Here is a 72,089-nt window from a genome sequence, read left to right on the forward strand (position 1 = left end):
TTAAATGCAGCCCATTTTCCTAAAAGGCAAAGGAAAGAAGGAAAGTTATACATACATTTTTTAGAAGAAAGCAATAATCCCAGGTACCACTGCCTCCTCCTAAAAACTTTTTTTGACCACATTCACTTCCCATTTGTGAACTGCTTACCACTTCTTTTGAGGAGCTGGTAAAATATGAATGTTTTGCAACTGGATTTTGGTCGAAACTTCAGGAATTAGTATTTGGGAGGGACGCCCTTTACACCTCCCCTTCCAAATACCAATTTGTTTTCACTAGCAAACCCAAATTGTGGTTCACTAACATATTACCGAATTGTAATCTGGGTTTTGTACATTTAAAAATTGCATTTTATGATGAGAAAAGGTCTGATTTGACCATTGTGACTGTCAAACTTTTTTGTACATGAGGCCCAGAAATCCTTCCACCGTTTGAAACTTTTAAAAATCTTTCTGAATTTCAGACTTTAATTGGTACTATTCCACTTGTTGTATCTAACTGCACTTCATCGCTGTCAGTCTCAAATCATTCCTAGGTCCCGGTCTACCACTTCGATGCAGCTATTCCTTTCTGATCAGGAATTATAGCTTAAAAGTATATTACGGAATTCCCAATATTACCCTATGAGAGAAGTAGGCCTCACAGAAGTGAAAAACACATTTGGGATTTTTTCACTACCAGGACATGTAAAATGTAAAATGTAAAAGTATGTGTCCAACATTTCCACACACAGCACCCTGTTGTATGGACTACCTAGGGCCTACCTTAGAAGTTATGTATAATAAAAGGGGAGATTAAGGCTTGGGAAATGGTTTTAAATGCCAAGTCAAAGTGGCAGTAAAAGTGCACACCCAGGCTCTGCAGTGGCAGGCCTGAGAGATGGTTAAGGGGCTACTTATGTGGGTGGCACAATCAGTGCTTCAGGCCCACTAGTAGCATTTAATTTACAGGCCGTAGGGACAGGTAGTGCACTTTACTAGGGAATTATAAGTAAATTGAACTTTTTAATTGGGTATGAGCCAATATTACAATATGTAGGGGTGAGAGCACAAGCACTTTAGCACTGGTCAGCAGTGGTAAAGTACACGGAGTCCTAAGACCAGCAAACACGAGGTTAGAAAAATGGAGGGAGGCAAGGCAAAAGTTGGAGTCAGATCACCTAAGGCTTTCAGGTCTAACACAGCTATCCACAGCTTTGCCCACAGTTTGCCTTTTATATTTCAAGTCAGGTCTCCTGACATCTTGTGTCACTCGCCCTGGTGCCCAGATGCCTTCCATCATCAACTCTTTGGAGCTCAGAGCCATTTCCTGTAGCCTGCTCACCCTCTTTATTAGAGATGGGGCAGTTCCTTTTGTCTCATGTTTGCTCCCTTCTGACCATACCCGCTGTTCTGGGGAAACCGATCTGTTTCTCATTTTCATCATCTGTGCCTCTTTTGGTACCGCTGCTGTCTCTGTGGGCTACCTGCTCATCCTGCCTCCTAGGGGACAACATGCATGCCAATACCAATGTGGATGTTGCATCCCTTTCCCTCCTTGCGTGGCCGTGGACCACAGGAGTCCAATTAAGGTTTGTTGGCCATTTTCCTACCTGCCAAAGGAATGCCTATATGGACACCTCAATAGGCGCAGTCCCGGGCACCAACTTTGTTTTCCAGCAAAGGTGGAGAGGGCAGATCCCCTCCCTCCACGTGGGGCACACTTTGCTGAAAACTATTATTATTCTGCCGCTCAGTGCCATTTTACTGCCAAAAGCTGTTCGCAAATAAACTTGCCTCTGATAATTCCATAAAGAATTCCTGATGTGCATAAAAAGCTTGGTAACATGCAGAATCAGAAGAAAATATTCTGCTTATTATTTGTATCTCAGCTGGATTTGATTTGAGTGAAAATGAGGCTCCTGGTTTGGGGGTAAGAGCAGGGAAAGCTTAGCTCATACTTGGAGAAAGCAATGAGTGCTAGGCTGGTATTATTTCTCATAGTTAAGTGACTAGTGTGACACCAAGTAGCAGTGCAGGCAGGGCACAGGGGGGGCTTCTCGGGCTAGCCACCGACTGGGCTAGGCAGAGGATCACCTGATGGTCACTCCTGCACTGGAGTTCGGTTCCTTCTGGTTCTGGTCCTGGGGGCTGCGGGTGCAGTGCTTGGTCCAGTCGTCGGGTTCTTTGTTCCAGGCAGTCACGGTCAGGGGGAGCCTCTGGATCCTCTCTGCATGCATCGCTGTGGGGGTGCAGGGGGGTTGTCTCAGGTTACTCACAAGGTCGCAGTCGCCTAGGAGTCCTCTCTGCAGTGTTGGTTCTCTGGAGCTTGAGCCGGGGGCGTCGGGTGCAGAGTGTGAAGTCTTACGCTTCCGGCGGGAAGAGTGAGTTCTTTAAAGGTTGCTAAAAAGTTGCAAGGTTGTTGCTGTTTTTGAACAGTGAGCTGTTCTCAGGAGTTTCTTGGTCCTTTGGTTCAGGGCAGTCCTCTGAGGCCTCAGAGGCCGCGGTCCCTGTTGGATGCGTTGCTGTGCAGGTTCTTTGAGTCTGGAGAAAGGCCGGTAGGGCTGGGGCCAAGTCAATTGTTGTCTCCGTCGTCTCTGCAGGGCTTTCAGGTCAGCAGTCCTTCTTCTTTGTGTAGGTTGCAGGAATTCGATTTCCTGGGTTCTGGGTCGCCCCTAAATACTGAATTTAGGGGTATGTTTAGGTCAGGAGGGCTACTGTCCTGGAGGCTGGCTACATCCTCTTTGTGCCTCCTCCCTGAGGGGAGTGGGGGCACATCCCTAATCCTATTGGAGGAATCCTCCAATCTCAAGATGGAGGATTTCTAAAGGCAGGGGTCACCTCAGCTCAGGGGCACCTTTAGGGGCAGTCCTGGCTGGTGGGTGACTCCTCCTTGTTTTTCTCATTATCTCCTCCAGCCTTGCCGCCAAAATTGGGGACAGTGGCCGGAGGGGCGGGCATCTCCACTAGCTGGGATGCCCTGGGGTGCTGTAACAAAAGGCATGAGCCTTTGAGGCTCACCGCCAGGTGTCACAGTTCCTGCAGGGGGAGGTGAGAAACACCTCCACCCAGTACAGGCTTTGTTCCTGGCCACAGAGTGACAAAGGCACTCTTCCCATACGGCCAGAAACTCATCTGGTTGTGGCAGGCTGGCAGAAACTGGTCAGCCTAGCACTAGGAGTCGGACTGGTATTCGGGGGGCATATCTAAGATGCCCTCTGGGTGCATTTTACAATAAATTCCACACTGGCATCAGTGTGCATTTATTGTGCTGAGAAGTTTGATACCGAACTTCCCAGATTTCAGTATGGCCATTATGGAACTGTGGAGTTTGTGTTTGACAAACTCCCAGACCATATACTGTTTATGGCTACCCTGCACTTACAATGTCTAAGGTTTTGCTTAGACACTGTAGGGTCATAGTGCGCATGCATATATGCCCTCACCTGTGGTATAGTGCACCCTGCCTTAGGGCTGTAAGGCCTGCTAGAGGGGTGACTTACCTATGCCACAGGCAGTGTGAGGTGGGCATGGCACTCTGAAGGCAGTGCCATGTCGACTTAGTCATTTTCTCTCCACCAGCACACACAAGCTGTGAAGCAGTGTGCATGTCCTGGGTTCCCAGGGTGGCATAAGACATGATGCAGCCCTTAGAGTCCTTCCCTTTCATCAGGGCCCTTGGTACCAGGGGTACAATTTACAAGGGACTTATCTGGGTGCCAAGGCTGTGCCAATTGTGGGAACAAAGGTACAATTCAGAGAAAGAACACTGGTGTTGGGGGCCTGGTTAGCAGGGTCCCAACACACTTTCAATCAAAACTGGCATCAACAATAGGCAAAAAGTCAGTGGGTAACCATGCCAAGGAGGCATTTCCTTACAGATAGTAGCTAGAAGGACAAATAGATAAGAATATTATAGTATGGGTCCTGAATATTTAGCATGGAATATTGCAGTATTGTAACATCATAGCTACAATCTTGACAGGTAAGTATATATAGATTTTCTATACCTAACTCCACATATGTACTTTGATAATATATTTATATATTACCTAGTGGCGGTTGCAACTAGGTAGGTAAAATTAGGACCTAGTTTCTATAGAAAAAGCATCTTTTGTTTTGCTAATAACTGTCGTGACGTTTGATGAATCTTCACAACATTTTCCAAAACACAGCGGTGGGCACTTAAACTGTTGTCTGGAAAGTCTCAGGATGATCCGTCATGCAGGGGCCAAGAATAAGTGTGGTCCCAAAATGTGTTTTCCCCATTAATTTTTCTATAAGGATTCTGAACAGCGATAGCATCAAAACCACAGGACGAATTGCACCAAATTTGACAGAATGGTAGCCTTTTTGTTATTTGGTGTAAATCCATTCAGTAGTTTTCTAGGTATTAAATTAAAACCAAATTTGAATATATAGGGACGTGGATCCTCCTTGGATCCTTCGCATAGTAGGAGGAAAAGCCATTCCCTGATTTGCAAACTACAACCTGACAGAAAAGTTGTGCCCTCCATTTTGTTTCTCGCATTGCCCGAGGAGTGGGGAAAAGCAGTGTAAAAACATACAAGGGGTCAGAATATAGGTATCCCATGCACATAGGGCACTTGAAATTGCCCTTTTTTCCGGCTGGTCAGCGGATACGAGGATCCTGCTTGGATCCAGGGGAAAAGCAAGGCCTTGATTGGCTTGCTGCAACCTGACACAAGTAATGTGTGTGTTAAAAAAAATAAAAATTCACTGAAAAAACTACATGCTACAGGTATGTTATAGTTAGGTTGACGTTTTACCCAGACAAAATCATAGAAATTCATCAGTTATAGTGATATTTATCTGAAGAAACTATAACTCATACCAGAAGGTAACTTTGCGCAACGAGATTTAGTTTCTTATCATAAGTATATCTATAACTATAGCTGATGAATTTCTGTCATTTTGGATGGGTAAAGTAACAACCTAACTATAATATCCTTGTAACCTTAGGTTTTTTCAGTGAATATATGTACTTATCTGAAGAAACTATAACTCATGCCGGAAAGTGACTTTGGGCAACGAGTTATAGTTTCTTAACCTAAGTATAAGTATAAGTATAACTATAGCTGATGAATTTCTGTGGTTTTGTATGGGTAAAATGTCAACCTAACTAAAACCATAGAAATTCAGCAGCTATAGCCATACTTACCTCAAGAAACTATAACTTGTGTCCTAAGGTAACTATAACTCGCACCCCAGCTATGCACAGTTTCTCATCAATAATTGTACTGGAAACGTTATGGTGATGTTATCAATGATATCATAGAACATGTCATGACTGATGTGGGATAATTAGCAGTGCATGGCCAGGGTGTGAGTTATAGTTATCTTAGGTCACGATTTATAGTTTCTTGAGATATGTATAACTATAGCTGCTAAATTTCTATAGTTTTGTGTGGCCAAGCCCTAAATGCATGCAACCTGGAAGGCGGGGGCATGCTGCCCCTCCCCAAGCTGCATTTAGCCCCAAGGACCCCATCCCTTGGGGACCCACAACAATCTTTCGGGGGTGGGAATGTGGCCACCTCCCCAGCCTATTTTTGGACACAGGGACCCCATCCCCTGGGGCACATTGCTGGATTTATGGGGAAGTGAGGCACACAAACCCCCTCCCTGGGTTAATTTTGGCCCTGGGATCCATCTCTCGAGCCCAGGCCATATTGTAAATGGGGAGCCCCCCTCCCTGGGGCGATTTCAGCTGCCCCCTCCCTCTGCCAATTTCGGCTCCAGGGACCCCATTACCCAGGGCCCAGCCCATAAAGGGTCAGTGCCCTGAAGCCCACCCAGCACCTAACATATTTTTGTTGGGGGCTCAGAGGGGAGCCCAAGGCCCCAGCTGACTCCCTGCCTCCAGCTAGCATTGCTCCCGCCTGCAGGGAGGATATAAAGATGCTGCCCCTTGCGGGAGCAATATTTTAATCCATTTCCCTGCCCACTTTAGTTTGAGGAGGGAAACAGATGTAAAGTGCGCTCCCAGCAGACGGGAGCATTTTTTAAGCTCCTGCCCACTGGGAGCAGACTAGAGGACTAATTGCGAGTCTGGTGGTCCAACCACCACATTACAAGGTTGTTAGGTGTACCTGCCCACAGACCGCCGTTTCCACCAGGATCCAAGATCCCGACCGGGTGACAGCAGTTGGGACTGTAACCAGCCATGGCAAGCCAGAAAGGCAGTGCCTGGGTCATGAGGGCGCACCTGCACTACCCACGACCATGTCAGGGGGAGTGTTGGGACCCCCCTACCCAGCACCATCAGAATGCGCACTGTCTGCTTTGGAGACAGTGCGCATTCTGAAGGTGCTGGTCGGCACCCTCGTGTAATGCATCGGACTCCATGTGGAGCCGAGTCCAATGTCGCTACATGATTTCCACTGGGCTGACTGGCACAAACCTTTGGTTCCACCAGTCAGCCCAGTGGAAAACTTGTAATGGGGCTGGTGGGAAGATTGCCAACGCCATGGCTCTCTCCTGATCGAGAGTCTGGCGGTCGGGTGTTCCGACCACCAGATTCATAATGGGGCCCTTAGTGTGTTCTCTCGCTTGGTGGGAGCTTTGAAATTGCCCCCTCCAAGCGAGAGCAAACACAGGTTTCCCTGCCCAAGGAAACCACTATGTCCTGGTTATGGGCACCCAGGAATAATGCAGGAGCTGGCCTTAGGGGGTGGGTTACCCAGGGCCATCAATGGCTCCAGGACCAGGGCTGAGTGGTCCTGTTCACCACTGAAAGCACAGCCAGGCCCTGGGGGATGGGGTCTCTGGGGCCAAAAGTGGCCCAGGGAGTAGTGCCCGTATGGTCCCTCTACCCAATTATATAATAATTAATTCCTCCACAGGAACCTGGCCAACCCATGAGACTAGTAGAAACAAGCATAGGAAACCACACTTCTTTGTTTTTAATTAACAAAAAAGTTTTTGGGACCCCACTACCAGGACTATGGGATGATGGTTATCCTACCCAGCCCCCTCGTCTTTTTTATGTTTTTTCTTGGTACTCGCCCGAGTCCCAAGATAGCTGCCTCCACTTTCTGGTTGAAGTGGTTGCAGCCAATCAGATCTCTTATTGGGATCAGTCCGATTCGTGGACCCTCCGCGTCTCTAGATATAGATAAATCTTTTTTCTTTAATATCTTCAAAACTACTGAACAAATTTACACACAACACAAAAAGATCTTTTTGGAGAAATATCTATCTTTCTGTCAAATTTAGTGCAATTCTGTTTGGGGATTCAAGTTGTAGTCATGTCTAAAATCCCTCTGGGAAATTGCATGGGGAAAATGTGTTTTTTTGTCATTGCTTGACGAGTCACCCTGAAACTTTCCAGACAGCAGCTGAAGTGAGTTGCAAACTAGGTTTTGAAAATTTGATGAAGATTCGTCAAATAGTGCCAAAATTGTCCGCAAACCAAAAAATAGTGTTTCTACTTTTTCTGTGGAAACTAGGTCCTTACTATGACAGCTAGTAGATCTTTCATATATATAACTATATATAGCTATAGTTCTCTCTCTCATATATATATATATATATATATATATATATATATATATATATATATTGATATATATTGATATATATAGTTGTAGGAAAGTCCTCTCTTTTGCCCTGGTCACCCCCAAGCGTTTTGGACAGGTACTGGTGGTTACTGACTCTTGGCTGTGTCCTGTGTACTGCTTACCAGTCCCAGGGCCAGTGCTCTGTGTAAAGTGGATATGCAAATTAGGCTAATTATAATTGGCAAAATTAAACTACCTGTAAGTCCCTAGTATATGATAGGGCATGGAGGTTTAGGGGCCCCAGCATGGGTAGTGCCCCCATAGGTGCACTGCTGAGGTGCCCAGTATAATTTTAAAGGCAGGCCTGTCTTGCTGGCTGCTTTTAATGTAAAGTTACATGCAAAATCGACTTTGGAATTAAAAGTAGTTCCAAAGTCTTAATCTACCTTATTTTTACATATAAGTCACCCCTAAGGTGTGCCCTATGTGCCCCTAGGGCTGGGTGCCATGTAACTATAAGCAGGGACCTTATAAAAATAGTTTTTTAAGCCCCGGTGAGGTAAAATAGCCATATTTGTTTTTCCCTCTTTGTAGCAAATGGCCTCCATTGGCTAGAACAGGGAGACTTTATTTTAATTTAAAAAATTCTTAAGTTACAGATACCACAAGTTTGGTATCAAATTAATTGTCATAATAAATCCCACAACTTCAATTTGTTGGATTTAACATAGTTTGTTCAGGTAAAGAGTTTTAAACTTTACCTGAAAAGTGCCAACTTCTACCCTGCAGTGTTTTTGCTACTTTGCTCTGATTGGCCAGCCTCCGGCAGCCTGGCCAGGCTGCCTTGATGAGGTGTGAAGTGGCCTGGCTCAACACACAGAGATGTGCCTGGGGAAGGAAATCTCCCCTCAGGAGATGGGGAAGCAGGAAGTTGGAAGGGCTGCTAAATTGGTCTTCAAAGGCAGAGAAGGACATTTGGAGCAAACCAGCAACACCCTCACATCCTGCAAACCCAGACAATTAGGTGCCCCCTTGATTAGATTAGGAGAGGGCAGGAGAGGGGTGTGTTTAGGATTTTTAGCCACACCAGTGAGTGGGCTTAGAGAGATGTAACGTCCAAAAATAACTTTCAGCCATAATGTATTTTTTAGGAATGTTGCTCCCTTGGATTGATTTTTGCCACACTTCCCAGGAAGTGGTAATCACAGGGGGAAGGACCCTGCCCCTGATTGGAGAACCAGGACCCCCTTGTTTTTCACACAAGAGCAGGGATAAAACTGGTAGACCTGCAACCACACCTCAGACCCCTATCAGATTCCAACAAGGAAGAACTACAGAAGAAGAAGGACTGCACTGCTGAATCCCTGGCCTGCACCTGGACACTGCACTCTGGAGGACTGCACCAGCTGCACACTTGGGTTTCACCACAAGAAGGACTTTGCCTGGCTTCAACTGGTTCAAGGAGGGACTCCCTGTTTGCTACAGGTGAGAACTTTCTAACCAGAGTTCCCTGCACCAACTCCTGAAGAAACCAACCAGCTGACCACTGTCCAGTGGCCAAAGAGGAGTTTGCGCCAGGTGCATTCTGGGAGTTGTAGTCTGCACCCCCAAGGAACATCTCGGAGCTTCTGGAACCTTGGGGGTGCACCGTGGACCTTAAAAGAACCTTAAAAGAACATCTGGAAGAAGATCCAGAAGTTTGGAGAACTTTAAAGAACTTTTGGAAAAAAGCTTCATTAGGGACCAACCCGCTGCGGCAACTCTAGCCAGCTTGCCTCGACCGCGACCCGGCCTGACTTGCAGCTTCGCCCCGGTGAAGAAAATCTCCCAAAAAGTGATTAAGTCCGAACGTAGGAAGTTGACCGGGACCTCCCAGGCAGTGTATCAGAAGAGGGCTCCAAGGACGTCGGATAAAGATTCAGGTTTGCCCCGATTGAAGGATTTTCACCTCGAAAAAATACTAAGCCCAAAGGTAAAAATCTCCACGAGGGCTCCCGCAACGCGTATCGGAGGAAGAGTTCCAGGAGGTCGGATTGGAATGGCAGGTTCGTCCCGCTGAAGAAAATCTCCAGAAAAACTACTAATTCTTAAGGTACACTTTTGCCCGAAGCCTCCTGCAGGCTGTAGCCGAGCCGGGCTACATCGTGGTCGGCCTTAAACTTTGACTTTGCCCTGGTAGAGGTGCGACCAGATGATCAGATTGGCGCTTTTTTGTTTCTAAGCGCTAGAAAGCATTTATTCTTTAAAAATCCATATGTCCGGTTCCCCTTATCCGATTTTATTCGTTTTGGTGACATTTTAAAGCTAAAAATATGTCCTATTTTAACAAAAATGATTTTTGATTTTTGAAACTGTTTCCTATGTTTTATTTAATTACTCTTTTGTGATATTTGAATGCTTTAAGCTTTGTCTCTTAAGTTAAGCCTTGTCGCTCGTTGCCAAGCTACCAAGGGTTGAGCTAGGTTTAATTTACTGAGACCTAACTGGACCTAAGTGGAGGTTAGTGGCCTATTGCTAAGTATAGGTACTTACCTGCCCTTACCAATAGCCCATTTTCCAACAATATTTATTTAAGGAATGTACAGGAGGTGTTAAGAATAAAAGATCGACATGCAATTTCCTTTCAATATGTTTGTCCTCATTATTTTGACTATGATATTAAGGTATAACGATCTTGCGTACTCTATATTCAAGACTATAACCGAATATTAATGCATCTGTGAATTAATGCAAATTTACTCTATCAAGCACACATATGTCACAGCAGGCTTCCCAGTGCTAGAATGAAAGAGGTTAACAAGTCCAGTCCTCTTTGGCGATCGAGTTTTAGCATTAGATGGTAGGACAAATCCAGCTCAGTCTGCTCCATATTTCAAGTTATAATGAAAGAAGCATCTAATTACAATGGAAAAAGGGTGCACATAGCTTTCAAGCAATTTTAGTAAAATTCTTCCTGAGATTTCTATCTTGGTAACTGCACTGTGACAAAGTATCATCTGTATATTTCACCTTTGACTTAAATACATGATTTTTAATTGTCATAAATATTTACTTTTTAGGGAGGCGCTGGTGGAAGGGCCGACCCTGGTAAGTAGAAGTATACAGTATGGCAATGCTTTGAGACGAATGGGCTTCAGATATTGTAATTTCTGCCTGAACCTTCACTTTGAAAAACCTACAAAGCCACCATGCCTCATATGTTCTGAAGGTGGAGCAAAAGGGGTTCCTCATGTGAAAAAAATATTTTTCATCTGAAGAAATAAAATGTAGAAGATTGAGGTAACATGTGTAACTTAGAGCAGCCATATTCAGTTGAGTTGTCAAAAAAGATGTGAGTCGGAAATATTTATGCTTTTTGTCGCTTGTGTAGCACAAGGCATTACTGTGCATCCACCATGCAATTGATTGAAATTGTAGGTGGATGCTTATGTCTTGCATAGATACATCTCTGTTTGTGAATGAGGCTGAATAATGTTAGTTCCATGGCTATTTAGACATAGCTGCCAAGTTTACCAGGTCCATGTGTGATGTGCTGCTCAAGTCCAGGTTTGTTCCTTGAATTTGGGGAGTTATTGAAATAAGTAATACATTTTAAATAGCTGGCAGGGCTATGTATTCATCTCTCCTTCAAGATGTTTCACTCTATAGCCCAGATTTACTAAGATTTTGCATCATGGTTGCTTCACTTTTTTGACACAAAATCTTTTTTGGTATTTACTAAGCCACGCAAAGCCCAATTTGCATAGCTTTCCCTGACTCAATACAAAAAATGCATCAGGGAGACGTTCCATGTGTGGAGCTTGAGTGTTTCCCTGCTTCCACCCATGGATTCTTACACAAACCCAGACTTACTAAAGTCAGTAAACCTGGGTGTGCATCGGAATGGTGCAGCTACTTTTGAGAGGTATAATGAGGAGAAATATCTTAATTTCTCCTCGTTAGTTCCTCTTTCCACCTGTGCTGCATTACTCAGCACATATAGAGAATTATGCCTCTAAGGCTGGTTTTTGTGCTGTAAGGCATCCTTTTCTGCACAAAGACAGTCCTGCCTGTAGTGCAGGCACCCTTGTGCCATAGCTCAATGGTACCTGTGTTGGCACTAGGCAGCCACAAGTGCACCAGAGCTGGGAGAGAGCTGAAATCCGCTGTATCTTTGTACATATGTCACAGTTCAGCTCTCTTTCACAGCAACTTCCCTTGCTGCACTGCATTGTGTGAAATGTTAATGAATATCCCCCATGTTAGAAAAAATCCCATTGAGCGACTGCACACACATGGTATTGCTACATGCCAATGATCTACCACTATTTCTAGGAAATAGTAATACATGATTTGATACTACAATTCAAGAGTTGTTAAACACTGGACAACTTTCAAAGCTGGAGATAAATTGGACCAGAATATGTTCCTTCCCAGTCAGCATATAAGACATGACAGTGACCACACTCCTGAGTCCTTGAATCACACACATTCCAGTACTTAGGACTGCAGAGTTTTCATACAGATGCAGACGAGTGACAGCAATATCAGAACATCACTACCAACACTTAGGAAAGGTTTAGACTTCCAGAATACACTACCAGTCTCAGTCATGGACACCTAATTGATTAGGGGTGAAAAGGGTATCTGGCGCTCTATATCACCATATCCTAACCATACAATATTTCACGGTGCTGCTATGTTAGACCTCGACCCCCAAAAAGACGCCCTACACGATAAACAATGTTATCCAAAAAATTCCAAATATACCAGCACCCGCATAAATTGTTAATCTCCACCAATATAAAGTAAACAGAAACAAATTATTATAAATGCATCTACAATATCTTCATCCGATCTGTTGCAAAAACAAACTCTTGATTATCTTTGTTATCGATTTAGTTCCAGAGTCCATCAATTTGTGTTTATTAAGTCCAAGGTTTCTTCATACAATTATCTTGAAATTACATTCCAAATTTCCATTATTAGGTCATCCATTGTCTTATTTCGTGTTTCAATCAAGATCATCACTTATTATTGTCATCACTACTTCTCCAATTATCCATCAATTGTCTTTGTCCATCAATTGTCATCCATCAATTGTCAATTGTCTCAGTCATGGGCCAAATGGTGCTGGCCAAGACAATCATGCTTCCTATGGTACCTGAGCTTGTTGCTGATCTAGATCCCAAGTCCCTATTTGAGGGAATTAGACATTTTGCTAGTCACCCTGACCTAACTCCAGAAAGAGAAAGCTTTCGCTGACAGGCAGAGTTAGTATTTTATTTGTATTTTTTGAGAGGTAATTATTGTGGTACTTCATTTGAAGGATGAAATTATACAATTGTTATAAACAACATTGTAGGATACAAGGAGAAACGTCTGCAAGACAGAATTATGCAGTCTATACAGATTCATTACACTATGATCAGGACCAATGACCTTGATCTGATAGAGAATTCTAGCTGCAGCTTCCTTACCCTAGAATTCCCTGGCATCAGCTTCCTATCCGGAGTTTTTTCTGAGCAGTACCCTGCGCGCGCTCTGTCAGACGGCATCGTTCTGATCCGCGTGCGTCGACCAGCTCTGCGTGTGTCTTCAGCGTCGTTGGAGCCATCTATGACATCACAGTTGTCTATATAGACGCTGTCTCGGCAACTGTACATCAGTTCTTTTCCTTCCGCGCCGGTTTAGCGCAGTTTTGGAAGAGCTACCCTGCTTCGACGGTTTGTCAACGCTTTTTTGGCTGTTTGGAGTCATGTCTTCGAGAAAGACAGGATTCAAGCCCGTGTGGTGCATGTCATCGCACCATGTCGGTGACGGATCCGCACCAAGTTTGTCTTTGGTGCCTGGACAAGGACCACAAATCCACCTCGTGCTCCGATTGTCAGGCCATGGCGCCGAAGGCCTTGAGAGAGAGATCCCTTAAGCTGCTTGCGGCCCGACATTCATCTTCGGTCGGTGCGACTCCGCGGAGGTCACGGTCTCGCAGTAGGAGGAGGTCGCGGCACCGCTCCCGGAGCCCCAAGTCCTCTTCCTCGCATTCAAGGTCATCGGAAGGTAAGAGGCACAAGAAGAAGAAGAAGTCCAAGCAGACTTCGTCTTCGCCACGCACGTCGAGCGACGAGGCGTCTAGGGAACGTCGACGTTCCGAGCGCGGTTCTGCGGAGCCGTCGCTAGGGTCGACTCCGCGTCTTCCCCCCTTTCCGGGGACCGGATCGACCCCCGCTCAAAGAAAAGAATTCTACCAGGCCATGCGTCTCGTTTTTGAGCGGGCTGTACCCTCGGGTGGGTCTTCGGGCCCTGCGGGGTCAGCAGGGTCCCCTTCGGATTTGACGCCAGCAGCTTCGGCCTCAGCGTCGTTGGGGACCTCATGATCCGATAACGGATCTGGACCGGGGCCGGTCTCTCACAGTCGGCCTACTTCGGTGCCGGGTCTGACGATGACGATTCCGCCACCGGCGCCCACCGGTGGCAGCCCCATCCTTATTCCGGATGATCCAGAGCCGGAGCGACGTCGTATGACGTCGACTCCGATGGAGCCAATTCGGCCCAGATCATTGTCTGATCACTATTTGGAACAGCCAGATGCAGGAGAGGAATGGGAGGGGTCTGAGGACCCTTTAGAATCAGGATTGCAGCAGGACTGGTATGAGGATCTAGGGGAGGCCAGTGGACTGGACACATCTCCAGATACTGGTATGCTCTCTCCTCCATATGTGGCTACGGAGGAGGGGGCTTCTTTCACTATGGTGGTGCGTAGGGCAGCTGAGGTCTTGGACCTAGATTTGCCTACGGTGCCAGTCAGGACGAATATCCTGACAGAAGTGCTTCAGCCGGGGGTGTCAACAATGAGGCTCTTACAGACGTCCTTCTGGGTGTGTGGTCCAAACCCAGCACAGAGGCTCCTGTGAATAGGACGGTCGGCCGCAGCCATAGACCCGCTCCCAGCGACCCTAGTTTCTTGACACAACACCCCACTCCTGAGAGCTTGGTTGTCCAAGCCTCTACTTCCCGTGGTGCCTTTCCTTCCGCTCCCCCGGATAGGGCATCCAAGAGGCTGGATCAGCTTGGGAAGAAGATGTTTTCTTCCTCCAGCCTGGCATTGAGGTCTGTAAACACCTCTTGCTTATTGGGCCGTTATTCCCATACTTTATGGGATACGGTGGCGCAAGTGCTGCCCCAGGTCCCGGAGGGCGTACGGGATACTCTCACCCAGGCTGTAAAGGATGGGAGAGATGCAGCCAAGTTTACAATCCGGTGTGGCTTGGTCATGACGACTCGCTGGGCAGAGCGATTTCATCATCAGTGGCCCTAGTCGCCACGCCTGGCTACGTTCTACTGGTTTTTCAGGGGATGTCCAGTCCAGCTTGATGGACATGCCCTTTGATGGCTCTCGCCTGTTTGGCAAAAAGGCAGACTCCGCGCTTGAGAGGTTCAAGGATTCTCGAGCCACGGCCAGATCCTTGGGCCTTTCAACGCCGGCACGACAGCAGTCTGTCTTTTGCCACTTCCGAGGCTTCGGGAGGGGCGTGGTACCACGCCAGCCACAGTTTAGCCACCGTCCTCAGGCTTCACAGCATCCCGGAAGAGGACGTGGTCGTGGTACCATCAGACCCAGAGGGTCTGGCCAGAGGTCTGCCGCCACACAGCCCCCCTCCACTGCGCCCAAGCCCGCCTAGTGTGGTTCTGCGGGATCATGTCCGTCCAGTTGGAGGGAGGATTCGTTTTCATCTCCCTCACTGGCTTTCCATCACCACGGACAAGTGGATCCTGCAGATCATACGGAAGGGCTACTCCCTTCCCATCCAGTCTTTTCCTCCTTCTATCCCTCCGACAAAGGAATGGCTGATGGAGTTCCATCTGGCTTTGCTCCGTGAGGAAGTTACAGCTCTCTTGGCCAAGGGAGCCATAGAAAGAGTCCCGATATCAGAAGTAGGCAGTGGTTGTTATTCCCGCTACTTTCTGATTCCCAAAAAGAATAAAGGCCTTCGCCCTATTTTGGATTTAAGGGACGTCAATCTCTTCCTCAAGAAGGAGAAATTCAAGATGCTCACTCTTGCTCAGGTTTTGTTTGCCCTAGACCAAGGAGACTGGATGGTAGCGTTGGATTTGCAGGATGCATATTTCCATATTCCTATCCTGCCAAGCCACAGGCGTTACCTGCAGTTCAAGGTGGGCCACAAGCACTTTCAGTTTACTGTGCTTCCTTTTGGTCTCACCAGTGCCCCTCGGGTGTTCACAAAGGTGATGGCGGTGGTGGCAGCTCATTTGCGCAGGTCAGGGATTTCAGTCTTCCCCTGCCTGGACGATTGGCTGTTGAAGGCTCCTACGCCCCAGGCTCTCGTCACCCACCTCCAGACGACGGCGGACCTCTTGCATTCGCTGGGGTTCACTATAAATGTGCCGAAGTCACACCTGACTCCCTCTCAGAAGCTATCTTTCATTGGAGCTGTTCTGGACACAGTGCAGTATCGGGCTTATCCGCCCGATCAGCGGGTTCAGGATATTCAGGTTATGATTCCGATGTTTCGGCCTCTATCCTGGATCTCAGTGAGACAGACTCTGAGGCTGCTGGGACTCATGGCTTCCTGCATCCTGTTGGTCAAGCATGCCAGATGGCACATGAGGGCTCTGCAGTGGGACCTGAAGTTTAAATGGGCACGGCATCAGGGAAATCTTACCGACGTGGTTCAGATCTCGGAGAGGACTGCGGAAGATCTGCAGTGGTGGTTAGTGAACTGCGAGTGGGTCAAGGGCAGACCCCTCTCCCTTCCCCAACCAGATCTAACGGTAGTGACAGATGCGTCACTTCTGAGATGGGGCGACCATCTGGGGGAGGTGGAGATCAGAGGTCACTGGTCTCTGGGGGAATCCGGGCTCCACATCAACTTGTTGGAGCTTCGGGTGATCTGGCTAGCATTAAAAGCATTTCTTCCTGTTGTGAAAGGGAAGGTTGTGCAGGTGTTCACGGACAACACTACCACAATGTGGTCCTGCAACAAGCAGGGTGGTATGGGGTCGTGGACCCTTTGTCAAGAGGCTTTACACCTCTGGACATGGCTGGAACAGCAGGGCATGACCCTGGTGGTTCAACACCCGGCAGGTTCTCTGAACGCCAGAGCAGACAAACTCAGCCAAAAATGCTTAGAGGATCATGAATGGGTCTCCATCCAGAGGTGGCGCAAGGACTCTTTCAGCAGTTGGGAGAGCCTTGGTTAGATCTGTTCGCCTCCCCAGAGAACGCGCAATGTCAGCAGTTTTGCGCGTTGGAGTTTCCAAGGGGGCTATCGCTAGGCGACGCTTTTCGTTGCGAGTGGAGTTCAGGCCTCCTGTACGCTTTTCCGCCTATACCACTTCTGCCCAAAGTTCTCAAGAAAATCAAGAATGACCGGGCCCAAGTAATCCTTGTGGCTCCGGATTGGGCACGGAGAGTTTGGTATCCAGAGCTTCTCAAAATGAGCATCGGTCCTCCAATCAGGCTGCCTCTTTGGGAGGATTTTTTGTTGCAGCAGCAGGGGAAGGTTCTCCACCCAAACCTGTCAACTCTGCGCCTTCATGTGTGGAGATTGAGCGGTGACAGTTGATGGTTTATGACCTCCATCCCGAGGTCTGTGATGTCATTCTGGCAGCCAGGCGTCCCTCTACTAAGTCGATCTACGCCTGCTGTTGGAAACGTTTTGTTTCTTATTGTTCAGAGAGGTCTATTTATCCTCTTTCTTCTTCTCTGTCTAACATCCTTTTGTTTATTTTGTCTCTCGCCCAGCAGGGTTCCTCCTTGGGGACTCTCAAGGGCTATCTTGCAGCCTTATCGGCTTTTCTTCAGTTGCCTGATCAACCATCGCTGTTTAAATCACCTATAGTACAGAGGTTTTTGAAAGGGCTTGTACATCTGTTCCCGCCTGTGCCTTTCGTTATGCCCCAGTGGGATCTTAATTTGGTTCTTACCTTCCTTATGTGTGCTCCTTTCGAGCCCTTGCATAACTGTCCTCTCCGGCTGCTCACTATTAAGACAGCCTTTTTGGTGGCAATTACATCTGCCAGGAGAGTGAGTGAGCTGCAGGCTTTATCTTCTAAGCCACCTTATCTCATGATATATCCTGACAAGGTGGAGTTAAGAACTCGTGCCTCTTTCCTCCCCAAGGTGGTGACCCCTTTCCATCTGAGTCAAAATATCACCCTGCTCTCCTTCTTTGCACCACCGCATCCCTCTAAGGAAGAGGAGCGTCTCCATCGACTGGACCCAAAAAGAGCGTTATCGTTCTACCTTGACCACACTAAAGATTTCTGGGTGGACGACCAACTCTTTGTGGGGTATGTTGGTGCGAAGAAGGGTCGGGCAGTGCAGAAACAATCCATTTCGTTCTGGGTCGTTCTTTATATAAAAATATGCTACGCTTTGGTGAAGAAGCAGCCTCCAGAGGGCTTGAGAGCTCATTCTACTAGGGGCAAAGCTGCTATCACTGCGTTAGCACATGGCGTACCGGTGGTGGATATCTGTCAGGCTGCAACGTGGGCTTCTTTGCACATGTTTGCGAAACACTACTGCCTGGATAGCCAGGTGAGAAGAGAGGGGCATCTTGCCCGTTCTGCCTTGCAGGACTTCCTAGTATAAAAAAAAAAGAAAAAAAAAAAATCTCCTTCAGACCCACTTCAGCTAGAAGTCTCTATCAGATGAACAAGTTACTTACCTTCGGTAACGAGGAATCTGGTAGAGACTCTATCTAGCTGCAGATTCCTTACACCCGCCCAAGCCTCCCCGCTCTGGGGAATTTTTATCTCATGTGGATATGTGTATATATATATGTATATATGTTTCTATGTGTACATATGTATACTTTTGATTTTGGCAACTTTTGCCTTTCTTATAGGCATGAAAGTGTTTTTACTCCAAACAGTCAAAGAGGTTAAATGTGTATTGGTTGGTTCTTCCATGACTCTGCACTTCTGGCACGGGAAGTTGTGGAAAAGAACTGACGTACGTGCACCAAGACGGCATCTATATAGACAACCGTGAAGTCATAGACGGCTCCAACGACGCTGACGATGCACGCGGAGCTGGTCGACGCAGCCGGATCCGAACGACGCCGTCCGACGGCACGCGCAGGTTACTTCTCAGAAAAAACTCTGGATTCGAAGCTGACGCCAGGGAATTCTAAGGTAAGGAATCTGCAGCTAGATAGAGTCTCTACCAGATACCTCGTTACCGAAGGTAAGTAACTTGTTCTTCTAGTGCTCTAGGCTGTGGCCAAATGTATCTTATTTTGTGTCAAACCTCAGACATCACCACTGTTTCAAGGACTGTGATGTAAGGAATTACAGGCTGCTCGGAACAGAGAAACGTTTTCCTTTTACTAACCTTTTTTCAGTATACTGAGATTTTATTAAATATTGGGACTTTCTAAAAATAAGTTGTCCAAAAAATAACTTGTTTCCTGAAAATTTTGTAATCTTCAGCACTCTAGTGATGTGTGAAATCAAGTCATATTTTTCTCCAGAAAATTGGCTAAATTCCATGAATCCTTCACAAAATGGTGCTATTGTAGTGAAATGCCATCATCATTATTATAATTTTTATTTAGAATTAAAACATCTTTAAAAACACATCATCAAATTATATTTGAATTAGGACCAAGTACAGTCATCATCAGTTCATATATACAAGTCTAAAGCCAATGATAAAATATGAACATTTTAAACAGTGAGTTCATCAATTCTCCATCCAGATAAATGTAGCTAAAGTACAAGTTCCCTTCTCTTTACATCCAGTATGAGTGTATAAGATATCTGCAATAAATGTGTGAATTTCCATCCAGATAAATTGCCCTCTCAATCACATCTTGTATGAGTATTCTAAGAGATCTGCAATATTATTATTATATAGCATTTGTAAAGCGCACTGTGACCAATTCTGGTATCCTGGCACTATCGCACAGCTAATTCAGTATGGGAAGTACCTCAATAAGCCACTAATTATCAGAATTTTGGAAAAAGTCAGATTTTAAAGCTTTTCTAAATTTAAACATATCTGTGTGCAGCCTTGAGGACTCTGGAAGCGTGTTCCACAGTCGAGCAGCAGCAATAGAAAAGCTCAGCCTTCTTGTCGAGTCTTGTAGATAGATCCTGGATACCTGCACCAAGCTACCCATAGTAAATCACAGATGTCTACTAGGAACATACTGATTTGGTCTGTGCCACCACAACAAGGGGACCAACCCGTGAAGCGCTTTAAACACAATACAGAAGGACTTGAACTGAATCCTCTGCTCCACTGGAAGCCAAGGAAGCTCCCTAAGAGCGAGGGAGGTTGATGATCTTGTAAGCAGATCAAGGCCCTCATTACAACCCTGGCGGTCGGTGTTAAAGCGGCGGTGAAACCGCCAACAGGCCGGCGGAGAAAAAAATTGGATTACGACCGTGGCGGAAACCGCCAACATAGACAGCCACTTTAACCCTCCGACCGCCATGGCGGTACAAACAAACAGCGCGGCGGACACCACCAACAGACAGGTGGGAGACAATGTACCGCCCACCCTATCACAACAGGCCTATCCGCCACCTTTTACGGGGCGGAATCAATACAAATAAAAACACGGCGGAAACAGTACACAGAAGAGAAAACACTCACCTCTCCACACCTCACGAGGAACCAGGACGCCATGGAGCCCGAATTGCACATACTGCCGGCGACGGTCTTCCTACTCCTCTATCAGGAGCTCCAATGACGGCAGCGACGACCACGGTGAGTACTACACCTACAACACAGGGGAGGGGAGAGGAAAAAGAGAGTGACACACACACGCAACACACAACACCCCCACCCTCACCCACAACACCATACACACAAACACATGCTGCAACATTACATATACACCCACCCAACCCCCTGGAAGAACGCAAGAACAAAAGGAAATAATTTGAACTAATGTAATCATGTGAAATATCATTATCAAAATGCAAAATCCAGTATACACAATTATGTACACCAAATACACAAGTCCGGATAGTGCACCAATCATTGTCCGTGGACCACTGGGCCCGCACTAGATACCTTACTCCAAACAGAGAGAACACTGGAGGCATCACATAGAAAATATACAGGCACCTCAGGGGGAGGGGGGACACCTCAGCCTGATGAACGCACGACGCCACTGCTCCACGAGGGGTCTCCATGCCCACAGTTTGGTCCTGGGGAGTGCAAAGCCACAGCCTCTCAAGTCTTTCCAGTGGGTGGTTTGCCCACTGCTTTATCCTGGGGAGTGCAAAGCCACAGTCTCTCAAGTCTCACCAGTGGGTGGTTTGACCACTGCTTTATCCTGGGGAGTACAAAGCCACAGTCTCTCAAGTCTTTTCAGTGGGTGGGTTGCCCACTGTTTTATCCTGGGAAGTGCAAAGCCACAGTCTCTCAAGTCTTTCCAGTGGGTGGGTTGCCCACTGCTGCATCCTGGGGAGTGCAAAGCCACAGTCTCTCTAGTGGATAACAGTCTCCACTGGTTCTGGAGGGGGCATGGTGCCCAGAGTGCTTCATCCTGCCAAGGACTGAGGTAGTGGATGTGATACTCCATTGGTTCTGGAGGGGGCATGGTGCCCAGAGTGCTTCATCCTGCCAAGGCCTCAGGTAGTGGATGTATCTCTCCACTGGTTCTGGAGGGGGCATGGTGCCCAGACTGCTTCATCCTGCCAAGGACTGAGGTAGTGGATGTGATACTCCACTGGTTCTGGAAGGGGCACTGTGCCCAGAGTGCTTCATCCTGCAAAGGACTGAGGTATTGGATGTATCTCTCCACTGGTTCTGGAGGGGGCTTGGTGCCCAGAGTGTTCCTCCTGCAGTGTGGCTGGAACAATACACTCGCCTGGGTGTGTGTGCCATGAGATTGCTGAGGTAAAGGTAGCATGATACAACATGGAGGCAGCGACATACCCCACACTGCTGTGGCTTTGCATTCTATATGCAGGTGACAACTGTGATGACAGTGCTGCTTTGTGGAAGCTGCCCAGGGTCCTGGAACTCACCACCAGCCTCGGACGACTGACCACTGGGGATGGTAGCCATGTCAGCAGTGGTGCCACTGTCTGAGGACGTCGCGGGGCCGACGGCGGTGCTTGCGGCGGTGTCAGTGGTGGCAGTGCTTGTGGCGGTGTCATTTGCGGCGGTGTTTGCGGCGGGGTCTGTGGCGGCGGTGCTGGCTGCGGGGTCTGTGGCAGCGGATTTGGCGGCGGGGTCTGTGGCGGTGGTGCTGGCTGCAGGGTCAGTGGCGGCGGTGCTGGCGGCGGGGTCTGTGGCGGCGGTGTTGGCTGCGGGGTCTGTGGCGGCGGTGCTAGCGGCGGGGTCTGTGGCGGTGCAGGTGGCGGTGTTCTCCGCTGTACAGGTTGGCGTCGATGTGGACAGAAGGCGTGACACTGGTCCCTCAGTTGGTGCCACCATGCCCTCTCCTGACCTGCCCTTCAGTTTTTGGCCCTTCCCCACCTTTGATGGTGGCGCAGCTGTCTTGCCACTATCACCTTTCGTTTTCCCTGACCCCTTGGTGGCAGGTGTTTTTGGCTTCTCCTTCCGGGGTGTGGGCACCTTTTTCACCTTGGCAGGGGGCGGAATGTCCTTGCCCTCGCTCCGTGGCACACTGGCAGCCCTGATGGTTGGTGCTCTCCATGATCCCGCAGTTGCTGGCACCACTGTGCCTGGGGATGTTTTGGCTGAGGTGCTGGGTTGGGACCTGGAAAGCATAGCCCTAGGGGAAGGACGGGGGGGGAGGTGTAGGGAAGAGGTCAATGTTAGCCAGGAAAAGTTTTTTAGACACACTGGGACGGGTAGATGGAGGGGGTTTGGGAGTGGAGGTAGAGGTAGTGGTTGTAGGAGGTGTTCGTCGGGTGAAGGTGCATGGGCTGGAGGCTGTTGTGAGGTGGATGGCTGTTGGGTGGGTGTGTGCCTGCATTTGTGTACTTTGGGAGGAGGGCTCACAGACACACTGGGAGAGGACACTGGGGATGTGTGAATGGTAGTGGGAGTGGTGAGTGCACGTGAGCGGTGTGTGGTGATGGGCGTGCTAGTGATGGAGGTAGTGGCTCAGGATGTAGTGCATGCAGGTGTGAGTGAAGACGAGACTGGGAGGGAGGAGGGAGACGTGGAGGAAGGGGACACAGTGGAGGCAGTGGATGTTGGTATGTGTGCATGGGTATGATGCTTGTGTGAGTGCCTGTGAGATGTGTGGTGCTTATGTTTGCCTGAGCCACTCTTATTTGTAGATGTGTGTGCATGCTGGTCTGATGGTGTGCTTGGGATAGGCTGAGGTACAGGGGATTGGGTCTGGGTGGAGGAGGGGGAGGCTGGACACAGGGACAATGGCTACCATCAGTGCTGGGGCCAGAGCCTGAAATGCTCTCTGTTGGGCTGCCTGGCCAGAATGAATGCCCTCCAGATATGCATTTGTTTGTTGCAAATGCCTCTCAACATCCTGGATGGCATTCAGAATGGTAGACTGCCCAACAGTGAGGGATCTCAGGAGGTCAATAGCCTCCTCACTGAGGGCAGCAGGGTTGACTGGGGCAGGGCCTGAGGTGCCTGGGACGAAGGAGATGCCCACCCTCCTGGGTGAGCGGGCATGGGACACACGCTGAGGGGCTGCTGGGAGGGGGGTGCTGGTAGGGAGGGTGGCAGCTGTACCTGTTGATGCGGTGGGCACAGAGGTGCCCGCCACCGCAAGGGAGCTCCCATCAGAGGAGGAGTCGCTGTCGCTGATCTCTGCTCCGGTCCCCGCCGTGGAGCTCCCCTCGCCCTCCGTCCCACTGGTGGTTTCAAACTCCGTTGTTTTGCCCTCCAGGGCCAAGTGGGATGCAGCTCCTTCCTGCTCCGGTGGCAATGCTCCTCCGCCTGATGATGCTACTGCACACAAGAACAGGGAGACCACAAAAGGGGGGGGGAGACAGGAGAAAGACATGTTCAGTGCATGCAACACCACTACCATTGGCCCTCTGCACTACGCCATGCACTTATAGTTCCTAGATTAATCACATGCCCATGGGGTACAAGGCCTAAGCCCGATTGCTGCACACCACCCCTGAAGTCACAGGAGCCTGACTAGGTGTAGATGGCAATAACCACTAGTGGGGTTGGGGTGCCACAGACCCTGCCTCATAAGGGACCTTGCCTACCAAGATCGCCCTGGCCTAGGGGAACCCACTGCCCACCTCCTCCACCCAGACACCTCATAATGCGTGCAGAGTCAGCTGAATGAGAGTGTACTCACCCACTTGTGGCTTCTGTGATGCCCTCAAGCGCCCATCCAACTCTGGATACGCCACCGCCAGGATCCGGAACATCAGGGGGGTCATGGTGCGACGGGCACCCCTCCCACATTGGGAGGCCATCCCCAGCTGGGCCTCCGCCGTCTTCTTGCTCCACGGCCCAGCTCCTCCCATCTTTTACGACAGTTGGTGCTCTGTCGGTGGTGGACCCCCAGGGTCCGGACGTCCTTGGCGATGGAACGCCAAATAGCCTTCTTCTGGTGGGCGCTGACATAGAGGAATAGTACAGGGGGAAAGGAAAATCATTACCCGTCCGGACTGTCATACTCATTGACCCACGTTTCCACCGTTGCCCTGACGCACATACACTCACCGTCTGCACATGCAGGCCTCAACCCCCCCATTTATCTTCCATCCACACCACTCCAAACAGGCTTTGCTCATGCAGCATGCTCACAGTGCACTCACCTGTTTGTCTGGAGGACCGTACAGTTGTGTGTACTGGGGGAGGACCTCATCCACTAGTTTCCCCAACTCCTCCGAAGTGAAGGCAGGGGCCCTTTCCCCAGACACATGAGCCATCGTCGCTTCCAGACACAGGTCACAGCAACACTTGCAGTGTAGGTGCTCTCCTGTTGAAGGTCAGGTATCAAGTGAATGAATAGACAGAAAATGGCGGTCACGTCTGCAGTGGTGCGTACCGTCACCGCCAGCGTACATTGTCATTGGCTCCTCGGACCCATAGGGTCCCTTGTTAACCAGTGCTGGATTGCGCCGGGTTCTTTGACCGCCCACTGCGACGGTGTAGAATGCCAGCGCAGTTACCCCATATCCCCTTGTCCCACCTTAGAAGTCAGGCAGCTGCCATTTCAGGGGGCCACATGGCATTAAGATTAACTGCGTCACACCAATGTAGGCCTTGAATACACACAGTTACAGGCACATTGCGGATTAATAAATGTTTGCAAATTACATTTTGTGATACCTCAGTGTTGGCTGACTCTCTGCTCGCTGTTCTTGTCCCTAGGGCACGTCTGCTAGGGCAGGTGATGAGATGGCGGCATCCTCCGGTGTACAGACGGCTAGTGGACCTGTCGACAATGGAAGAGAGACACATAATAGTCACCTACAGACTTGATTGTGCAACAATCCATGAACTGTGTGCTCAGTTGGAGCCAGATCTGATGTCAGCTATCCGCCATCCCACAGGAATCCCCCCTCTAGTGCAGGTCCTGTCAGTACTCGGCCATTGCATCAGGGATGTCCCAATCTATGTTCTCTATCGTGTTGTCCAGAGTGTTGTCTGCCCTGCTGAAACACATGCGCAGCTACATCGTGTTCCCTCAGGTGGAGGATTTGCCCACAGTGAAAGGTGAGTTCTATGCCCTGTTACATATCCCCAACATCATTGGTGCTATTGATGGGACACATATGGCCTTGGTACCCCCCGCAGGAGTGAACAGGTGTACAGGAACCATTCTATGAATGTGCCGATGGTGTGTTTGGCAGACCAATACAATATCCCATGTTAATGCCAAATTTCCTGGCTCAGTGCATGGCGCTTACATTTTGAGGAATAGCAGCATCCCTTATATGATGGGGCAACTCCAGGGGCACCGTGTGTGGCTAATAGGCGAGGACAAGGACCCTATACAGTGTGAATAGGTGTCTGGGTATGGGGTTGTCCCTACGGGTTAGTGTGTGTCTAACAGTTGTCCCTCCATATTTGCAGGTGACTCTGGTTACCCCAACCTGTCATGGCTACTGACCCCAGTGAGAAATCGCAGGACAAGGGCAGAGGAACGCTACAATGAGGCACATGGGCGAACTAGGAGGGTGATTGAACGCACCTTCGGCTTCCTGAAGGCCAGATTCCGGTGCTTCCATATGACAAGTGGTTCTCTCTACTACTCACCAAAGAAGGTGTGCCAGATCATCGTGGCCTGCTGTATGCTGCACAACTTGGCTTTGCGACGCCAGGTGCCTTTTCTGCAGGAGGATGGGCCTGCTGGTGGTCTTGTGGCAGCTGTGGAGCCTGTGGACAGTGAAGAAGAGGAGGCATAAGAAGAGGATATCGACAACAGGAACAACATAATCATGCAGTACTTCCAGTGAGACACAGGTAAGAAGATGTCACTGCCTCCCATATCTCATACTATTATTGGAGCTAGCATAAGCCTGTCATTTTCACTCAGTGTAGGGACCCTGACTTGTCACTTTGCCTTTCCATTTCACAGATGTGGATCCCACTTTGTGCCCTCTGCTATGTTTCCTCCTGACCTACAGCTGTGTTACATCGGTATGTGCACAAGTAAATTGACATTGCTATATTCCATGGTTATTGCAATTACACGTTTGTGAAAGCACAAACTGACTCCAGATTGTTTTATAATTGAAGTGTGTTTATTATGTGCAAATAAGTGGAGGGGGTTGTAAAATGGGCAGGGGGGATTTTGGTGGAGGAATGTCCATGGCAGAGTCCAGTCTATTTGTTTCACAGGTGCATTGTCCAAAGGGGCATAGGAAGTGGAGCAATGGCAGTTGAAGGATGAACAGGGTGACAAAGTAGGACAGAAGGGTGACATTCAGGGGGGTCTCATTTCCTGGCGGGGGTCTTTGCAATGTTCTCTGTATTGTTCCTGGATCTCAGGGACCATTTGCGGGGTGGTTCTCCATCTGCAGGGGGTGGGGTGCTGGTGTCGTGTTCCTGTGGCAGTGCCTCCTGTCCACTAGCGCCGGCGGAGGTGGAGGGCTGTTCATCATCCAGGCTAGTGTCAGGGGCCCCTTGTTGTGCCACATTGTCCCTCCTGGTTTTGACAAGGTCTTGCAGCACCCCTGCAGTGGTGAGCAGGGTGTTGTTTTTGAACTTCAGGTCCTCCCTGATCCCCAGATAGTGTTCCTCCTGCAGCCGCTGAGTCTCCTGAAACTTGTCCAGTACCGTTGCCATCGTCTCCTGGGAATGATGGTAAGCTCCAATGATGTTGGAGAGGGCCTCGTGGAGAGTGGGTTCCCTGGGCCTGTCCTCCCCTGTCTCACAGCAGTCCTCCCAGCTTCCCTGTTTTCCTGTGCCTCTGTCCCCTGAACTGTGTTCCCACTGCCCCCAGGTCCCTGATTTTCTTGGGTTGGTGCGTTTGCCTGAGTTCCCTGTAGTGGTGGACACACTGCTGATTGACGTGTCATGGGGACAGAGGGATGGGCCCGCTGGGTGGGTGCTGTGCTGGTGTTTACTGAGGCGGAGGCTCTTTGGTGGCTTGTGACAGTGTCAGGGGAACCGACTGTCCTGAGGTCCCTGATGGGCCGGGCTGGTCATCTTGATCCATTTGTGCAGAGCTGCTGTCATCACTGTGGGTCTCTTCTGTGGGGGGACTGGAATATGTCTGGTACCTCCTGTCCGGTGACGTTGGGTTGGGGTCCTGCAGGGGTGTAAAGGCATGATTATTGCATCTGTGTGTGCCATCATGTGCAATGGGTGAGTGACCCTGTACTCCATTGCTTGCATTCTTGGCTTAGTCCGTGTGTGATATTTGGTTTGGGGTCTGTGTGGGTATCTGTAGTGGACATGCTTTGGTGATGGGTGTCCATGCTTTGGTGTTGCATGCAGGTCTTGGTATTGGGATAGGTGGGTTGTGATAGTGGGGCATATGTGAGGTGTTGGAGTGTTGGGGCGAGGGTGGGAGTATGTGATGGCATGCCGGTAGGGTGGGGGGGATGAGGTAGTAAAGATTTGACTTACCAGAGTCCAGTCCTCCTGCTACTCCTGCAAGGCCCTCAGGATGCAGTATTGTCCAGACCTGCTCCTCCCATGTTGTTAGTTGTGGGGGAGAAGGTGGGGGTCCACGGCCAGTCCTCTGTACAGCAATCTGGTGTCTTGAGACCACGGAACGCACCTTCCCCCGTAGGTCGTTCCACCTCTTCCTGATGTTATCCCTAGTTCTTGGATGCTGTCCCACTGCGTTGACCCTGTTGACAATTCTGCACCATAGCTCCATCTAGACCACAAAGCAAGGCAAAGCATACACAAGCCACTTTATTTACCTGTTTTTTCAAGAGCGATCTGGGCACCAAAAATTATGCCCAAATTCGGCACCTCTTCCAAGGGGCACATTTTCCCTTCCACTGGAAGGGGCCAAAGCTTTTGAGGGAGTGGCAGCTGAATCTTATTGGATAAACAGTAAAGAACCTCTGTTTTGTCTCCATTTAGTTTTAGGGAGTTTGCATTCATCCAGTGTATAATGTCAGAAATACACTCCTAGAAGAAAGGTATCGCATCCTGCTGATTTTTACTACAGGAAAGGATCAGCTGCGTGCCATCTGCATAATGAATTACTGAGATATTATGCGCTGTGATCAAGGATATCAAGGGCTGCATATAGATATTAAATAGAGCCGGACTGAGTGCAAGTCGTTGAGGTAATTCATGCCAAATGAGTCGAAAGTCAGAACGAAAAGGTGGCAAAGCCACTGCCTAGCTGCAATAAATGTATCAATTCCCCATCCAGATAAATTGGGCTATAGCACAATTTCCCTTCTTGCTCACTTCTTGTATGAGCATTCTAGGATATTTGCAATAAATTTGTCTATTCCCCATCGAGGTGAATTGAGCTATAACACAGGTTCCGTTTTTGCTCACTAATTGTATGAGTATTTTAAGATATCTACAATGAATTTGTCAATTTCACACCCAGATAAATCGAGCTATAACATAGGTTCCCTTTTTTCTCACTTCTTGTATAAGTATTTTAAGATATCTGCAATGAATGTGTCAATTCCCCATCCAGATAAATTGAGCTATAACACAGGTTCCCTTCTCTCTCACCTCTTGTATGAGTATTCTAATATTTCTGCAATCAATTTGTTAATTCCCCGTCCAGGATACATTCTGCTATAGTACAGGTTTCCCTTCTTTGGAAGTTAAAAATGTTTACTTTGTAAACGATTACTCCCTCAGGGCTGGATCTCAAAATTCTCAGCACTTCTTCAAACTGTCTAGGCCTTGATAGCCGGCATACAGGTAAAATCCATTCCCATCATGGAGCGATATATGCATTACAGAAAAAACACAAAATGTGCAACCGAGTCAGTCTCTGTTCTGCACACTGGACAGCTGTTACTAGCATAGCATATATATCCCGGAGGGCGTGAGGGACACTCTCTCACAAGCTGTCAAAGATGGGAGAGATGCAGCAAAGTTTACATTAAGGTGTGGTTTGGACAAAACTGACTCATTGGTTAGGGCAAATTCATTGATGGTGGTCCTTTGGTGCCACTCCTGGCTTTGTACAACTGGCTTTTCAGGTGATGTCCAGGCATACCTTATGGACATGCCCTTTGATGCTCATGCCTATTCGGTGAAAAGGCAGATTCGGTGTTAGAGTGCTTCAAGGATTCTCAAAGTACGGCCAGGTCCTTGTGCCTCTCTGCACCACTTACCAGCAGTCTCCTTGTCACCCCTTTCGAGGCTTTGGAAGGGTTGGGGTACCAGACAAGCCACTGTGTCCTCCGTCTCGTCAATATCCTGTGCGAGAACGAGGTTGTGGTACCTTTAGACCCAGAAGGTCTAGCCAGAAGTCATCCACCACCCAGCACCCCTTCTCCACAGCGCCCAAGTCCTCCTAGTATGATTCTGAAAGACCACACATGTCCAGTTGGAAGGAGGATTCAATTTCATCTCCCTCACTGGCGATCCATGACTTCGGACAAATGGGTCTTGCAGATCATACAGAAGGGCTATTCCCTCCCCTTCCAGTCTTTCCCTCCCTCTGTGCCTCCATTAAAAGAACGGCTGATGGAGGGTCACTTAATCTTGCACAGCGAGGAAGTTACGGCTCTCTTGGCCAAGGGAGCTACAGAAAGGGTCCTGATGTCAGAAGTAGGCAGTGTTTGTTATTCACGCTACTTTTTGATTCCCAAAAAGAATAAGGGTATTCACTCTAATCTGGATTTACAAGATGCCAATCTCTTCCTCAAACAGGAGAAATTCAAGATGCTCACTCTTGCTCAGGTCTTGTCTGCCCTAGACTTAGGAGACTGGATGGTAGCGCTGGACTTGCAGGATGCGTATTTTGACATCCCCATCCTGCTTGCCCACAAGCACTACTTGCGGTTCAAGGTGGGTCACAAGCACTTTCAGTTTATTGTGCTCCCCTTTGGTCTCACCAGTGCCTCTTGGGTGTTCACAAAAGTGATGTCAGTGGTAGCAGCTCATCTGTGCAGGTTAGGGATTTCAGTCTTCCCCTACCTCGTTGACCGGCTGTTGAAGGCTCCTATGCCCCAGGCTCTAGTCACCCACCTTCAGACTATGGCAAACCTCCTGAATTTGCTGGGGTTCACTATAAACATACCAAAGTCACTCCTGACTCCCTCTCAGAAGCTCCCTTTCGTTGGAGCTGTTCTGGACACAGTGCAGTTTCGAACTTAGCATCCCGAGCAGCGAGTCCACAATATTCAGATTATGATACAGATGTTTCGGCCTCTATCCTGGATTTCAGGAAGACAGACTCTGAGGTTGTTGGGCCTCATGGCCTCCTGTATCCTGTTACTCAAGCATGCCAGATGGCATATGAGGGCTCTGCAGTGGGACCTGAAGTTCAAGTAGGCACAGCATCAGGGGAAAACTCACCAACGCGGTTCAGAAGTATGATGGGGTCAGAGGCAGACTCTTCTCCCTTCCCCAATCAGATCTCACAGTAGTTACAGATGTGTCACCTCTGGGACAGAGCGGCCATCTGGGAGAGGTGGAGATCAGAGGCCTCTGGTCACTGGCAGAATCCAGATTCCATATCAATTTACTGGAGCTTCGGGCGATCACACTGGCATCAAAAGCATTTCTTCCTGTTGTAAATGGGAAGATAGTGCAGGTGTTCACAGACAACACTACCACAAAGTGGTACTGCAACAAGCAAGGCGGTGTGGGGTCGTGGACCCTTTGTCAAGAGACTATGCATCTCTGGACATGGCTAGAACAGTAGGGCAACCCTGGTGGTTCAACACCTGGCAGGTCCTCTGAACGCCACGACAGGCAAACTGAGCCTTCGGTGCCTAGCGGATCACAAGTGGTGTCTCCACCCGAAAGTAGCAAAAGGACTCTTTCTGCAGTGGAGAGAGCCTTAGTTTGATTAGTTCGTCCCCAGCAGAGAACGCTCAATGTCAGCAATATTGTGCATTGAAGTTTCCAAAGCGGCAATCGCTCAGCGACGCTTTTCGACATGGGTGGAGTTCAGGCCTCCTATACGCATTTCTGCCCATACCACTTCTGCCCAGAGTTCTCAAGAAGATCAGAAATGACTGGGCCCAATTAATCCTAGTGCCTCTAGTATCCCGAGCTTCTGAAAATGACCATTAATCCTCTGATCAGACTGCCCTTTCCGGAGGATCTTCTAGTGCACCAGTAGGGGAAAGTTCTCCATCCAAACCTGTCAACTCTGCATTGGCATGTGTGGAGATTGAGCTGCGACAGTTGATGGCCTTTGACCTTCCTTCCAAAGTCTGTAAAGTTATTTTGCTAGCCAGGCGTCCCTTCACAAAAACAATATACGCCTGCCATGGGAAACGCTTTATATATTATTGTGCAGAAAGATCTATTGATCCTATTTCTGTTCTCTTTCTGATATCCTTCTCTTAATTTTATCCCTTGCCCAGCAGGGTTCTGCCTTGGGCACACTCAAAGGCTATCTTTCCGCCTTATTGACGTCCCTTCGGCTGCCTGATCAGCCTTCACTTTCCAAGTCTTCTATTGTACGTAGATTTCTTAAAGGGCTTGTACAAATGTTTCCCCCCATGCCCTTTGTTATGCCTCAATGGGACTTAAATCTGGTTCTCACATTTCTCGTGTGTGCTCCCTTTGAGCCCTTACACAACTGTCCCCTCCGGCTGCTCACCATCAGCACAGCCTTCTTAGTGGCAATAACGTCTGATGGATACAACTACCTGTGGATTCCTCACCGTATGAATTCTCCTAATGCTCGAGCATTCGATGTAAAATTTTCTTCCTAACTCTCCACATCGACGAGGACGTCACAATTGCACAGCTTCGCAAGCAACTCTGTCTGACGTCACTGTGGCAATAAGAGGTCCTCGTCGGTGTGCTGACGTCAGTTCTCTTTTTTCCGTGCCTGCAACACTAACGGTTTTCTCCTAGCTCTCGAGGAGTTACTATTCCAAAGGTGCCTATTTTGTCTCTGGTTACAATGTCTCCTCCTAGAAAGTCAGAGCTTAAACCTTGTCGGGAGTGCGGGGGTCGTATGTCGGTCACGGACCTTCACGATGACTGCTTATGGTGCTTAAGTTCAGAGCATGACGTGGAGGAGTCTCCTGCCAAAGGATGAATCCAAAGGTGCTGAAGGAGAGAGAAGCCAAACTGTTTCTGGCGAAGGCTTAGAAAGGGCACAGAAGTCATCGGAGATTTTCTTTGCATAACTCTTCGAAGAAGCATAAGAGGCAGCACCGACACTAGCTGGCGTTGTGTGACGTGGGAGGTTAGTCCTACGGTGAATCCAACGCCTCAAAGCCCTCAGGCTTCTCCGGCACCATCGGTCTTCAAGGTGGTTACACCACAAGAGAGTCCTCGCTTTTCGCCTGGGGTGCAGAATTTTGATGCCCAGCTGGCGCAAGTGCTGCAGGAAGATCAGCAGTATCCTGCCTTCCCTGCTCCGGGAGCGGATCCGGACGCATTTTTGAATGCCATATTCAACATGTTTAATGCTATGGCCCCTGCTGGTGCACTGGCTTGTCCCATGGGTCCCTTGGCATTCTCAAAGGCTCGCCGGCTCCATATAAGTCAGCGCCATTCATGCCTTTTTATCTGGCTGAGGGTGCTGGTTCGGCGCCGATAACATTGCCTCATAGGCCTACGTGCCGATGACATTGCCTTATAGGCCTGCGGTGCTGATGACGTTGCCTCATACACAGTTAACGCCGACGACAGAACCTCGGCGCCCATGGGATCAGCTCTGGCACTGGATGGGTCCGGATTGGATCTTAGTGTGTCTCTTTCTTCTCCTGGTCCGTGTCTATCGGTCCTGAAGCCGGTGTCGTCGACGTCAGCTAACTCTATGTCGATGCTGAGATTGGAGGCCAGGTTGAGGTCACGGAGAAGAGCACTGAGGCTCATAGAAGAACAGGAGTACCAGAGGCAGAAGCTGGAAGAAGGAGATATTGCTAAGCCCTTGAGGCAATATCAGGGCCTGGGCTCAGCCAGTGGACTAGACACTTCCCCTGAGTGGGATCTTTCGTCTCCAGGGGACTTTACAGAGGAAGAGGTCAGGAAGGCAGCAAATTACCTGGACTTTCCATTGTGTGCTGCTGAGGTTAAAATGGACATTTTGACCGAGGGCCTGCATCCTTCTTCAGCTTCAGCAGAACCCTTGCTTCCATTTAATGATGCTCTTACCACCCGAACAAGGAAAGCAGCCCTAGTTTTCTATCCATCTTAGGTCATGCTTCTCCTGTAGGGAGCAGGATATTTCATTTTCTCCACGAGTGGGAGTTAACCACATTGGACTCCTGGGTTCTAAATATTGTGAGGAAAGGATATGCCCTTCCTTTTTGGGAGTTTCCACCTCCCATCCATCCCCGTCCTTCGTTTTTTTCAGAAGACCATCTCCTGTTGTTGCAGCAGGAGGTTCAAATTCTGTTATCAAAAGGTGCAGTGAAGTTGGTTCCAGAGCAGGAAAGGGGTCATGGTTGTTATTCAAGATATTTCCTTATCCCCAAGAAGGATGGCCGATTGAGACCTATCCTGGATCTGAGGATTTTGAATTAGTTCCTCAAGCAGGAGAAATTCAAGATGCTGACTCTAGCGCAGGTGCTTCTGGAGCTGAACAAAGAGGACTGGATGGTGTCTGTCGATTTGCACGATGCTTACTTTCATATCCCTATTCTCAAGTCGCACAGGAAGTAACTCCAGTTTGTGGTGGGGTCGCAACACTACCAGTTTGCGGTCCTTTGTTTAGGTCTTACTTCAGCACCTCAAGTCTATACAAAGGGGATGACGATGGTTGCGGCAAGTCTCAGGAGGAAGGGAATATCGGTATTCCCTTACCTGGATGACTGGTTGATCAAAGCCAAGTCTCCAGAGCGCGTGATGCATCACCTGCAAGTGACAACTCAGTTGTTGTTCAGTCTCAGCTTTTTGGTAAATGTGCCCAAGACTCACCTGGAACCCACTCAGCGCCTCCTGTTCAGAGTGGCAGTTCTGGACACAACATTGAATCGGGCCTATCCTCCGCCTCAGCGGATTCAGGACATTCAGGCGTTGATTCCAATGTTTCAAACTAGAGCTGTTGTTCCAGTCCTCAAGGTCCTGCACCTGCTGGGTCTGTTCGCTTCTTGCATTCTGTTGGTCACTCATGCATGCTGGCACATGAGGGCTCTTCATTGGTGCCTCCGCAGGCAGTGGTTTCAGCACAAAGGGGATATCGAGGAATCAAAAATGATCTCCAGGTATGCTGCAGCGGATCTATGATGGTGGGCTGTGGATGGCAACCTTTCTCAAGGAAGGCCGTTTTCACTACCGCCTCCGGTGGCTACGGTCATAACGGATGCTTTCACTCTAGGGTGGGGAGCTCATCTGGGGGACCTGGAGATCAAAGTTTTTGGTCCCCAGTGGAACAGACTTTTCATATCAATCTGTTAGAATTGCGGGAGATACGTCTGGCTCTCAAAGGCCTTCCTCCCGTCCCTTTGCGGTCAGTCAGTTCAGGTCTTGACGGACAACACTACTGCGATGTGGTACATCAACAAGCAGGTAGGAGTAGGGTCATACCTTCTCTGCAGAGAGGCTTGGCGGCTCTGGTCCTGGGCTCAGGACCATTGGATTTGCTTGGTAGCAAATCAACTGGCCAGAGTTGTCAACGTATGTGCGGACAGTCTCAGTCTGCATTTCTCGGCCGATCACGAGTGGCGTCTCCATCCGGACCTCGTCCTTCACATCTTTTGGATGTGGGGTTTTGCACAGATAGACCTATTTGCCACTCGGGAGAACGCGCGCTGACCGTCGTTCTGCAGCCTCCAGTATCCGGTGCAAGGAACTTTGGGGGACGCATTTCAGATGTCTTGGTGCGACCAATTGCTTTACACGTTTCCCCCCCAAACTTTTGATTCGTAAGGTTCTGAGGAAGATTTGCCAAGATCGGGCTCAAGTCATTTTAATAGCTCCGGATTTGACGAGAAGGGTGTGGTGCACGGACCTTCTCCAACTCTCACTGTGCCCTCCACTCTGTCTCCCTCTCAGGGCAGATCTCCTCTCGTAGTCGCAGGGGCAGGTTCTACACCCCCACCTCCAGAGCCTGCACCTACATGCCTGGAGATTGAACGGGGCAATCTGAGTTCTTTCTCTATCCCACCAGAGGTAGTGTATGTTATTTTATCGGCCAGGCGACACTCCACTAAGACTGTTTATGCCGGCAGGTGGGCAAAATTTGTGGCTTGGTGTGGAGAGAAACAAATTGATCCCTTGAGAGCCCATCTGTCTGATGTTCTGTTGTTTGCTTTAACTTTAGCGCAGAACGGTTGTGCAGTTGCGACTGTCAAAGGCTATTTGTCGGCTCTGTCAGCCTTTCTTTGCCTTCCGGATCAACATTCCTTGTTCATTTCACCTTTTTTAATGGGTTCACCGTTTGAACCTATGCATTCTTGTTCTTAAGACAGTTTTCCTTATAGCTATTACGTCTGCTAGGCGTGAGAGTGAGCTTCAGGCTCTTACTGTCAAACCTCCCTTCACATCATTCTATGCTGACAAGTGGTTTTGGAAACCAGGGCGACTTTCCTTCCTAAAGTTGTCACTCGTTTCCATATGGGGCAGTCTATTACTCTTTCATCTTTCTACCCTCCTCCTCATCCTTCAAAAGAGGAAGAAAGACTCCATTGCTTAGACCCCAGAAGGGCAATCAATTTCTATATTGAGAGAACAAAGGACTTTTGGTTGGATGACCAACTTTTCGTTGGATATGTGGGCAAGATGAAAGGCAGAGCTGTCCATAAAAGAACCATATCCAGGTGGGTCATTCTTTGCATTAAGATCTGTTATTTGTTAGCAAAGAAGATTCCCCCTGAGGGTATTAGAGCTCATTCACTATTCAGCCTCACACAATTCCAGCCCCCACAGTTCCACTCCATACAATTCCCCATCACACAGTTATACACCACATTACACAATTCAATTACAAGCCACACAATTGCACCTTATTCAATTTCACATCTCACCATTCCATGCTACACAATTTCTCTCCATGTCACTTAATTCCCCTCCATGGCACATAATTCCACTCCACGCCGCATAATTCCACTCGATGGCACATAATACCACTTCATATAATTCTACTCCATCCCACATAATTCCACTCCGAGCCACATAATTTCACTGTACTCCATGCCACGATTCCACTTCACTCAGTGCAATGTAATTCGATGCCACAAAGTTCCATGCCATTCCACACAAATCGATAACACATAATTCTACTCCATGCCACACTGTGCCACATAATTCTACATCACACCATATAATTGTGCTCCACATAATTCCACTCCACTCCATGTCACATAATTCAACTCAATGCAACACAATTTCATGCCACAAAATCCCACACCACATAATTCTAATCCATCTAATTCTCCGGATGAGTGCTTGTGATTTCAGACCGTCTCCCATAGCCCCATCCATTTGTTCCTTTTCCTCCTGCCCGCCCATCCGTGTTGCTTCTTTTCCCTTCTGCACGCCCCCTAAACGTGTGATTTCTTCCACCCCACATGTCACAGTTTCACTCCATGTCGCATAGTTCTACTACACTCCATGACACACAATTCAACTCCACATAATTCTACTCTGATTCATGACAAACAACTGTATCACCCTCATCCCAGCACAATTTCCTACAGCACAATTCAATACCACATTATTTTCCTCCACACCACATAATTCCATCCAAGACCACCCCACATAATTCCTCTCAAAACTACACAACATAATGCCACATCTTCTCCCATAATTTAATCCACTTCACGCCACATCAGTCCATTCTACACAATTGCACTCCTAGTCACACAAATACACTACACACCATGCAATTCCACGTCTCACAATTGCACTCCATGCAACACAATTCCTGCCCACACAAATCCAAGACACATAATGTATTCCACACCATGCTGCATAATCCTATTCCATGGCATGTAAAACAGAGCTGCAAAATTCCACTCCACTCCATTACGCATAACGACTCCACTAAACATAATTCTACTCTCTGCCACATCCTTTCTCTCTGTGCCACATAACTCCACTCCACCTCACATAATTCCTCTCTACTCCACAACACACAATTCCAGGCCACACCATTCAATTCCAACACGATTCCACTGCACACCTCATAACTAATCTGCTCACCACATTGTTCTGTGCCATGCCAACTACTTCCACACCATGCCACATATTCGACTCATTCCACACAATTAATCACTACTCAATTGCACTCCATGCCACACAATTTCACATCTCGCAATTCAACTTCATGCCACACATATCCATGCCATGCAACAATTCCATGCTGTGTTCCACTCCATGGCACACAATTGAGTGCCATGTTTCATAATTCCATGCAACATAGTTCTACTCCCTCACAGGACACCTAATTCCATGCCACACCCCATAATTCAACACCATCTCAAATACTTCCACTTCACACAATGCCACTCCACATCAAACAGTTGCTCTCAACATTACACAATTCCAGTTAAGGTCACACCTTTGCACCCCACACCACACAATCCCACTTCTCAAAATTCCATCCCACGCCACACAATTCCATCCCACACAACACAATTCTATGCCACATAATTCCAGTCCTCACCTCTTAATTCCACTCCATATTTCTGTAATATTCCAGGCCACATGATTCCACTCCAAGCAATTTCACACCAGAAATCCACACAACACCAAATCATTTCAGTCCATCCCACAATACAAAATTCACTACACTTTATGCCACACAATTCCACTCCAGCCTACTTAATTTCACTCCACTTAATACCACACACGCTCATGCTAGAAATCTAAGCCATGCCACATAATTTCAGCCCACTGTACAAGACATAGGGCCTGATTCTGACCCCGGCGGTCACGGACCGCCGGGGCCAGGGTCGGCGGGAGCACCGCCAACAGGCTGGCGGTGCTCCTCAGGACATTCTGACCGCGGCGGTTCAGCCGCGGTCAGAACAGGAAAACCGGCGGTCTCCCGCCGGTTTTCCGCTGTCCTGCAGAATCCTCCATGGCGGCGCAGCTTGCTGCGCCGCCATGGGGATTCTGACACCCCATACCGCCATCCTGTTCCTGGTGGATCGCCCGCCAGGAACAGGATGGCGGTATGGGGTGTCGTGGGGCCCCCGTAAGAGGGCCCCACAAAGAATTTCAGTGTCTGCTGAGCAGACACTGAAATTCGCGACGGGTGCAACTGCACCCGTTGCACATCCTCCACTCCGCCGGCTCCATTCGGAGCCGGCATCCTCATGGAGGGGTGTTTCCCACTGGGCTGGCGGGCGGCCTTTTGGCGGTCGCCCGCCAGCCCACTGGGAAACCCAGAATCACCGCAGCGGTCTTATGACCGCGGAGCGGTGTTCTGGAGGGGGGAACTCTGGCGGGCGGCCTCCGCCGCCCGTCAGAGTTAGAATGACCCCCATAATGTCATTCTATGCCACGCAATTCCACACAACCCACAACATTGCAGTCCATGCCACATAATTCACTGCACTCCAGGCCATATAATTCCACTCCTCGTAATTCCACTCTATGCCACACCACATAATTCCCTCCATGCTGTATAAAACAAGCTGACTCCGCATAACATAGCTCAGCACAACACGATTTCACACCATGTCATACAGTTCCACAGAACATAGTCCTACTCTGTGTGGCACAATTCCACACCTCTCAATGCTGCATAGTTCCCCTCCAGTACACATAACTCCACTCCTCTGAATTTCTATCTGTGCCACATCATTCCACTCCACATCGCACAGTTGCAGGGCACACAGTTATTCTTTGCCACCTTGCCACAATTTCATGCCACATAATTCCACACCATGTCAGATAATTCCACTCTTCTCCACATGATAGACCTATATGGAACATATTTACTTTCCACGTTACACAATTAAGTCCATGCCACACAATTATACTCGTACCACACAATTCCACATCCCACAGTTCCACCCCCTCCACAAAAGTCCACTCCACAGAAAATAATTCCACACCACATAATTTAGCCCCACTCCACATGATTCCACACCACATAATTCAACTACTTGTGACATCATTTCACTCGACATAATTTCAGTCAAGTCTATGCCACATAAAGCCACTCTGTGCCACACATTTCCACGCCACACAAACCCTTGCCACATCATCACACTCCACATTGCATAATTCCACCCCACATAACTCAACACAATTCTATGGAATGCAGTTCCACACCAGATTTCCATGCCACATAATTTCAGCACAAGCCACACCACATACTTCCATGCCATGCCACATAATTCCGCACCAGGTATTTTTACTCCTTTTACAAAATTCCACTCTGTTCCTCATAATTACACTATACCCCAATGCATATAAGTGCACTCCATATAATTCCATTCCAGTCAATCCAGCACAATTCCACCAGACATCACACAATTCTACACCACAAAATTCCATTCCACACCATAAAATTATATATCATGTCATTCAGCCTTGCATAAATGTACTCCATACATTTGCACTTCACTTCTCACAGTTGCACTCTACTCCACACTTTCACACCACACAATTCCAAACCATGCCTCACAATTCGAGGATACACCATGCTACATTATTTCACTTCACTAAATATAAATTCCCCACACTCCATACAATTTCAATCTGCACCACATAATTCCACTGTACCACATAGTTCCACTCGGTGCCACATAATTCCATTACGCTACATATAATTCTACTTCACTCCACTACACATCATTCCACTCCACTCAAAACAACACAATTGCCTGCTTCACAATTCCTTGAGCATGGCTCTCAAATTCATAACACACCAATAATTCCATCTATCCCACATAATTCCAAGCCACACCATTTAGTAAAATGCCATAACTCCTAATTACAACCCATTGGCACATAATGTCAATCCATGCCACATAATTCGTAGCCACACAGTTGCATTCCACGCAAACAATTCAACTTCACCAAATTCAATGCCACCCACCACAATTCTTTGTCATATAATTTTACTCCAGGCCACATAGTTCCTCTCCACTACACGTAATTGCAATCTACACATTTCCACTCCACAACATGTAATTTTACTCCACGCCACATATTTCCACTCAACTGCACACCACATCATTTCACTCTGCGTAGTGCAACACAGTTGCTGGGACACAGTTCCACACCATGCCATATAAATCCCCTTCATATTACAGAATTGCATGCCATGCCACATAATTTCACCCCACCCCACAAAATTCTAGTCAACACAACATAATTCAAATGCACACAATTGCACTCCTCACCACAAAATTCCACTCATCAACACATAATTCTACTCCATCCCTCACAATCCCATGCCACACAATTCTACTCCATTCTATACAACATAATTCCACATTGAATAATTCTACACCATGTCATATAATGCACTCCACCTAGTGGCAATGCATATCATACAATTGCACTTCTCATTCCACAATTGTGCTCCAGGTGACACAATTGCACTCCGTGCTACACAATCTCAGTCCATGGCACTCAATTCCACACCATTCGACACTATTCTATGCCACATAATTTAACTACACATGACATTATTCCACACTACCCTCATAGATACAGATTTAAGAGCACCGAGCGCCTCCTTGTGCCCCATTAAAGTAATCTTTACACATTAATGTGGCCCAAAGAGGCCATAAGTGCTGTGCCAAATATACAAAGTGGCGCAATGCATGCATTGTACCACTTTGTAGCCCTTTACGCTGCAATAAGCCTGCGCCAAGCCTTATGTATACAAAATGGGCATTCCGCAGTTAGGGACGCTGAAAAAATGGCACAAACAAATCTAAGAGATTTCTTTGCGTCATTTTTTGGGCACTTTTTATACCTGTTCAGAGCAGGTGTTAAAATGAGGCACACCATTGTTTACAATTAGTCTCAATGGGCTTTGCAGGATTAGTGTCAATACAATTGACACTAATCCTGCAAAGCTCCGAACTAGCACTAGATCCTAACTTCCGGCATGGTGCGCTGTACATTAGATTCGGAGCACACATAGTGGCTTTAGGGGAGCACTAAGGGGCGCAAGAAAAGTGGCTCTGCACTGGGTGCAGCAACACTTTTCTTCAATCTGTCTAGTAGTTCTACTTCGCATATTCCCAATCCAGTCCACATCACATAATTCCATTCCTCTCCCTTCAGTGTCCCACAATTACATGCCACACATTTGCACTTCATGCCACATAATTACACAAAACGAAACACCACCCAATTTCATACGCCACAATTCCGTGCCACACAGATCCACAACAGTATTCCGCAGCAGATACTTCCGTTTAATTTAAGTCCTCACCCTACCACAGAATCCCACACCATGCCACATAATTCCAATGCACCCCATCCTGCAGTCCCAAGCCACACTGAACAATTCCATGCCATTTATTTCTACTCCATGCCACATAATTCTATTTCACACCATGCCACATAGTTCTAAACCATACAATTGCACTCCAAATCACACAACTGCACTCCACTTCATTCTACACCGCACAATTGCACTCCACGCCACACAATTGCACGGTGCACAATTCCAAGCCATGCCAAATAATTCCTTTACATAGTACATAATTGCACACCATTCACATCCAATCCACTGCATGCCACTCAATCCCTTTCCATTAACCATAATTCCACTCAGCGCCACATAATTCCATCTCTGTTACATAATTCCATTCTGTCACATAATTCCACTACATACCACATAATTCTACTGTATAACACAACTCCACTCCTTTCAGTGCAACACAATTACATAGTACACATTCACACCACATGCCACATAATTCCATCGCACACCACAGCTTCACTCCAATCTATATAATTAATTTCCACATACTTTCACTCCTCGTCATACAATTGCACTCCACGTCAGACATTTGCACTCTATGCCACAGAACTCCTCTCCACACCACAATTTCACGTCTCACAATTTGACTTCACGCCACACAATTCTAGAGCTCATAATTCCACTCCACACTACATAATTCCTCTCCTTGCCACATATTTCCACTCCACCACATGCAACATACTTCCACTCCACTCAACGCAACACAATTGTACTCTGCAGAATTCCACGCTACACCACACAGTTCCACACCCACTTTATAATTACACTCTATGGAACATACTTCCACTACATAATTCCATGGAATGTCACCTAATTCGACTCCACACAATTGCCCTTCAAACCACAAAATCCCACGTCATTCCATATAATGCCATACAATTTCATGTCTGACAATTCCATGCCATACAATTCCACGCCTAGCAACTTTATTCCACCAATATATGATAGCTTACCATTGGTTAGCTTCAGTGTCGCTCTCATTCTCATTGTTACTGTTCATTATAGCATGCATGTGCCATGCCGTAATCTCGCGTTTGCCTCCGCCACCCCCCTCCGCCCCCCCGGATCACTGACCAAGTACTTATGTTTTTTCACTGCTCCTGTTTCTGGAGCTATGTTTTTTGGGTTCAAGCACTACGGATGAGTGCTTGTGATTTCAGACCGTCTCCCATAGCCCCATCCATTTGTTCCTTTTCCTCCTGCCCGCCCATCCGTGTTGCTTCTTTTCCCTTCTGCACGCCCCCTACAGGTGTGATTTCTTCCACCCCACATGCCACAGTTTCACTCCATGTCGCATAGTTCTACTACACTCCATGACACACAATTCAACTCCACATAATTCTACTCTGATTCATGACAAACAACTGTATCACCCTCATCCCAGCACAATTTCCTACAGCACAATTCAATACCACATTATTTTCCTCCACACCACATAATTCCATCCAAGACCACCCCACATAATTCCTCTCAAAACTACACAACATAATGCCACATCTTCTCACATAATTTAATCCACTTCACGCCACATCATTCCATTCTACACAATTGCACTCCTAGTCACACAAATACACTACACACCATGCAATTCCACGTCTCACAATTGCACACAATTCCTGCCCACACAACTCCAAAACACAACATCTAATTCCACGCCATGCCGCATAATTCTATTCCATGGCATGTAAATCTGAGGTGCAAAATTCCACTCCATTGCGCAAAACAACTCCAAGACACATAATTCTACTCTCTGCCACATCATCTCTCTCAGCGACACATAATTTCACTCCACATCACATAATTCCCCTCTACTCCAAGACACACAATTCCAGGCCACACCACTCCATTCCAACACATGATTCCACTACACACCTCATAACTTAGCTGCTCACCACATTGTTCTGTGCCGTGACAACTACTTCCACACCATGCCACATAATCGACTCCATACCACACAATTCATCACTACCCAATTGCACTCCATGCCACACAATTTCACATTTCATAATTCAACTTCATGCCACACAATTCCATGCCATGCTACAATTCCATGCTGTTGGAAAATGGGTTATTGGTAATGGCAGGTAGGTACCTACACTTAGCAATAGGCCACTAAACTCCACTAAGGTCCAGTTAGGTCTCAGTAAATTAACCCCAGCTCAACCCTTGGTAGCTTGGCAACGAGCGTCAAGGCTTAACTTAGGAGACAGAGTGTAAAGCATTCAAATATCACAAAACAGTATTTAAATAAAACACAGGAAACAGTTTAAAAATCCAAAACTACTTTATAAAAATAGATTATATTTTTATCTTTAAAATGACAGCAAAACAAATAAAATCGGATAAGGGGAACCGGAGATATTAATTTTTAAAGAATTATTATTTTTTAGCGCCTAGAAACAAAAAGCGCCAATCGGGTCATCTGGTTGCACCTCGACCGGGGCAAAGTCGAAGTTTAAGGCCGACCGCGATGTAGCCCTGCTCGGCTACAGGCCACGGGAGGCCTCGGTTAAAAGTATACCTTCACACTTAGGCGGTCATTCTGACCGTGGCGGGTGGCGGTCGCCGCCCGCGGTGCGGTCACCGCCGAATGACCGCACCGCGGTCAAAAGACCGCAGCGGCCATTCCAACTTTCCCGCTGGGCCGGCGGGCGCCCTCCAAAAGAGCGCCTGCCGGCCCAGCGGTAAAGCCCCTGCAACCATGAAGCCGGCTCCGAATGGAGCCGGCGGAGTTGCAGGGGTGCGACAGGTGCAGTGGCACCTGTCGCGATTTTCACTGTCTGCTAAGCAGACAGTGAAAATCTTTGTGGGGCCCTGTTAGGGGGCCCCTGCACTGCCCATGCCATTGGCATGGGCAGTGCAGGGGCCCCAGGGGCCCCACGACACCCGTTCCCGCCATCCTGGTTCTGGCGGTGAAAATCGCCAGAAACAGGCTGGCGGGAAGGGGGTCGGAATCCCCATGGCGGCGCTGCTGGGCCAGGGGAAAACCGGCGGGAAACAGCCGGTTCCCCTTTTCTGTCAGAATAGTCCTGGAAGCACCGCCAGCCTGTTGGCGGTGCTTCCGCTGCCCTCCGCCCTGGCGGTTTCAAACCGCCAGGGTTGGAATGAGGGCCTTAGTCTTTTTTTCGAAGATTTTCTTCAGCGGGACGAACCTGCCAGTCCAATCCGACCTCCTGGAGCCCTTCTCAGGATACGCGATGCTGGAATCCTCGGTGGAGATTTTTACCTTCGGACTTAGTAGTTTTTTCGAGGTGAAAATCCTTCGACCGGGGTAAACCTGGATCTTCATCCGACGTCCATGGAGCCCTCCTCGGATACGCTGGCTGGGAGGACCCGGTTAACTTTTTACCTTCGGACTTAGGGGGTCATTCCAACCTTGGCGGGCGGCTACCGCCGTCCGCCAGGCGGAAACCGCTATTCGGCCGCCATGCGGCCAAATCTGCGCAGACCCCATTCCCGCTGGGCCGGCGGGCGCTAACCAAGTTAGCGCCCGCAGGCCCAGCGGGAATGAGGCCGCAACACAGGAGCCGGCTCCGAATGGAGCTGGCGGAGTTGCGGCCGTGCGACGGGTGCAGTTGCACCCGTCGCACTTTTCACTGTCTGCTAGGCAGACAGTGAAAAGCTCGACGGGGCCCTGTTAGGGGACCCCTGCACTGCCCATGCCAGTGGCATGGGCAGTGCAGGGCCCCCAGGGGCCCCTGGACACCCCTTACCGCCAGCCTCTTCCTGGCGGTGAAAACTGCCAGAAACAGGCTGGCGGTAAGGGGGTCAGAATCCCCAGGGCAGCGCTGCTTGCAGCGCTGCCCTGGCGGATTCTCCCAGCCGGGACAAAAACGGCTGAAAACCGCCGGCCCCGGCAGGGCGACCACTGCTAAAGCCGCGGTCAGAATGGGGTTTGAAGCACCGCCAGCCTGTTGGCGGTGCTTCCGTCATTCTTCGCCCTGGCGGTCCAAGACTGCCAGGGTCAGAATGACCCCCTTAGTCTCTTTTTCTGAGATTTTCTTCACCGTGACGAACCAGCAAATCAGGCCGGGTCGCGGTTGGGGCAAGCCGGCTAGAGTTGCCAGGCGGGTCGGTCCCTCTATGGAGCTTTTTTACAAAAGTTGTCCAAACTTCTGGGGCTTCTCCCAGATGTCCTTTTAAGGTTCTTTTGGGGTCCACAGGTCACCCCAATGGTCCAGAAGTTCTGAGATGGTCCTTGGGGGTGCGGACTACAAGTCCCAGAATGCACCTGGCGCAAACTCCTTTTTGGCCACTGGACAGTGGTCAGCTGGTCGCTTTCTTCAGGAGTTGGTGCAGGGGACTCTGGATAGCAATTTTTCACCTGTAGCAAACAGGGAGTCCCTCCTTGATCCAGTTGAAGCCAGGCCCTTCTTGTGGTGAAGCCCAAGTGTGCAGCTGGTGCAGTCCTTCTGAGTGCAGGTTCCAGGTGCAGGCCAGGGGTCCAGCAGGGCTTCTCCTTTGGTTCTTCCTTGTTGGAATCTGATGAGGATCTAAGGTGTGGGTGCAGGTCTGCCAGTTTTATCCTTGCTCCTAGGTGAAAAGCAGGGGGGTCCTGGTTCTCCAATCAGGTGCAGGGTCCTTCCCCCTGTGATGACCACTTCCTGGGAAGTGTGGCAAAAATCAATCCCAGGAGGCAACATTCTCTAAAAATCCATCATGGCTGAATCTGATTTTTGGAGGTTACATCTGGCTGAGCCCACCCACTGGTGTGGCTAAAAATCATAAACACACCCCTCTCCTGCCCTCTCCTAATCTAATCAAGGGGGCACCTAGTTGTCTGGGGTTGCAGGATGTGGGGGTGTTGCTGGTTGCTCCAAATGTCCTTCTCTGCCTTTGAAGATCAGTTTGGCAGCCCTCCCCCTTCCTGCCTCACCATCTGCCGAGGGGAGATTCCCACCCACAGGCACATTCCTTTGTGTGAAGCCAGGCCACTTCACACCTCATCAAGGCAGCTCGGCCAAGCTACTAGAGGCTGGCCAATCAGAGCACAGCAGCAAAAACAATGCAGGGCTGAAATGGGCAACTTTTCAGGTAAAGTTTAAAACTCTTTACCTGAACAAGTTATATTAAATCCCACAACTGGAAGTTGTGGGATTTATTACAACAATTAATTTGATACCAAATTCTTGGTATGCATCATTTAAGGAGACTTTAAAAATTAAAATAAAGTCTCCCCATTCTAGCCTATGAAGGGCATTTACTACAATGAGGGAAAAACGAATTTTGCTGTTTTTACCTCACATGGGCTTATAAAACTATTTTTATAAAGTCCCTGCTTATAGTTACATGGCACCCAGCCCTAGGGGCACATAGGGTACATCTTAGGGGTGACTTATATGTCAAAATAAAGTAGTTTGAGACTTTGGAACTACTTTTAATTCCAAAGTCGAATTTGCATATAACTTTAATTTAAAAGCAGCCAGCAAGGCAGGCCTGCCTTTAAAATGACACTGGGCACCTCTGCAGTGAATGCTGTGGTCCCTAAACCTACATGCCCTACCATATACTAGGGACTTATAGGTAGGTTAACTTAGCCAATTATAATTAGCCTAATTTGCATATCCATTTTACACAGAGCACTGGCCCTGGGACTGGTAAGCAGTACCCAGGGCACAGCCAAGAGTCAGTAACCACCAGTACCTGTCCAAAAGGTGTGGGGATGACCAGGGCAAAAAGGAGGACTTTCCTACACTGCCCCCCGATGAAAGGTGATGGGTACTAACCTACACCCTGGTAGTCCTCATCAGCTAAGTGGAAACACCTGGAAAGGCCATCTGCATTGGCATGGGCAGTCCCAGGTCTGTGCTCCACTGTGAAGTCCATCCCCTGTAGGGAAATGGAACACCTTAACAGTTTTGGGTTCTCCCCCCTCTTCTGCATCAACCATCTGAGAGGTCTGTGGTCAGTTTGTACACGGAAGTGAGTGCCAAACAAGTAAGGCCTCAACTTATTCAGGGACCAGAGCACAGCAAAGGCCTCCCTCTCAATGGCACTCCATCTTTTCTCTCTGGGGAGTAGTCGCCTGTTGATGAAGGCAACTGGTTGATCTTGGCCCTCTTCATTAACTTGTGCTAACACTGCCCCAATCCCTTCCTCTGAAGCATCTGTTTGCACTATAAACTCCTTGCTATAGTCAGGGGCCAGTAACACTGGTGCTGAACACATAGGGGGTCATTCTGACCCTGGCGGCCGGTGACCGCCAGGGTCACCGACCACGGGAGCACCGCCAACAGGCTGGCGGTGCTCCCAAGGGCATTCTGACCGCGGCGGTTCAGCCGCGGTCAGAAAGGGTAAACCGGCGGTCTCCCGCCGGTTTACCGCTGCCCCATTGAATCTTCCATGGCGGCGGAGCGCGCTCAGCCGCCATGGGGATTCAGACACCCCCTACCGCCATCTTGTTCATGGCAGGAAACCCGCCATGAACAGGATGGCGGTAGGGGGTGCCGCGGGGCCCCTGGGGGCCCCTGCAGTGCCCATGCCAATGGCATGGGCACTGCAGGGGCCCCCGTAAGAGGGCCCCACAAAGTATTTCAGTGTCTGCTTTGCAGACACTGAAATACGCGACGGGTGCAACTGCACCCGTCGCACCCCTGCAACTACGCCGGCTCAATTTTGAGCCGCCGTCCACGTTGCAGGGGCATTTCCGCTGGGCCGGCGGGCGCTCTTTTGGAGAGCGCCCGCCGGCCCAGCGGAAATGTTTGAATGGCCGCCGCGGTCTTTTGACCGCGGTGCGGTCATTTGTTGGCGTTACCTTGGCGGACGGCCTCCGCCGTCCGCCAAGGTCTGAATGACGCCCATAGCCTGTTTTAGGGTGTCAAAAGCTTTCTGACACTCTGGGGTCCAAATTACCTTCTTGGGCTGTTTCTTGGAGGTAAGCTCAGTCAGAGGGACCACTATGGTCCCATAATTCTGAACAAACCTCCGGTAGTACCCAGTCAAGCCAAGAAAGGCCCTGACCTGAGTCTGGGTTTTAGGAGCCTCCCAATCCAGGATAGTCTGGATCTTGGGCTGGAGAGGTTGTACATGGCCTCCACCAACAAGGTGGCCCAGGTACACAACTGAGCTTTGCCCTATCTGGCACTTGCTTGTCTTGATAGTCAGGCCTGTTTGAAGCAGGGCCTGAAGCACTTCCTTCAGGTGGACCAGGTGGTCCTCCCAGGTGGAACTAAATACAGCTATATCATCCAGATAAGCTGCACTGAAAGATTCCAACCCAGACAGGACTCTATTCACCAACCGTTGGAAGGTGGCAGGAGCATTTTTCAGGCCAAAGGGCATCACCTTGAACTGAAAGTGGCCCTCTGGTGTGGAAAATGCTGACCTCTCCTTAGCTCCTGGACTTAAGGCAATCTGCCAGTATCCTGAGGTCAGATCAAACGTGCTCAGGAATTTGGCAGCCCCCAACCTATCAATGAGCTCATCAGCTCTAGGTATGGGGTGAGCATCAGTCCTAGTGACTGTGTTTAGACCTCTGTAGTCCACACAAAATCTCAATTCTTTCTTCCCACCTTGGGGATTAGGTTTGGGCACCAGTACCACTGGACTGGACCAAGGACTGTCAGAGGGCTCAATTACCTTGAGCTCCAACATCTTGGCCACTTCAGCTTTGATGTTGGCCTTGACCTGGTCAGACAGCCTGTACAGCTTGTTCTTGACAGGCAAGCTGTCACCAGTGTCAACGTCATGGACACACCAATTGGTGAGTCCAGGGGTCAGGGAGAACAGACTAGCAAACTGTTCCAAAACTTGTTTGCAGTCTTTTTGTTGCTGGTCTGTCAACTTGGGAGAGAGTACCACTCCCTCCACTGACCCATCTTGTGCATTTGAGGACAGGAGGTCTGGCAGTGGTTCACTCTCCTCCTCCTTCCCTTCATCAGTGACCATCAGCATGGTCATGTCTGCCCTGTCCTGGTGGGGTTTCAGCCTGTTAACATGCAGGATCCTATGAGGATTCCTGGGGGTGCCAAGGTCCACCAAGTAGGTGACCTCACCCTTTTTCTCCAGAATTGGATAGGGCCCAGTCCATTTGGCCTGAAGTGCCCTAGGAGCCATGGGCTCCAAAACCCACACCAGCTGTCCTGGGTGATACTCAGGCATGGTAGCCTTCTGATCATGCCAGAGCTTCATGAGCTCCTTGCTGGCCTCCAGGTTTCTGCTTGCCTTCTTCATGTACTCAGCCATGCGTGACCGCAGGCCCAGCACATAATCTAGCACATTCTCCTTGGACTCTCTGAGAGGCTTTTCCCAAGACTCTCTCACCAAGCACAATGGGCCTCTTACAGGGTGCCCAAACAGTAACTCAAAGGGGCTGAATCCAACCCCCTTCTGTGGCACCTCTCTGTAGGCAAACAGCAGGCTTTGGAGGAGAACATCCCATCTCCTCCTGAGTTTGTCAGACAAACCCATGATCATGCCCTTCAGGGTCTTATTAAATCTTTCCACCAGATCATTGGTCTGTGGATGATAGGAGGTGGTGAACTTATAAGTACCACACTCATCCCACATGGCTTTCAGATAGGCTGGCATAAAGTTTGTGCCCCTATCTGAGACCACCTCCTTTGGGAACCCCACTCTGGTGAACACACCAAGTAGGGCCCTAGCCACTGTGGGAGCAGTGACTGTCCGGAGGGGTATTGCCTCAAGGTATCTGGTGGCATGGTCCATAACCACCAAAATGTACCTGTTACCTGAGGCAGTTGGTGGGTCTAGGGGACCAACAATGTCAATCCCCACCCGCTCAAAGGGAGTCCCAACCACTGGCTGTGTTATCAAGGGAGCCTTTGGCTTGCCCCCTGTCTTGCCACTGGCTTGGCAGGTGACACAGGAGCTGCAAAACTCCTTGACTTTTTCTGACATTTGGGGCCAATAAAAATGGTTGACCAGCCTGTTCCAGGTCTTGGTCTGTCCCAAATGTCCAGCTAAGGGGATATCATGGCTTATGGTAAGGAGGAATTCTCTATACTTCTGGGGGACCACTACTCTCCTGGTGGCCCCTGGTTTGAGGGCCCTTGCCTCAGTGTAGAGAACTCCATCCTCCCAGTAAACCTTGTGGGTCCCACTGGTATCCCCTTGTTCTTGCCTGGCAGCAGTCTGCCTCAGGCCATCAAGAGTGGGACACTCTCTTTGTCCCTGGCACAACTCTTCTCTGGTGGGCGCACCTGCCCCTTGCAGTTCTGCCAAGTCAGGCAGAGCTTGCAGGGGAAGTGTCCCTCCCTCAGAGGTCAGATCCTCCCCCTCTGGGTTGGATTCCTCCTGACCCTCTGTACTTGTAGGGGCTGGCAAGCCAGACCCAGTGCCCTTTCTCTTCTTCTTGGAGGCTTGGCCCATTGTTCCAGGGTCCAAGTGTCCAGCACTTCCCTGTTGTGCTGCCTGTGACCTGGTCACAGCACACACCCATTCAGGGAGGTCTAGCATCTGTGCATGGACCCTTCTCTCCACCTCTGACCATTCAGATGCTTCAAGATCATTTCCCAGCAGACACTCTACTGGGAGGGCAGGAGCTACAGCTACCTTCTTAGGGCCAGTCACACCTCCCCATTCCAGACTCACCATGGCCATGGGATGGAGTTTGGTTCTGCTATCTGCATAAGTCACTTGGTGGACCTGTTCTGGAGAAACCAGCTTCTCTGTGACCATTGTCACACTGGCTGCTGTATCTCTCAGAGCTTCCACCTCAGTCCCATTGACTTTAGGCCTCTGCCTATACCTCTCCATGCTGGGAGGTAAGGTGGCCATAGTTGCAATGTCCACCCCACCCACGGATACTAAGGTGACCTCTGTGTACCCTGATCCCAGCCCTGGGCCAACTTCCACCCCCAACCCTACACTAGCAATCCCCTGGGATTGTCCACCAGTGGGGGGCTTCTTGGAGCAGATAGCATCTCCTCTTTTGTGTCCAGGTTGATGACACTCAAAACACTTGCCAGCCTTAGCAAGCTCCTGAAACTTTCCTGCTTTAGCAGGATCGTAATTCTTTCCCTGATACCCTTTCCCCTTAGAAGTGGAATGGCTCGGGCTCCCCCACCCTGAGAAGGTTTTGGGGACTCTTGTGAGGACTCCTTGGGCTTTTTATCATCTTTCCCTTGGTCCTTCCCCTGAGAAGAACCATGTCCTCCCTTTTTCTGATCACCCCCTGGGGGTTTCTGGTTAACCCTAGTTCTTAACCAGTCATCTGCTGCCTCCCCCAGCTCTCTGGGGTTGGTCAACTTAGAGTCAACTAGATACTGGCGGAGCTTCTCTTGGACACAATTGGTTAGAAGGTGCTACCTCATAATCAAATTGTACAGCCCCTCAAAGGTACTTACCTTGTTGCCCTGTATCCAGCCCTCCAGTGCTTTTACTGAAATATCCACAAAGCCCACCCAGGACTGGGTGCTTGTCTTTTGGGTGTCCCTAAACTTGAGCCTATACTGCTCTGGGGTCAGACCAAACTTTTTAGTCAAGCATCTCTTCATACTGGGGTATGAGTCTGCTCCTCCCCCCTCAAGGTTAGGAGCCTATCCCTCCCAGAGTTGGGAACCAACTCCCAAAGAAGTGAACCCCAGTACTGAGGCTTGACTCTCCTCATCTGGAGGGCCCTCTCAAAGGCCCCCAGCCACTTATCTATATCATCCCCCTCTACATAGGCAGGAACCACCCCTTTGGGTAATCTGGGGCAAAACCCCCCACCCAGGGACACCTCAGCTTCTTTGTCGCTGCCACCATCTCTTTTCTCTTCCCTTGCCCACTTTTTCTTTTCTAGGGCGAGCTTCTCTGCCTCCAAAGCTATGAATGCTAGCTGGGCCTCCAGCTCTCTTTCCCTGAGGGACAGGTTCTCTCTTCCTGAAGGGACCCCCTTCCCCCAACTAGCTTTGGATCTGCCACTAGTGACTGTATGTAATGAGGACCAGTCATTACAAAAAAAAATCAATAATTGAAATTAATCCAAATTAAAAATTAAAAAACAATTTTTGCACTAGGACAATTTAAAGGATTTTTAATTTGCTTTACTTAAAACTGTAACGTGATACTGAACACAAGTACAGGATCCCACCACTGCTCACCAAAAATGTTGGAAAATGGGTTATTGGTAAGGGCAGGTAGGTACCTACACTTAGCAATAGGCCACTAACCTCCACTAAGGTCCGGTTAGGTCTCAGTAACTTAACCCTAGCTCAACCCTTGGTAGCTTGGCAACGAGCATCAAGGCTTAACTTAGGAGACAGAGTGTAAAGCATTCAAATATCACAAAACAGTATTTAAATAAAACACAGAAAACAGTTTAAAAATCCAAAACTAATTTATAAAAATAGATTATATTTGTATCTTTAAAATTACACCAAAACTAATAAAATTGGATAAGGGGAACCGGAGATATTAATTTTTAAAGAATTATTATTTTTTAGCGCCTAGAAACAAAAAGCGCCAATCGGGTCATCTGGTTGCACCTCGACCGGGGCAAAGTCAAAGTTTAAGGCCGACCGCGATGGAGCCCTGCTCGGCTACAGGCCGAGGGAGGCCTCAGTTAAAAGTTTACCTTCACACTTAGGGGGTCATTCTAACCCTGGCGGTCGGCGACCACCAGGGCTAAAATGACGGAAGCACCGCCAACAGGCTGGCGGTGCTTCCTTGGCCATTCTGACCGCAGCGGTAAAGCCGCGGTCAGAAAAGGGCAACCGGCGGTTTCCCGCCGGTTTACCCCTGGCCCAGGGACGCCATGGGGATTCCGACCCCCTTACCGCCATCCTGTTACTGGCGGTTTTCACCGCCAGGAACAGGATGGCGGTAACAGGTGTCGTGGGGCCCCCTAACAGGGCCCCACTAAGATTTTCAGTGCAAAACAGACACTGAAAATCGCGACGGGTGCCACTGCACCCGTCGCACCCCTTCGACTCCGCCGGCTCCATTCGGAGCCGGCATCCTCGTAGAAGGGGGTTTCCCACTGGGACGGCGGGCGGCCTTCTGGCGGTCGCCCGCCGGCCCAGCGGGAAAGCCAGAATGGCCACCGCGGTGCGGTCATTCGGCGGTTCCCGCTTCGCCGCCCGCCAACGTAGGAATGACCGCCTTAGTCTTTTTTTTCGAAGATTTTCTTCAGCGGGACGAACCTGCCAGTCCAATCCGACCTCCTGGAGCCCTTCTCCGGATACGCGATGCTGGAATCCTCGTGGAGATTTTTACCTTCGGACTTAGTCGTTTTTTCGAGGTGAAAATCCTTCGACCGGGGTAAACCTGGATCTTGATCCAACGCCCATGGAGCCCTCCTCGGATATGCTGGCTGGAAGGTCCCGGTCAACTTTTTACCTTCGGACTTAGGGGGTCATTCCGACCCTGGCGGTCATGGACTGCCAGGGCCGGGGACGGAGGAAGCACCGCCAACAGGCTGGCGGTGGGGATTCCGACCCCCTTCCCGCCATCCTGGTCCTGGCGGTAAAAACCGCCAGGAACAGGATGGCGGGAACGGGTGTCGTGGGGCCCCTGGGGGCCCCTGCACTGCCCATGCCACAGGCAGGGGCAGTGCAGGGGCCCCCTAACAGGGCCCCATAATGATTTTCAGTGTCTTCCTAGCAGACACTGAAAATCGCGACGGGTGCCACTGCACCCGTCGCACACCAGCAACTCCGCCGGCTCCATTCGGTGCCGGCTTCATCGTTGCTGGGGCTTTCCCGCTGGGCGGGTGGGCGGCCTTTTGCCGGTCGCCCGCCCGCCCAGCGGGAAAGTCAAAATCACCGATTCGGTCATTTGACCGCGGTACGGTCTTTTGGCGGTCTCCGCCCGGCGGGTGGCGCCCGCCACCCGCCGGGGTCGGAATGACCCCCTTAGTCTCTTTTTCGGAGATTTTCTTCACCCTGACGAACCAGCAAATCAGGCCGGGTCGCGGTTGGGGCAAGCCGACTAGAGTTGCTGCGGCGGGTCGGTCCCTGTATGGAGCTTTTTTACAAAAGTTGTTCAAACTTCTCCAAACTTCTGGGGCTTCTCCCAGATGTCCTTTTAAGGTTCTTTTGGGGTCCACAGCTCACCCCAAGGGTCCAGAAGTTCTGAGATGGTCCTTGGGGGGTGTGGACTACAACTCCCAGAATGCACCTGGCGCAAACGCCTTTTTGGCCACTGGACAGTGGTCAGCTGGTCGCTTTCTTCAGGAGTTGGTGCAGGGGACTCTGGATAGCAATTTTTCACCTGTAGCAAACAGGGAGACCCTCCTTGAACCAGTTGAAGCCAGGCAAAGTCCTTCTTGTGGTGAAGCCCAAGTGTGCAGCTGGTGCAGTCCTTCTGAGTGCAGGTTCCAGGTGCAGGCCAGGGGTCCAGCAGGGCAGTCCTTCTTCTCCTTTGGTTCTTCCTTGTTGGAATCTGATGGGGATCTAAGGTGTGGGTGCAGGTCTTCCAGTTTTATCCTTGCTCCTGGGTGAAAAGCAGGGGGGTCCTGGTTCTCCAATCAGGTGCAGGGTCCTTCCCCCTGTGATGACCACTTCCTGGGAAGTGTGGCAAAAATCAATCCCAGGAGGCAACATTCTCTAAAAGTCCATCATGGCTGAATCTGATTTTTGGAGGTTACATCTGGCTGAGCCCACCCACTGGTGTGGCTAAAAATCATAAACACACCCCTCTCCTGCCCTCTCCTAATCTAATCAAGGGGGCACCTAGTTGTCTGGGGTTGCAGGATGTGGGGGTGTTGCTGGTTGCTCCAAATGTCCTTCTCTGCCTTTGAAGACCAGTTTGGCAGCCCTCCCCCTTCCTGCCTCACCATCTGCTGAGGGGAGATTCCCTCCCACAGGCACATTCCTTTGTGTGAAGCCAGGCCACTTCACACCTCATCAAGGCAGCTTGGCCAAGCTACTAGAGGCTGGCCAATCAGAGCACAGCAGCAAAAACAATGCAGGGCTGAAATGGGCAACTTTTCAGGTAAAGTTTAAAACTCTTTACCTGAACAAGTTATATTAAATCCCACAACTGGAAGTTGTGGGATTTATTACAACAATTAATTTGATACCAAATTCTTGGTATGCATCATTTAAGGAGACTTTAAAAATTAAAATAAAGTCTCCCCATTCTAGCCTATGAAGGGCATTTACTACAATGAGGGAAAAACAAATTTTGCTGTTTTTACCTCACCAGGGCTTAAAAAACTATTTTTTATAAAGTCCCTGCTTATAGTTACGTGCCCCTAGGGCACCCAGCCGTAGGGGCACATAGGGCACAACTTAGGGGTAACTTATATGTAAAAATAAGGTAGTTTGAGACTTTGGAAGTACTTTTAATTCCAAAGTCGAATTTACATATAACTTTAATTAAAAAGCAGCCAGCAAGGCAGGCCTGCCTTTAAAATGACACTGGGCACCTCAGCAGTGCACCTATGGGTGCAATACCTATGCTGTGGTCCCTAAACCTACATGCCCTACCATATACTAGGGACTTATAGGTAGGTTAACTTAGCCAATTATAATTAGCCTAATTTGCATATCCATTTTACACAGAGCACTGGCCCTGGGACTGGTAAGCAGTACCCAGGGCACAGCCAAGAGTCAGTAACCACCAGTACCTGTCCAAAAAGTGTGGGGGGTGACCAGGGCAAAAAGGAGGACTTTCCTACACATGCTGTTTTCCACTCCATGGCACACAATTGAGTGCCATGTTCATAATTCCACGCCACATAGTTCTACTCCCTCACAGGACACAAAATTCCATGCCACACCACATAATTTAACACCATGTCAAATACTTCCACTTCACACAATGCCACTCCACATCAAAAAGTTGCTCTCAACATTACAAAATTCCAGTTGAGGTCACACCTTTGCACTCCACACGACACATTCCCACTTCTCACAATTCCATCCCCGCCACACAATTCCACCCCACGCAACACAATTCTATGACACATAATTACAGTCTCGCCTCTTAATTCCACTCCATATTTCCGTTGTATTCCAGGCCACATGAGTCCACTCCAAGCCACTTAATTCCACTCCACATAATGCCACACAGCTCAATGCCATGCAATTTCACACCAGAAATCCACACAACACCACATCATTTCAGTCCATCCTACAATACATAATGCCACTCCATGCCACATAATTCACTACACTTTATGCCACACATTTCCACTCCAGTCCACTTAATTTCACTCCACCTAATACCACACAAATTCGTGCTAGAAATCCAAGCCATGCCATATAATTTCACTCCTCGTAATTCCACTCTATGCCACACCACATAATTCCCTCCATGCTGTATAAAACAAGCTGACTCCGCATAACACAGCTCAGCACAACACAATTTCACACCATGTCATACAGTTCCACAGAACATAGTCCTACTCTGTGTGGCACAATTCCACACCTCTCAATGCTGCATAGTTCCCCTCCAGTACACATAACTCCACTCCTCGGAATTTCTATCTGTGCCATATCATTCCACTCCACATCGCACAGTTGCAGGGCACACAGTTATTCTTTGCCACAATTTAATGCCACATAACTCCACACCATGTCAGATAATTCCACTCTTCGCCACATGATAGACATATATGGAACATATTTACTTTCCACGTTACACAATTAAGTCCATGCCACACAATCCTACTCGTACCACACAATTCCACATCCCAGAGTTCCACCCCTCCACAAAAGTCCACTCCACAGAAAATAATTCCACACCACATAATTTAGCCCCACTCCACATGATTCCACACCACATAATTCAACTACCTGTGACATCATTTCACTCCACATATTTTCAGTCAAGTCTATGCCACATAAAGCCACTCTGTGCCACACACAAACCTGTGCCATATCATTACACTTCACAATGCATAATTCCACCCCACATAACTCAACACAATTCTATGCAATGCAATTCCACACCAGATTTCCATGCCACATAATTTCAGCACAAGACACACCACATAATTCCATGTCATGCCACATAATGCCACACCAGGTATTTTTACTCCTTTTATAGAATTCCACTCTGTTCCTCATAATTACACTATACTCCAATGCATATAAGTGCACTCCATATAATTCCATTCCAGTCAATCCAGCACAATTCCACCACACATCACACAATTCTACACTACAAAATTCCATGCCACACCATAAAATTATATATCATGTCATTCAGCCTCGCATACATCTACTCCATACATTTGCACTTCACTTCTCACAGTTGCCCTCTACTCCACACTTTCACACCACACAATTCCAAACCATGCCTCACAATTCGAGGATACACCATGCTACATTATTTCACTTCAATAAATATAAATTCCCCACACCCCATACAATTTCAATCTGCACCACGTAATTCCACTGTACCACATAGTTCCACTCGGTACCACATAATTCCATTACGCTACATATAATTCTACTCCACTCCACTACACATCATTCCACTCCACTCAAAACAACACAATTGACTGCTTCACAATTCCTTGCCCATGGCTCTCAAATTCATAACACACCAATAATTCCATCTATCCCACATAATTCCAAGCCACACCACTTAGTAAAATGCTATAACTCCTAATTACAACCCATTGGCACATAATGCCAATCCATGCCACATAATTCATATCCACACAGTTGCATTCCACACAAATAATTCAACTTCACCAAATTCAATGCCATGCACCACAATTCTATGTCATATAATTTTACTCAAGGCCTCATATTTCCTCTCCACTACACATAATTGCAATCTACACATTTCCACTCCACGACATGTAATTTGACTCCACGCCACATATTTCCACTCAACTGCACACCACATAAATTCACTCTACGTAGTGCAACACAGTTGCTGGGACACAGTTCCACACCATGCCATATAAATCCCCTTCATACTACAGAATTGCATGCCATGCCACCTAATTCCACCCCACCCCACAAAATTCTAGTCAACACAACATAATTCAAATGCACACAATTGCACTCCTCACCTCAAAATTCCACTTGTCAACACATAATTCTACTCCATCCCTCACAATCCCATGCCACACAATTCTACTCCATTCTATACAACATAATTCCACATTGAATAATTCTACACCATGTCATATAATGCACTCCACCCAGTGGCAATGCATATCATACAATTGGACTTCTCGTTCCACAATTGTGCTCCAGGTGACACAATTGCACTCCATGCTACACAATCTCAGTCCATGGCACGCAATTCCACACCATTCAACACTATTCTATGCCACATACTTTAATTACTCATGACATTATTCCACACTACCCTCATAGATACAGATTTAAGAGCACCGAGCGCCTCCTTGTGCCCCATTAAAGTAATGTTTTCATACTAATGTGGCCCAACGAGGCCATAAGTGCTGTGCCAAATATACAAAGTGGTGCAATGCATGCATTGCACCACTTTGTAGCCCTTTACGCTGCAATATGCCTGCGCCAGGCCTTATGTATACAAAATGGGCATTCCCCAATTAGGGACGCTGAACAAATGGCGTAAAATAATCTAAGATATTTCTTTGCGTCATTTTCTGGGCACTTTTTATACCTGCTCAGAGCAGGTGTTAAAATGAGGCACACCATTGTTTACAATTAGTCTCAATGGGCTTTGCAGGATTAGTGTCAATACAATTTACACTAATCCTGCGAAGCTCCGAACTAGCGCTAGATCCTAACTTCCGGCATGGTGCGAGGTATATTAGATTTGGTGCACACATAGTGGCGTTAGTGGAGCACTAAGGGGCGCAAGAAAAGTGGCTCTGCACTGGGTGCAGCAACACTTTTCTTCAATCTGTCTAGTAGTTCTACTTCGCATAGTCCCAATCCAGTCCACATCACATAATTCCATTCCTCTCCCTTCGGTGTCCCACAATTACATGCCACACATTTTCACTTCATGCCACATAATTACACAAAACGAAACACCTCCCAATTTCATATGGCACAATTCCGTGCCACACAGATCCACAACAGAATTCCGCAGCAGATACTTCCGTTTAATTTAAGTCCTCACCCTACCACAGAATCCCACACCATGCCACATAATTCCAATGCACCCCATGCTGCAGTCCCATTGCGCAAAACAACTCCAAGACACATAATTCTACTCTCTGCCACATCATCTCACTCAGCGCCACATAATTTCACTCCACATCACATAATTCCTCTCTACTCCAAGACACACAATTCCAGGCCACACCACTCAATTCCAACACATGATTCCACTACACACCTCATAACTAAGCTGCTCACCACATTGTTCTGTGCCATGCCAACTACTACTATGCCACATAATCAACTCCATACCATACAATTCATCACTACCCAATTGCACTCCATGCCACACAATTTCACATCTCACAATTCAACTTCATGCCACACAATTCCATGCTATGCTACAATTCCATGCCGTTTTCCACTCCATGGCACACAATTGAGTGCCATGTTCATAATTCTACGCCACATAGTTCTACTCCCTCACAGGACACATAATTCCATGCCACACCACATAATTTAACACCATGTCAAATACTTCCACTTCACACAATGCCACTCCACATCAAAAAGTTGCTCTCAACATTACACAATTCCAGTTGAGGTCACACCTTTGCACTCCACACCACACATTCCCACTTCTCACAGTTCCATCCCCACCACACAATTATACCCCAAGCAACACAATTCTATGCCACATAATTACAGTCCTAGTCTCTTAATTCCACTCCATGTTCCCGTTCTATTCCAGGCCACATGATTCCACTCCAAGCCACTTAATTCCACTCCACATAATGCCACACAGCTCAATGCCATGCAATTTCACACCAGAAATCCACACAACACCACATCATTTCAGTCCATCCTACAATACATAATGGCACTCCATGCCACATAATTCACTACACTTTATGTCACACAATTCCACTCCAGCCCACTTAATTTCACTCCACTTAATACCACACAAATTTGTGCTAGAAATCCAAGCCATGCCACATAATTTCAGCCCACTGTACACGACATAATGTCATTCTATGCCACGTAATTCCACACAACCCACAACATTCCAGTCCATGCCACATAATTCACTACACTCCATGCCATATAATTCCACTCCTCGTAATTCCACTCTTGCCACACCACATAATTCCCTCCATGCTGTATACAACAAGCTTACTCCGCATAACACAGCTTAGCACGACACAATTTCACACCATGTCATAAAGTTCCACAGAACATAGTCCTATTCTGTGTGGCACAATTCCACACCTCTCAATGCTGCATAGTTCCCCTCCAGTACACATAACTTCACTCCTCGGAATTTCTATCTGTGCCACATCATTCCACTCCACATCACACAGTTGCAGGGCACACAGTTATTCTTTGCCACCTTGCCACAATTTCATGCCACATAATTCCACACCATGTCAGATAATTCCACTCTTCTCCACATGATAGACCTATATGGAACATATTTACTTTCCACATTACACAATTAAGTCCATGCCACACAATTCTACTCATACCACACAATTCAACATCCCACAGTTCCACCCCTCCACAAAAGTCCACTCCACAGAAAATAATTCCACACCACATAATTTATCCCCACTCCACATGATTCCACACCACATAATTCAACTACTTGTGACTTCATTTCACTCCACATATTTTCAGTCAAGTCTGTGCCACATAAAGCCACTCTGTGCCACACAATTCCATGCCACACAAACCTCTGCCACATCATTACACTCCACAATGCATAATTCCACCCCACATAACTCAACACAATTCTATGCAATGTAATTCCACACCAGATTTCCATGCCACATAATTTTAGCACAAGCCACACCACATAATTCCATGCCATGCCACATAATTCCGCACCAGGTATTTTTACTTCTTTTACAGAATTCCACTCTGTTCTTCATAATTACACTATACTCCAATGCATATAAGTGCACTCCAAATAATTCCATTCCATTCAATCCAGCACAATTCCACCACACATCACACAATTCTACACCACAAAATTCCATGCCACACCATAAAATTATATATCATGTCATTCAGCCTCGCATAAATCTACTCCATACATTTGCACTTCACTTCTCACAGTTGAACTCTACTCCACACTTTCACACCACACAATTCCAAACCATGCCTCACAATTAGAGGATACACCATGCTACATTATTTCACTTCACTAAATATAAATTCCCCACACTCCATACAATTTCAATCTGCACCACATAATTCCACTCTACCACATAGTTCCACTCGGTACCACATAATTCCATTACGCTACAAATAATTCTACTCCACTCCACTACACATCATTCCACTCAACTCAAAACAACACAATTGCCTGCTTCACAATTCCTTGCCCATGGCTCTCAAATTCATAACACACCAATAATTCCATCTATCCCACATAATTCCAAGCCACACCACTTAGTAAAATGCCATAACGCCTAATTACAACCCATTGGCACATAATGCCACTCCATGCCACATAATTCATATCCACACAGTTGCATTCCACACAAACAATTCAACTTCATCAAATTCAATGCCACGCACCACAATTCTATGTCATATAATTTTACTCCAGGCCAAATAATTCCTCTCCACTACACATAATTGCAATCTACACATTTCCACTCCACGACATGTAATTTGACTCCACGCCACATATTTCCACTCATCTGCACAGCACATAATTTCACTCTACGTAGTGCAACACAGTTGCTGGGACACAGTTCCACACCATGCCATATAAATCCCCTTCATACTACAGAATTGCATGCCATGCCACCTAATTTCACCCCACCCCACAAAATTCTAGTCAACAACATAATTCAAATGCACACAATTGCACTCCTCACCACAAAATTCCACTCGTCAACACATAATTCTACTCCATCCCTCACAATCCCATGCCACACAATTCTACTCCATTCTATACAACATAATTCCACATTGAATATTTCTATACCATGTCATATAATGCACTCCACCCAGTGGCAATGCATATCATACAATTGCACTTCTCATTCCACAATTGTGCTCCAGGTGACACAATTGCTCTCCATGCTACACAATTGCATATCTCACGATCCCAGTCCATGGCACTCAATTCCACATCATTCAACATTATTCTATGACACATAATTGAACTACACACCACATTATTCCACACTACACTCATAGATACAGATTTAAGAGCACCTAGCACCTCCTTGGGCCACATTGAAGTAATTTTTCATGCTAATGTGGCCCAACAAGGCCATAAGTGCTGCGCCAAATATACAAAGTGGCGCAATGCATGCATTGCACCACTTTGTTGCCCTTTACCCCTCATTATACCTGCCCCAGGCCTTATGTATGCAAAGGGGGCATTCCCCCGTTAGGGATGCTGAAAAATTGCCGCAGAAAATCTAAGAGATTTCTTTGCGTCATTTTTTGGGCACTTTTTATACCTGCTCAGAGCAGGTGTTAAAATGAGGCACACCATTGTTTACAATTAATCTCAATGGGTTTTGCAGGATTAGTGTCAATAAAATTTACGCTAATCCTGCAAAGCTCCGAACTAGCACTAGATCCTAACTTCCAGAATGGTGCTCTGTATCTTAGATACGGTGCACACATTGTGGCATTAGGGGAGCACTAAGGGGTGCAAGAAAAATGGCGCTGAACTGGGTGCAGCAACATTTTTCTTCAATCAGGCCACTAGTTCTACTTCGCATATTCCCAATCCAGTCCACATCACATAATTCCATTCCTCTGCCTTCAGTGTCCCACAATTCCATGGCACACATTTCCACTTCTTGCCACATAATTCCACAAAACCAAACGCCACACAATTTCATATGGCAAAATTCCATGCCACACAGATCTACAACAGAATTCCATAGCAGATACTTCCATTTAAGTCCTCACCACACCACAAAATCCCACACCATGCCACATAATTCCACTGCACCACATGCTGCAGTCCCATGCCAAACTGCACAATTCCACGCCTAGCAACATAATTCCACCAATATATGATAGTTTACCATTGGTTAGCTTCAGTGTCCCTCTCATTCTTATTGCTACTGTTCATTATAGCATGCATGTGCCATGCTGCCATCTCGCGTTTGCCTTCTCTCCCCCCCCCACCCGGGAGCACTGACCAAGTACTTATGTTTTTCCACTGCTCCTGTTTCTGGAGCTATGTTTTTTGGGTTCAAGCACTCTGTATGAGTGCTTGTGATTTTAGACCGTCTCCCATATCCCCATCCATTTGTTCCTTTTCCTCCTGCCCACCCATCCGTGTTGCTTCTTTTCCTTTCTGCACGCCCCCTACACGAGTTACATCTTCCACCCCACATACCACAGTTTCACTCCATGTCGCATAGTTCTAATACACTCCATGACACACAATTCAACTCCACATAATTCTACTCTGATTCATGCCAAACAACTGCATCCCACTCATCCCAGCACAATTTCCTACAGCACAATTCCATACTACATTATTTTCCTCCACGCCACATAATTCCATCCAAGACCACCCCACATAATTCCTCTCAAAACCACACAACATAATGCCACATCTTCTCACATAATTCAATCCACTTCACGCCACATCCTTCCATTCTACACAATTGCACTCCTAGTCACACAAATACACTACACACCATTCAATTCCATGTCTCACAATTGCACTCCATGCCACACAATTCCTGCTCACACAACTCCAAGGCACAACATGTAATTCCACACCATGCCGCATAATTATATTCCATGGCATGGAAATCTGAGCTGCAAAATTCCACTCCACTCCATTGCGCATAACTATTCCACTACACATAATTCTACTCTCTGCCACATCATTTCACTCTGTGCGACTTAATTACACTCCATATCACATAATGCCTCTCTACTTCAAGACACACAATTCCAGGCCACACCACTCAATTCCAACACATGATTCCACTGCACACCTCATAACTAAGCTGCTCATCACATTGTTCTGTGCCATGCCAACTAATTCCACACCATGCCACATAATCGACTCCATACCACACAATTTATCACTACCCAATGGCACTCCATGCCACACAATTTCACATCTCACAATTCAACTTCATGCCACACAATTCCATGCCATGCAATAATTCCATGCTTTGTCCCACTCCATGGCACACAATTGAGTGCCATGTTTCATAATTCCACGCCACATAATTCTACTCCCTCACAGGACACATAATTCCATGCCACACCACATAATTCAACACCATGCCAAATACTTCCACTTTACACAATGCCACTCCACATCAAACAGTTGCTCTCAACATTACACAATTCCAGTTGAGGTCACACTATTGCACTCCACACCACACAATCCCACTTCTCACAATTCCATCCCACACCACACAATTCCATCCCATGCTAGACAATTCTATGCCCCATAATTCCAGTCCTTGCCTCTTAAATCCACTCCATATTTATCTTCTATTCCAGGCCACATACTTCCACTCCAATACACCTAATTCCACTCCACATAATGCCACACAGCTCAATGCCATGCAATTTCACACCAGAAATCCACACAACACCACATCATTTCAGTCCATCCCACAAGGCATAACTCCATTCCATGTCATATAATCCATCTCAACCCACATAATTCCACTCCATGCTGCATTATGCCTGTGCCAGGCCTTATGTATGCAAAGGGGGCATTCCCTGTTAGGGACGCTGAATAAAGTGGTGCAAAAAAAAACTAAGAGATTTCTTTGCATCATTTTTTGGGCACTTTTTATACCTGCTCAGAGCAGGAGTTAAAATAAGGCACACCATTGTTTACAATTAATCTCAATGGGTATTGCAGGATTAGTGTCAATAAACTTTACTCTAATCCTGCAAAGCTCCGAACTAGTGCTAGATCCTAACTTCCGGCATGGTGCGCTCTATCTTAGATAAGGTGCACACATAGTGGCGTTAGGGGAGCACTAAGGGGCGCAAGAAAAGTAGCGCTGCACTGGGTGCAGCAACACTTTTCTTCAATCAGGCCAGTAGTTCTACTTCGCATATTCCCAATCCAGTCCACATCACATAATTCCATTCCTCTGCATTCAATGTCCCACAATTCCATGCCACACATTTCCACTTCATGCCACATAATTCCACAAAACTAAACACCACACAATTTCATATGGCACAATTCCATGCCACACAGATCCACAACAGAATACCGCAGCAGATACTTCCATTTAATTTAAGTCCTCACCCTACCACAGAATCCCACACCATGCCACATAATTCCACTGCACCCAACGTTGCAGTCCCATGCCACACTGCACAATTCCATGCCATTTATGTCTACTTCATGCACATAATTCTATTTCACACCATGCCACATAGTTCTAAACCATACAATTACACTGCAAATCACACAACTGTACTCCAATTCATTCTACACCTCACAATTGCACTCCACACCACACAATTGCTCGCTGCACAATTCCAAGCCACGCCAAATAATTCCTTTACATGGTACATAATTGCACCCATACACATCCATTCCACTGCATGACACACAATCCCTCTCCACTACACATAATTCCACTCAGCGCCACAAAATTCCATCTCTGTTACATAATTACATTCTGTCACATAATTCCACTACATGCCACATATTTCTACTCTATAACACAACTCCACTCCTTTCAATGCAACACAATTACATAGTACACATTCACAACACATACCACATAATTCCATCGCACGCCACAGTTTCACTCCAATCTATATAATTCATTTCCACATACTTTCTTTTCACGTCATACAATTGCACTCCACGTCACGTAATTGCACTCTATGCCACACAACTCCTCCCCATGCCACACAATTTCACACCTCACAATTCAACTTCATGCCACACAATTCTGGAGCTCATAATTCCACTCCAATATACATAATTCCTCTCCTTGCCACATATTTCCACTCCACCACATGCAACATAATTCCACTCCACTCAACGCAACACAATTGTACTCCAGAAAATTCCACGCTACACCACACAGTTCCACACCCACCCTATAATTACACTCTATGCAACATACTTCCACTAGATAATTCCATGGAATGTCACCTAATTCCACACCATACCACATAATGCCACCCCACATCACGTAATTCAACTCCGCAACATTGTACTCCATTCCAAACAGTTCCACTCCAGGCCTCACAGTTCCACTCCACGTCACTCAATTCCACACCAAGCAATAAAATTCCAACAGCATTTAAACATGATTCCACTCCACATAACATAATTTGACTCCACACAATTGCCCACCACACCACAGAATCCCACGTCATTCCATATAATGCCATGCAATTTCATGTCTGACAATTCCATGCCATACAATTCCATGCCTAGCAACATAATTCCACCAATATATGATAGCTTACCATTGGTTCACGTCAGTGTCGCTCACATTCTCATTGCTCCTGTTCATTATAGCATGCACTTGCCATGTGTCATTTCATGTTTGCCCCCCCCGAGCACTGACCAAGAACGTATGTTTTTCATCTGCTCCTGTTTCTGGAGCTATGTTTTTTGGGTTCAAGCACTCCGTATGAGTGCTTGTGATTTCAGACCGTCTCCCATACCCCATCCATTTGTTCCTTTACCTCCTGCCCCATCCTTGTTGCTTCCTTTCCCTTCTGCACGCCCCTACCTGTGTTGCTTCTTCCACCCCACATAACACAGTTTCACTCCATGTCACATAGTTCTACTACACTCCATGACACACAATTCAACTCCACATAATTCTACTCTGATTCATGCCAAACAACTGCATCCCACTCAACCCAGCACAATTTCCTAGAGCACAATTCCATACCACATTATTTTCCTCCACACCACATAATTCCATCCAAAACCACCCCACATAATTCCTCTCAAAACTACACCACATAATGCCACATCTTCTCACATGATTCAATCCACCTCACACCACATCATTCCATTCTACACAATTGCACTCCTAGTCACACAAATAAAGTACACACCATGCAAATCCACATCTCACAACTGCACTCCATGCCACACAATTCCTGCCCACACAACTCCAAGACACAACATGTAATCCCACCCCATGCCGCATAATTCTATTCCATGGCATGGAAATCTGAGCTGCAAAATTCCACTCCACTCCATTGCGCATAACTACTCCACTACACATAATTCTACTCTCTGCCACATCATTTCACTCTATGCCACATGATTCCACTCCACATCACATAATTCCTCTCTACTCCAAGACACACAATTCCAGGCCACACCACTCAATTCCAACACATGATTCCACTGCACACCTCATAACTAAGAAGCTCACCACATTTTTCTCTACCATGCCAACTAATTCCACACCATGCCACATAATCAACTCCACACCACACAATTCATCAGTACCCAATTGCACTCCACGCCACACAATTTCACATCTCACAATTCAACTTCATGCCACACAATTCCATGCAATGCAACAATTCCATGCCGTGTTCCACTCCATGGCACACAAATGAGTGCCATGTTTCATAATTCCATGCCACATAGTTCTAGTCCCTCACAGGACACATGCTAGACAATTCTATGCCCCATAATTCCAGTCCTCGCCTCTTAATTCCACTCCATATTTCTGTTCTATTCCAGGCCACATAATTCCACTCCAAGCCACTTAATTCCACTCCACATAATGTCACACAGCTCAATGCCATGCAATTTCACACCAGAAATCGACACAACACCACATAATTTCAGTCTATCCCACAAGACATAACTCCATTCCATGCCACATAATCCATTTCAACCCACATAATTCCACTCCATGCCACATAATTCACTACACTTCATGCCACACAATTCCACTCCAGCCCATTTAATTTCACTCCACCTAATACCACACAAATTCATGCCAGAAATCTAAGCCACGCCACGTAATTTCAGCCCATTGTACAAGACATAATTCCATTCTATGCCACGTAATTCCACACAACCCACAACATTCCACTCCATGACACATAATTCACTGCACTCAATGCCATATAATTCCCCTCCTCGTAATTCCAATCTGTGCCACACCACATAATTCCCTCCATGCTGTATAAAACAAGCCGACTCCGCATAACACAGTCCAGCCCAGCACAATTTCACACCATGTCATACAGTTCCACAGAACATAGTCCTACTCTGTGTGACACAATTCCACACCTCTCAATGCTGCATAGTTCCACGCCAGTACACATAAATCCACTCCACGGAGTTCCAATCTGTGCCACATCATTCCACTCCACATCACACAGTTGCAGGACACACAATTATTCTTTGCCACCTTGCCACAATTTAAAGCCACATAATTCCACGCAACATCACATAATTCTACTCTTCTCTACATTATAGACCTATATGGAACACAATTACTTTCCACATTACACAATTGCACTCCATGCAACACAATTCTACTCCATACCACACAATTCCACATCCCACAGTTCCACTACTCCACAAAAGTCCAGTCCACAGAAAATATTTCCACACCACATAATTTAGCCCCACTCCAGATGATTCCACACCACATAATTCAACTAATTGTGACATCATTTCACTCCACATATTTTCAGTCCAGTCCCTGCCACATAAAGCCTCTCTGTGCCGCACAATTCCATGCCACACAAACCCATTTCACATCATTACACTCCACAATGCATAATTCTATCCCACTGAACTCCACACTGTTCTACACAATGCAATTCCACACCAGAATACCATGCCACAAAATTTCAGCACAAGCCACACCACATAATTCCATGCCATGCCACATAATTCCGCACCAGTTATTTTTACTCATTTTACAGAATTCCACTCTGTTCCTCATAATTATGGTATACTCTAATGCATACAAGCGCACTCCATAATATTCCATTCCAGACAATCCAGCACAATTCCACCATACATCACACAATTCTACACCACAAAATTCCATGCCACACCATAAAATTATATATCATGTCACTCAGCCTCGCATAAATCTACTCCATACATTTGCATTTCACTTCTCACAGTTGCACTCTACTGCACACTTTCACTCCACACAATTCCAAACCATGCCTCACAATTCGAGGATACACCATGCTACATATTTTCACTTCACTAAACATAAATCCACTCCACTCCACATAATTTCACTCTGCACCACATAATTACACTGTACCACATAATTCCACTCTGTACCACATAATTCCCTTACACTACATATAATTCTACTCCACTACACATCATTCCACTCCACTCAAAACAACACAATTGCCTGCTTCACAATTCATTGCCAATGGCTCTCAAATTCATGCCACACCAAAAATTCCATCTATCCAACATAATTCCAGACCACACCACTTAGTAAAATGCCATGACACCTAATTACAGCCCATTGGCACATAATGCCACTCCATGTCACATAATTCCTATCCTCACAGTTGCATTCCACTTAAACAATTCAACTTCAGCAAATTCAATGCCACACACCACAATTCTATGTCATATAGTTTTATTCCAGGCCACATAATTCCTCTCCACTACACATAATTGCAATCTACACATTTCCACTCCACGACATGTAATTTGACTCCACGCCACATATTTCCACTCAACTGTACACCACATAATTTCACTCTACGTAGTGCAACACAGTTGCTGGGACACAGTTCCACACCATGCCATACAAGTCCCCTCCACACTACAGAATTTCATGCCATGCCACCTAATTTCACCCCACCCCACAAAATTCTAGTCAACACAACATAATTCAACTGCACACAGTTGCACTCCTTGCCACAAAATTCCACTCCTCAACACATAATTCTACAACATCCCTCACAATCCCATGCCACGCAATTCTACTCCATTCTATATAACATAATTCCACATTGAATAATTCTACAACATGCCACATAATGCACTCCATCCAATTGCAATGCATATGATACAATTGCACTTCTCATTCTACAATTGTGCTCCGGGTGACACAATTGCGCTCCGTGCTACACAATTGCATATCTCACGATCCCAGTCCATGGCACTCAATTCCACATCATTCAACATTATTCTATGCCACATAATTGAACTACACACCACATTATTCCACATTACACTCATAGATACAGATTTAAGAGCACCTAGCGCCTCCTTGTGCCACATTAAAGTAATTTTTCATGCTAATGTGGCCCAACAAGGCCATAAGTGCTGCGCCAAATATACAAAGTGGCGCAATGCATGCATTGCACCACTTTGTTGCCCTTTGCCCCTCATTATACCTGCCCCAGGCCTTATGTATGCAAAGGGGGCATTCCCCCGTTAGGGATGCTGAAAAAGTGCCGCAGAAACTCTAAGAGATTTCTTTGCGCCATTTTTTGGGCACTTTTTATACCTGCTCATAGCAGGTGTTAAAATGAGGCACACCATTGTTTACAATTAATCTCAATGGGTTTTGCAGGATTAGTGTCAATAACATTTACGCTAATCCTGCAAAGCTCCGAACTAGCACTAGATCCTAACTTCCGGAAGGGTGCACTGTATCTTAGATACGGTGCACACATAGTGACGTTAGGGGAGCACTAAGGGGTGCAAGAAAAGTGGCGCTCAACTGGGTGCAGCAACATTTTTCTTCAATCAGGCCAGTAGTTCTACTTCGCATATTCCCAATCCAGTCCACATCACATAATTCCATTCCTCTGCCTTCAGTGTCCCACAATTCCATGGCACACATTTCCACTTCTTGCCACATAATTCCACAAAACCAAACTTCACACAATTTCATATGGCACAATTCCATGCCACACAGATCTACAACAGAATTCCATAGCAGATACTTCCATTTAAGTCCTCACCACACCACAGAATCCCACACCATGCCACATACTTCCACTGCACCACATGCTGCAGTCCCATGCCAAACTGCACAATTCCACGCCTAGCAACATAATTCCACCAATATATGATAGTTTACCAATGGTTAGCTTCAGTGTTGCTCTCATTCTTATTGCTACTGTTCATTATAGCATGCATGTGCCATGCTGCCATCTCGCGTTTGCCTTCTCCTCCCCCCCCCCCCGGAGCACTGACCAAGTACTTATGTTTTTCCACTGCTCCTGTTTCTGGAGTTATGTTTTTTGGGTTCAAGCACTCTGTATGAGTGCTTGTGATTTCAGACCGTCTCCCATATCCCCATCCATTTGTTCCTTTTCCTCCTGCCCGCCCATCCGTGTTGCTTCTTTTCCTTTCTGCATGCCCCCTACACGTGTTACATCTTCCACCCCACATACCACAGTTTCACTCCATGTCGCATAGTTCTAATACACTCCATGACACACAATTCAACTCCACATAATTCTACTCTGATTCATGCCAAACAACTGCATCCCACTCATCCCAGCACAATTTCCTACAGCACAATTCCATACTACATTATTTTCCTCCACGCCACATAATTCCATCCAAGACCACCCCACATAATTCCTCTCAAAACCACACAACATAATGCCACATCTTATCACATAATTCAATCCACTTCACGCCACATCATTCCGTTCTACACAATTGCACTCCTAGTCACACAAATACACTACACACCATGCAATTCCATGTCTCACAATTGCACTCCATGCCACACAATTCCTGCTCACACAACTCCAAGACACAACATGTAATTCCACGCCATGCTGCATAATTCTATTCCATG

Source organism: Pleurodeles waltl, chromosome 7 (genome assembly GCF_031143425.1).
Source record: "Pleurodeles waltl isolate 20211129_DDA chromosome 7, aPleWal1.hap1.20221129, whole genome shotgun sequence".
NCBI classification, from domain to species: Eukaryota; Metazoa; Chordata; class Amphibia; order Caudata; family Salamandridae; genus Pleurodeles; species Pleurodeles waltl.